Source organism: Gossypium raimondii, chromosome 11 (genome assembly GCF_025698545.1).
Source record: "Gossypium raimondii isolate GPD5lz chromosome 11, ASM2569854v1, whole genome shotgun sequence".
NCBI lineage: Eukaryota > Viridiplantae > Streptophyta > Magnoliopsida > Malvales > Malvaceae > Gossypium > Gossypium raimondii.
The window spans coordinates 18,802,880-18,874,968 of record NC_068575.1 but is presented as its reverse complement, the minus strand read 5'-3'; positions in this window follow the sequence as shown (position 1 = coordinate 18,874,968).

Below are 72,089 nucleotides of genomic sequence, written 5' to 3'. Positions count from 1 at the left end.
ACTCTTTCCCATTTTTCACATTCCACCAGTTTAACCTCTTCCACTATTTTGGTTTTCTCTACTAGGGTCTCAAACAACCGTTCCTGGTGTGGAGCAACTTGGATTTTGAGGTTGAAACGTAACCCATTTTCAAACCTCACGTATTTATCCTACTTCGTAGCGACCATGCCTTGAGCATTTTAGCTGAGCCTTAGGAATTCAAACTCATATTCTACCACAGTTTTATCCCCTTGTTGTAGCTTAATAAACTCAAGCCTGCAGGCCTCCACATACCTAGTGCCCATATACTTCTTCTGGAAGGCCTTTTGAAAGTATTCCCAGATTATGTGGTTAACCTGCGTACCCCTTACAACAAACTGTCAGCAACATAGGCCTCTTCCCTAAGTAAGGACATAGTGCCCTTCAACTTCTGCTCCAAAGTACAGTCTAAATCCTCCAGAATCCTCTCTATCAACTTCATCCAATACTTAGCCATAGTAAGAGTCATTTTAATAATACATTTAAATGTTTCTGCCCCATTCAACTGGAGCCTCTCCACAATAGATCCATGGCTCCCCAATTCAGTTTGGGCTTTAGTAACCCTTTGTAACACTTTTAGCATTGCCTGTGTCACTATGTCATCATTCTCATATCCTCTGCCACCATTGATGGTGGACTACTCAACATAATCCTTCTTAGGTATTGGGTTTTTGCCTTGAACGGTGGGTGGCTCAACAAGTGCAGCCCTACGCGACCTACCCCTACCACGTCTACATTGAGTATTCATAGTAATCTCATGAAAATTTAGAGTCTAAAGTATATCAACATTTTTCATGCAAAATTTCAAGCATTAGTTATCCTCTTAAATGTTCATAATCTAAATTTTACGGTCTATTTAAAGTTTCAAAAGTAACAATAACTAAAGTAGAATAAGTATCAAAGTCTCGGATTCAATTTAGTGTAGAAAATTATTTTTCAAAAACTTGTGGCATGATCTTTCCCAAAATATCCCCTTAATGCATGCATGCAAACTCATTCAAATCATTACGGTCCGAATTTAAAAAACCTAGGCTTTGATACCACCAAATGTAACCTCCTCAACCCGGCCTAAATGCTATACCCAAATTTGTAAGATTACATTAGACACCAAAATAGATCAGTAGGCTATCAGAGTTTTGAAAACAAACACTTTAAAAACATTTGATTATTTTAGAATAGAGCTTAGTTAATTATCGATTTATTTATTACTCTAAAACTTTATTCATACTTTAGTAGTGGAAAAGTGATGATTGTTTGTGTTTTTAATAAAACCAAAGTTCATGAATAAATAATTAATATTCATACCTCAAGATCTTAAAATCAAATTAAATGTATTCCGATGCCAAAATTAAAAATAAAATAATACAATCTTTGAATAATTAAGAGTTCAATTAGTAATAAATCTAAAATATATGATTAACTAAAATCAAGCCGCGAAACCTTCTGGATGTCACATCCGCGCCCTAACCTGGTGGGCTATCTGTAAGGTTAAAAATTTAAGGGGTGTGAGCTATGACGCTTAGTATGAGTTCATTCACAAGAAAACTAGTGCAAAAGATTAAGCATACAAAAATATGTCACATAGAAATAATTCACAACGACACTTTTAGAATATCGATATTTCAGATCACTCACAATATACATATATATAAATATGTCATATCGAAAATCCCAAATTTGTATGCACATGTTTTTATGGATGCCATACAGTTTTGATTTTAATATAACATATCCTACCCCACCAGTACACAACATAATGGGAGTTCCCCTGAACTCCATCCACCAACACACCGGATTGTAGCTAAACCACTACTGGTTCGTAGATAAACTGCCAATGGCTATGGATACACAACAAAATCCCTACAGACAAAATTAACCTTTGGTTGTGGATTACACAACAAGTAACCTACAGATGGAATCTACCTTCGGCTATAGATACACAAAAAATACCCGCAAATGGAATTTGCCTCTGGCTATGGATACACAAGAAATTTTGCAAATAAACTGCCAAACTTCCTCCGTTCACATTGTCCCACCCCATGCAATGCAATGTGACATATTTAATACAGATCAAAATGGTAGTAATTAATATGCATATGACATTGCAATTCAGTAGAAAAATTCATGCTTTTCATCTGCTCGGTTAAATGATAACATAAGGCAGATTGTATGTACGATCGCAATTATAGATACAATAGTCATATGTACTATTAATTCATGTAAATATACACAAATACAATAATAATTTAGTCAATCAGATTGTGGATTCTAACAAGATTCATATTATCAGGGACTTAATTGAACAAAGAAAAAAGCACTAAAATAGCTTGGAAATCATTTAGGGACTAAACTGAATAAAACATTTTAGGTGAAATTATAAAATAAAAAAATAGGGGCACACAGTCATGTAGGATGCTATAAATTGTGTGGAGGGGGCACACGACCGTGTAATAGATTGTGGTCATGTGGTAATTGAAAAATCATGGTACAGGGGAGACACGATCTTGTGGAAGGTTCTAGGCTATGTGACAATCGAAATCCCAGAGTTTTGGGGGAACATGGTCGTGTGAGGGACCATGTGTTCCACACTTATGGCTGGTCGTGTGTGTAACACCTCTAACCCATATCCGTCACCAAAATAGGGTTACGGAGCATTACCGTCAAACCATAACATAAGAAAATACATTTCCAAACATTAATATAATCATAGCATAAATCATTCATTCACATGCTCATCATCCTTTAATCGAGCCCTCGAGGCCCTAAAAACACTTTAGAAATGATTCGAAACTAAATCGAAAATATTTAAAACATTGAGGAAAAAGTTAGAAAATTTTAATTTGTAGGGGTCACATGGCCGTGTGACTCACATGGCTGAGACACACGCCCGTGTCTCAGGTCGTGTAACAATCAAAATAAGGACACATGGCCATGTCCCAGCCCATGTCCGTGCCCATGTAACTCTCTGACTTGGGTCACCTGACCAAGCCACACGCCTGCGTGCCAGGCCATGTAACTCTCAAAATGGCCTCACATTCCCGTGTGCCAGGCCGTGTAACTACCCGACTTGTAACCTTTAAAACCTACAGAGGGCACGTGGTCGTGTGTCACACATAGCTGAGACACACGCTCGTGTTTTAGGCCATGTGGACAAGAAAATGGTTAAAATAAACCATTTCTTTCACCCTTCCCAAGCATAAACCTAAGTACTTTTGCACATATGATCAAGGCTTCTAAACATGCTCAAAACCTGCATAAAAAGGTCGATAGAATAGGCTAATAATCCATACAACCAATATACCATTTAGGCACCTCATGAACATACATCAAGCATACCTAAACATGTGTATATTTAACCATTTATCAACTAAATTGTTTCCATGCCAAAACATATCACAATTGACACATATCAACCATACCATATTAGATTCATGCTATATCAAAATAACCTTACCTTTTGGACCATTTCTCACATGCATCAAAACCATCCGAATGACACAAATCTAGTCATTTGTAAATGGTACCAACAACTAACATATATACATACCATATTTCAATCATGTATATCTATTCAAAACCTTTCCAAGGCATACCATAACTTGACCATGTTGAGGTCAATTCATCACCTACCATTTTAGCCATTCATACATGCATTAATACATTGTCTAAATAACACACATCAACAAGGCATCGAAAGTACCAAGGTTACATCAACCAAAATGACATATACATGTTAAACTCATCAACTAACATAAACCAAAAGTCCACCTATACATGCCATTTTAACCTTGATCAAGATATCAAAATCTACCAATATAATTGTTGGATAGTGAGATAGATCTCCGACGAGCTTTCAAACCGATCGAGCTTCTAAAAATCTGTAAAGTAAGATAAAGATAACCACATAAGCAATGAATGCTAGTAAGCTCGTATAAACTTTAAACATAACATTTCATTTTAATAATGAACTTTATAGGGTAATTATATACCAATTTCACCAAGTTTATCAAACTTATAACCATCAACTCATAAATGAGTAAGTTCATCAATATCACATATACTTTTCATTCCTAACATAATAGGATTTATAAAACATACTACTCAATCATTAACCTTTTCATAACACTATGAACCACTCCATTCACTTTCTTACCATTCCATTTACTTACTTTCCATCTCATTTACTTAGCATAAACTTAAATAACAACATCAATTCACTAATTAGTATATTTGTTCCTGAACTAGGTAAATTCATCCATAGCATATGTAAGTTTCTCGTATATAAGTACATCATTCAACTCATCAGTTCCTTTTTCATCATATTACATTTCAATTCAGAACTTTTCGTTTGATTACCTTTTCTTACCTGTTTCATTTGCATAATACAAGACGTAAGCATAACATCAACCACATGATAAACCATTTCATTAGAAATGCATACCTTGATTCTTACCACCCTTTAATGAACATAAGCATATTTCCATTTGGACACTTATCATTTCAATGCATAAATTTTAAAATCAAACATAATACAATCCAATCAATAGCTTGACACAAGCCTAAGCGTCATCAACAACACATGTTAGCATATTCAAACACAATCCACATGAATTTAACATAGATAAGTCATTTCGCATGAATATAATTCATCTGAACTCATCATTTTCCTTTAACATATCATACTTTAAATGAAACTTCCTTTTCAAACTTTTCATAAATACGTGACATAGTTTCTTTTGATCACTTGCCATTCCTTTCCTTTACATACCCATTGAACCGTTTAGAATATCATTGGATACACGGAATAGTTCACATTAAATGTGCTAACATATAACTGTAACATTTCGTTTCCTTTATATCATTGCGCACATGAGCTATGAAATGGACCTGCTCACACAAGTTGTAGGTCGAAATGTAAGCTACATGATGCTGCTCACACGAGCTGTGGAGTATCTCCAACAAATGCAAGACCTCAGCCACCGGTAGGATATTCAAGACCAGCACTTGAAATACGAAAACTCTAATGACATTTCATTTGTATCCTATGAATTCCTAAGGTTCAAACAGGGCTCGATAGTCATCGAAACATCATAGGATTTCCATCGTTTCATTACATAATTAATTGCATAATAACTTACATATATTGATTCATTTATAATAGAACCATGCGTTAAACATTCAATTTAATCAACATTTAAGTGGTTATAGTTCATACGAACTTACTTGGCTAAATTGCAAAAATGTCAAAGTACAAGGGCTACTTGGTAATTTTCTCATCTCCTTGATTTTCTACTCAATCTTGATCTAATTTAATAATTTCATTCAATTCATTAATTTAGATAGTAAAAATAATTCATTTTTATACAATTTAGTTTTTTATATTTTTACAGAATTGCCCTCAACTTTTCATTTTTATTCAATTTAGTCCCTAAACCTAAAACATGAAAATTTACCATTTTTATTAAAAATCATATCAGCCAAATATTCACAGCTTCCATTTCAGCCCATTTTTGCAACAATTTCACGTCAAGTCCTTGAACTATTACTATTTCAACAATTTAGTCTCTAATCGTTAAATTCATCAAAAATCATTTAACAAAATACTTATAAATAAAAACTAATATTTCAAATTCATCATTTAAGATCAAAAATCACAAATTTTCATCAATAGAATCATTCAAAATCTTTAACAGTTTCAAAAACGAAGGTGTGGGCTAGCTGGACCTAATTGCAACGATATCAAAAATATAAAAATTATTAGAAACAGGTGAGAAATAGCTTACCATGCTAAGGTTTCACCATGGCTGAACCTTAAGCATGCTTTCATGGAGCATTTGGTGATGAACAAACAAATGGGGGAAGAAATCATTGTTTTCTTTATTTTATTAACCTTTTTTCTGTATTTTAAGAATATAATAACATATAAAACATTAAAATTAAAACATCAAACCGTCCCACTATTTTAAGGATGGTTTATATATATCCATTAAGGACATCCAATTATAATTCTTTAATCAATTAACAACTTTAATCTAATAGGGATTGACTTTTTCCACTTTTACGATTTGGTCCTTTTTGCTTAATTAACTATCGAAACATTAAATTTTTTAACGAAAATTTAATACAACCTTAATAACACTCCGTATATATTTATAAAAATATTTATGGCTCGGTTTATAGAAACGAGGTCCCAATACCTCATTTTCTAAAATCACTTGACTTTAGGGTCTTACCAATTGAACCTAATTAATCATTCATATAACATAAATTACCATATCAAAACCTTTTAAAACCATATCTGACTCATAAATATTAAATAATAATATTTACGAACTTACTCGTCGATTTGTGGCCCAAATATATATTAAAATATTAAACACATTATATATCAATAATTATAAAAATATTAAAATATTAAACACATTATATATTATTTATAAAAATTATAAAATATTATTATAATAAATATAATATTTTATTTTTATAGTTTCAATATTTACCCATTATAATATTTTAAAATAATAATTGGTACAAATTATAAAAGGTTTTAATTGTATTATTAAATATAATATAACACATTAAATATTAATAATGCTAATATATTAAGTATAACAATAAAATAATATATTATACACATTAAATAACTATTATTAAATATTTTAATAAATTAAATTTTATTGTGCCGCATAATTTTAGTTTAGTAAACATGATAGTATATTTATTAAAATATATTAAATCAAGATTTTTTAATTAAAAATATAATATTAGTTTTGTAAAATTATTCATTTTAACAATATTTTAATATATTAGAAAAATAAAAAATAAATGTAAAAATTGAAAGAGCTCCACTTAATTAAAATATGATTTATGAAACTCATAGTTGATTTAAAAACAAATGCTTAAAATATGAGAAACTGTGAATCATATATATATGATTTTTAAATTTATGTTTTATCTTATTTTATATTAAAATAGGAAAATAATTTAATTAAAATTAAAGAGAATATCATGTGTCATTAAAGAGAAGTGTCACGTGTTATTAAAATAAATCGTCTATATTAATAGGGGACTTAAAGACCTTATAATATAATATATATGATATGAAAAATAATTTAAAATTTTTAAAAGTAACTAAATGAAAAATAAAATTAAAATAATCAAAAGCAAGTAAGGGGATAAAGAAAAACAATTGACAAAAGGGTTAGAAAAATAATTTCAACCTTTATTGGAGGGTCTAGGTAGTACTGAAACTAACATCCAGGCTAACATGAAGCTAAAGATTGGACATAATAGGAGAAGAAGAAAAATGAAAGAGAATCCCTAAAACATTATAGGAAAAGTTTAAAACCGTACATCCTACATGGGTGAAGTATCCAAAAATGCTGATTTTTAATGATAATTATCGAATTAGGTTGATTTTTGTAAAATTTATTAGATTAGGTCGATTTTGGAAAAATGCATCCAGCTAGACGTGTTTTCAGTGAATATAACAGGAAAACACTTCTAACTATATGTGCTTTTAGCTTTGGCTAGATGGTTAAATATTAGTGCTTTTATTATTTGAGTCTCGGGTTTGATTCCTCTCCTACTCACATTTGTATTTTTTATTTCATGTTGCTTCAAGTTTTTTATATATTTAATTATTTCTTTTCCACTTAAGTTTGTTGGTTTGATGGTTAGATAGTTGTATTTACATTTTGGAGTCTCGAGTTATATCATTGAGTCTCGAGTTTGATTCCTCTACTACTCACATTTTTTTTATTTCATGTTGCTTCAAGTGTCTTTTCTAATTAATATTTTTAATATATTAGCTCATTTCGTTAGATGGTTAGATAATTGTGAATACATTCTTGAGTCCAAGGTTTCATTATTTTTATAAGCGTATTAATGTATTTTTATTTCATATTGTTTCAAACTTTTTATTTTTAAATTAATGTTTTGATGATATTTTTAATTATTTTTATTTTTAATTAATGTATTTTTATTTTTAAATATTTTATTTATAAAATCAAATAATTATTGCAAATATCATTAATTGAAATAAAAATAATATGCTTGTAAAAATAATTAAAAAAAACTTGAAGCAACATGAAATAAAAAATACAAATGTAAGTAGTAGATGAACCAAACTGGAGACTCAAGGATATAATTACAACTATCTAACCATCTAATGGAAAAACTAGTATGTTAAAAATATTAATTAAAATTTAAAAAATTGAAACAACATGAAATAAAAAACACATAAATATGAGGAGTAGAGGTATCAAACTCGAGACTTAAGGATGTAATTGCAACTATCTAACAATCTAACTAAATAACTAATATGTTAAAAATTAAAAAACTTGAAGTAACATGAAATAAAAAATACAAATGTGACTAGGAGAGAAATCGAACCAAAGACTCAAGGATAAAAGCACCAACATTTAACCATCTGACCGAAGCTGAAAACATGTTTAGCTAAATTCGTTTTCCCAAAATCAACCTAATCGAATAAGTCTCATAAAAACTGACCTATTCCAATAATTATTATTAAAAACCAACATTTTTGAATAATTCACCCATCCTAGTTAATTACCAAAAAGAGAAACTGTTGAAGCACTATTTTCCTTTCTTTGGCCTTGCTGAGCGAAGCCAATTGGTTACCATTAAAATGTAATTTAAATCATATATAAATGCTTTTCTTCTACTGGCAAGCAAATAATGGAAAGGAGTTGGTCATGTGTATGCTATTGAATGGTAGCAAAATATGTTTGAAATGACAAATATCGATTAAGTTCTATTATTACTATTATGATGATGATGACTAAAGAGGCAATAAATATATACAAAGAAATCTGGTAAAAACTCAAATGCCCACGACTTTGCTTCTATAAACCAATTAATAATTTAATGGGTTTGGGTCACTAAATTTGAACCTAAAAGTAGTAATCTCCAACAAATTACACTGTCAGAAGGATGAGTACAAAAGGCCGCAGAAGTTGTTGGGTTGTTGCCTCAAAATTAACTCTCCTCACCTTCTAAGTTTTACTATGTTATCAATGCATATCACCCCATGCATACTAATTTTCAATTATGTCAAAATTAGGTATCAAACAGTCTCCATAACAAAGCAATTTTTTTTATTCAGGTGGTTTTAAAATAGAAAATTATTTAAGAAATTTTATTTTTCAAGTTTTAATTATCTTTAAATTAAGGATCTTAACAATATGGTACTATTTAAATGCAAATTCTTTACTTGTTTAAGAAAATAATAATAAAAGAAATTATAAAGGATAATAATTTATTTTTATTTTTATTTAAACTCTGGTTGGGTTGGTGTTACGAGTCAAGTGAGCATCAACTTAGTTATAGAATTTATTTTGGTGTCCTTCTTATTTAAAGTAAGTTATATTATTTGAGAGTATTTTAGTTTTCTATTTAAAATAATATATTTATGGTTGGATTTAAATCCATGCCAATTGCATTAGTAAAACTTTAAATTTACCACTCAATCTAATTTTTATTTTAATAATTTTTATACATTTCATTAATTAGTTGCAAATTATAGGTTCATGATTTATTGTATTTTACTTTCAAACACATCTCTATGTGTTTTTTTCCTTTTTGGTAGAATAAAACATACAAAATAAACTAACTACACATTAATTCTCTAGGCAATACTAACGCTTGCTTGAGACATAGGAGAAAGTGCTAGCACCTCCCTTGAAATCTCCTAAAAAGTCTTTAAACCTTGGCTTATGTCAAAAGCCATCTTGGCCAAGCAATCAACAATTTTATTGTAGACTCTAGGGCAATGTTGTATTATCCAAGGTCCTGCGTTTAGCAACAGGTGATGAATGCGTCTAATGAGGACAGAGTTCGAACTTGAAAAAGAGGAATCTTGAATGACCTGGATGACTTCCAAGCTATCTGTTTGCATCAAGACACCCTCACGTCTCATGTTATGGATAAAAGCTAATCCATCAAGAATACCCCACAATTCAGCATCAAAGATTGAGCATTTGCCCAAGTATCTGTTGTATCCCATAATCTACTCCCCGTTAACGTTTTTATGACCGCTGCAGCATTTCTAGTAGCAATTTGAACCACCCCATCAGTGCAAAGATTGGTCCATCTTTCTGGTACCTTGGTTGATAAAATTTGTTCCTTTCGTCTAGAAATGTCCCTCTTGTGGAAAGAAAAAAATTATTTTTCCCATATATGTGAAATCTTAAGAATCTCACATGTATTCTAGGAGACGCCTTGAAAAAGAAAAAGATTTCGATTTTTCCAAATTCGCCAGGTTAGTAAACCAAATAAACATGACCAATTTACCTCACTGACGACTAAATTCGCAAAACTTTGCAAATTAGACTTAAATCACTGAAGAAGATCCCTTGCAAAAAAAATCTCATTGGTTTCAGCTGAGATAACTTGCTTCCAAATCTCTTTAGCTGTCGAACAATCTCTATATTTTAAATACGTAATTTTCACTCGCATACAAGTATGATAAAATTTTCTATATTTATAAAAATTTCTGCACACCTAATATATATACATTTTTTAAAACAATTAATGATTTTATTTTATGAAAGAAGTTATTTAATGAGTAAATAATTTTAGAAAAATAACTATTTAAAAGAGACAAAAGGAAGTTATAATAGTAAAAATGTGATAATATTTCTTTAGGACTTTTATAATTTCTTAAACATTGGTTATGCAATAACTTAAGTTATAAATATCCTTCAAATTATGTTTTTATTTCATTTCTTTTTATATAAATATAAAATTGATGTTATATAATTTGCGATACTAATTTAATTAGAAATTATATAGTTATTAAAATTTGTCACTTATAATTTGGATGAAGAGATAATATATTATATATTTTACCTTTAAAATATATTTTTTCAATTTGATCTAGACGTTAAACTTGAATTCGGGAGATTATATCAGCCACCCAAATGACCTAGTACGATCGGAGTTCATAAAACAATCAATTTAAAACATTTATTTATTTTAAAAGAAAACTTAGTCTATTTTCGAAAATCAAAGAGTTAACAAAATCAATTAATTATAATTTTTTCTTGTAACGGTGACTAATTTTGAAAAATTAGTTAATTTATTTATTCTTCCAAAACTTATTTATAAATTAGTAGGGAAAGTTATTTTTAACTTAGTTTTATTAGAACTATATTTCATGCTTAATTAGTTAACAACCATATATTAAATGAAGCTAAATATCATGCATGCTAAATAAAACCAAAACCTAAGTCTCATGCTACAGTTCAAAAATAAATCCATACAATCTTTGAATAATAAATTATCAATTAATAATTCTAAAATATTTATATAGAAAAAACATATCCGAGCCGAACCCCTTCGGATGCCAATTTCACTTCCTAACCTGGTGGGTTATCTGTAAAGATGTAAATTAAAGGGGAGTAAGCTATGAAGCTCAGTGTGAGTTCAATCACAAGAAAATCGAAACAAAACAACAAACAAGCAAAGCATATGAACTAGCAATTTTGAGATTAAACACAATCATAAAGCACTTCAGATTAACGGTTTTTCACATAAAACACTTCACTTCACTATCTCGGTATTCACAGTTTTGTATGCACATGCTTATGAATGCAATGAAGTTTCAAATTAATAGAAACGTCCTACCCACCTTCACTACACACCTCACTAATGAGTTCCCTATAACTCATCTTCCATATCACTCTAGATTGTGGATGAGCCACCATTGATTTGCAGATAAACTGCCACTTTGTAAAGAAAAGTGTAGGTAAATTGTCACACCTTAAGTTTGGCAGATCCGAGTTTAAGGCGTAGAGTTGTGAAGTTATCTATTTGGCGTAATGAAATCAGCCACGTTATAGTCTTTTGGAGAATTGGAATGTGGCGTATAGTAACTGTCGTAGAGGTGAATAAAGGTTTTGGTTTATTCTTATTCTGTTATCTAAGAGAAGGGTATATCAAGTGAAGTATAAGTCGGGTGAGTTACCATTATATTCATAGTACATCCAATTTCCTAAGTACTGTGTTAGTTGGGTTTTGTAATAAGATTTTGTTAGGAGTCAACTAGATTGATTTTTCAAATATCAATTATACAGTATGCTCATTTATGTTTCTCTCAGAACTTGTAGGCCATTATGTCAGCTAAGGTTCTTGATTTAATCAGTGGTTGTTCTACCTCTTGGTAAGTATTGTATAGCTCTGCGTGTTAAGTTTTTGAAAAAGTAAAGATGTTATTGTAGGAACAGTAAGTTATGAATGCAAGGTCTTGCATGTAGGTTTTTTATGATCAAGATGTTAGCAAATTGCATGAAAATGAGTTTTAATGGTGAACTTTAAGAAGTTGTTGTTTTTAGGTCGAAATGGATATCCGAGTCTGGAGCTTCGAGCTACAGTTTAGGAGTCTCTGTTTTGACTCTTGCATGTTATTTGTTCAAGTAAATACATATATATAATGATAAAAACCTCAGATAATGGGTAAGTTTGTGAAGTATATAGTAAAGGTGTTATATGTGTATAATAAAGTTATGTATGAAGTATTGTATGAATAAAAAAATGATTGGTAAGTATGCAGTTAAGGTCTGATATAAGGAATGTACGAATTGATCAGCTATGCATGAACAAATTTTGGGTAAGTAAATTCTGGATAAAACATTCCTTGTGATGCCTCTGGTAGGGCATGCATAATGCTAATCAAACTAGCATATCACGATATGAAAATAAGTGTAAAACCATGTGGTTGAGACCCATGGCAATGTATGATATGAAAACACTCATGGTGTAGCCTCTAATAAGACGAATACTGGACTGACAGATCACAACACGAAAGTGTGTAAGTCCATGTGGCTGAAACCCATGGCATAATATGATATGATGATATGAATATTCATGGTGAAGCCTTTGATAATATATAATCGAACTGACAGATCACGACATGAATTTATGTATAAGTTCATGAGGGAGAAACCCATGACACCTTCTATGAAAGTTCGTCGGGATAGTAAACACGTGATTTTATATGTTTTCTAGATCGATCTGCTAAGCCTTTGTAGTGTGTTTTTGTATGGCCATTGTGGCAAGTTTTGTATAATTTTATTGGCGTATTTGATGATCTGTGTGGTAAAATGTGGTTATCCACCTTTGTGGTAAGTTCTAGATAAGTTCTGAGAATTCTTTGATAGATAAGTATATGGTAAGGACATGATACGTTTGAAGTTAATTTGGTTGAATTAGTTTCGGGATGTAATCAAATAAGTCTTAAGGGAAGTCTTTTAAAAAAAAGCATGTATCTTCAAAGAGAGTATCCGCTAATGTAATCTGTTAGTCTAGAATATAGGCATATTTGTAGTCATGAAAGATATGAGTATTTGTCAATCTGAGTTCGTTCGTGTTACATAGTGCTGAAACTTGAGTCTCTAGTATCCGTCATATCTGAATGGTATCATGTCTCTTTCTAAAATCTTATGGAATCTGAGTTGTTTGTCATCTTGGTTTATTCTGGTATTCGTCAAATGAAAAATCTATAAGTAGTATTCGCTAAGAGAATAGTACCAGTGAAGGTTGTTTGATGATAATAGAAGAAATTGTACCATTTAGTAAGATCTGGAGATAGCCAAAAGTTAAGTGAAAGATAATAAGTAAAGAACGGTAAGTGGTGTGTAAGTATGTATAAAGAAAAAAATGGTAATCCAAATAGTCAGAATGTAGAATTCAACAAGGAAAGTTTAAAAGTATTTTGTACTTAAACTCACTAGGTTTGTATAACTTACAAATGCTATGTTTATGTTTCAGGTATTATTGTGAATGATTATGCCAAGAGGGACAACACTAGAAATACGCCATGGAAGTGGCGAGTTAGGATATTATGCATACAGGGGACGTCTTAGGATTTGGTGTACTGTAGGATTACCCTTATTTGTGTATGTTTTCAGTAAACTTTTGTGTTGTAATTAAATTATGATAAGTCGGATGCATTATATCATTTTTAAATTTTTTTCTTCATTTATTTGAAATTGAGTCTTTAAATAAAATAATAAGAAATATGTATTAAGTAAGGAGTATCTGTCAACTATTTTGAAAATTTGCTAAGTTATGTGTAGTAAAACTTAAGATCTAGACTTGGTGAAACGGGTCGAATTGAGGACATTACATAAACCAGTAGTATTTTAAATAAAAACATTTGCAATTACTGCCACTTGTTGTGAGTGCACAACATGGTTGCATATTAAACAAAATACCATTGGGTTTGTGAATGAGCCACATATTTGTAGTTACTATCACTTGTTGTGAGTGCACAACATATTTGCAGATTAAATAAACTGCCACTTTTCCTCCATACAATGTCTCACCCTATGCAATGCATTCTGTCATGCTTTGTATTATAACAAATCAACACTAGTAGTAGACATGTAAAATTTACTCAATTCATCGCTAACACTTAACATGTTTATCATGTACTTCTCAGGGCGGTAACAATATTATCACTTTCAATTTAAGAGTTTCACTTTATCAAAGAACACATAACGTTTACATATCATGCGATGTAATAAGAGCACTTAAGGCATTAAACACAAATTTCAAGATTCACACAATATCCGTGACCTAATTAAGCACGAAAAAACTCCAAAAACAAGTTAAGGATTATATAGGGATTAAATTGAACATATCATACTTTTACATAATATTAATAATTTAAATCAATCAATCATGGATTCTAGCCTAAATCATTCTATTAGGGACTTAATTAAACAAAATTAAACATTAAAAAAAGTTTGGGAATTGATTAGGGACTAATTTGAATAAGATATAAAATTTTGGGTCAAAACATGATTTTTGCAAAATAGGGGAAAAATTATAAAATTTAAAAAAAATGGGCAAAACTATAAAATAAAAAATAGGGGTAAAACTATAAAATTAAAAAATAAAGGCAAAACTGTAAAATCTAAAAAATAGTGGCAAAATTGTAAAATCTGAAAAACAGAGGACACATGGCCATGAGGCCCTATCCTAGGCACGATTTTGCCGCAACTCGCTGGTAAAAGAACACACATCTTTCATCGAGATTCCGAATGATGTCCCTTTCGTTCAAATTTGGTCTGATACACACTACACCAAAACAGGTTTTTAGCGGCATTTTTTTAGGCCTTTAGCGGCGCTTTTTAGCGCCATTAAAAGTATTTGCGGCGCTTCCACAAGCATCGCAAAAAATGCCACTATTGACAATGCCACTAACATTTGCGGCGTTTATAGAAATAAACGCCTCTAAAGGTCATGTTCTTTAGCGGCGCTTTTCCTACAAACGCAGTTAAAGGTCATGTTCTTTGGAAGCGCCGCTAAAGGTCATGTTCTTTAGCGACGCTTTTCTTACAAACGTCGCTAAAGGTCATGTTCTTTAGCGGTGCTTTTCCCACAAATGCCGCTAAAGGTCGTGTTTTTTAGCGTCGCTTTCCTTCAAACGCCGCTAAAGGTCATGTTCTTTAGCGACACTTTTCTCACAAACGCCGCTAAAGGTCATGTTCTTTAGCTGCGCTTTTTCCACAAACGCCGCTATTATTTGGCTACTTTTAGCGGCGCTTTTTCTAAAAACGCCACTAATTTTGGGATTTTTGTAAAATTAAAATTTTTATTTTTTCAGCCCTCCTGTAACAACAAATCAAAAGCAACCAAATCTAAACCAGCCACAAGCAATAAATTTATATAATATTTCAAATTAAACGAATAAAATAATATTAATATCAATAAATAAAATATAATTCATATTATTTTCACAAAAATGATTAAAGTTAAAATGATAAAAATATTTATACAATACACTATGACGGCAGAAGTTGGGACTGCTGAAACATCTTCATCATATTTCAAACTGCTTTGGAGTTCGTCAGACTTTCTTGCCGCTCTGCTTCCCTTCTTGCAGCCTCCGCTTCTCGCCATGACCTCTACTTCCTCACCGCCGCCTCTGCTTTAAGTTGTAGCTGGAGTTCTTCATATTTCCATTGAACCTCAACTGTGGTCGCTTGCATCTGAGCCATCTGGTCTTTTAACCTCTGAACTTCAGCTTGAGCCTGACTCCCCGAAGTCATGTATTGGTGCTAGCTGGATCCAAAATATTGGGTTGGGTTAACAAAAGATCCTTGAAATTGAACCCGACCATACCTTTCAGGATCCAAAACTTCAGTAATAATCCGGTTATCAATGTCTTCAAGATGAACAGAACTATCACTGGAAGCAATCGCTTCGTACTCCACCTTTTTATCTTTTAGTTTTTCCTAATAAATAAATTACACAGTTAGGAACGCAATATATATTAAAAAAACAAATGCAACATAAGTTAACAATATTTGCATTACAAGCAATGAATTAAACCATTAGAAAATAAACACTATAAATAGCTAAAACAAGTCAAATCGTATTAACTAAACGTACCATAATTTTTTCAGCTTCAGGAGTCATAGGAGATTCATCTTTCTTCCTATGTTTAATCTCAAAAAGTTGAAGGAGTCAAAATTTTTGACCGGACGACGGTTCCTACAATATAGTAGTAAAAATATTTTTTAATGGAAAGTAATACATATTTGACAGTATTAAAAAATTAAAAATGCCTCGGCCTCAGCTACACAAGTAAAACCTTTTGACCTGGCTGTGTGAGTGAATTTCTGTTTCTCCCTGCTGCTTTTTCCAACTCGTTCACAATCCTACGTTATGAAATTATTAGTACGTAAATAGTAAATACTATAAACCAAAATAATTACAAGAGTTTGGAAGTACATCATACCTCACCTTTCTTCGAATGCCAAAATCTAACCGCATCTTCCCATTGGTACCTCAAAGATACCCAATGGACATTTTGCAATTTCTCATCGAGGGTTGTTTTTGTCTTATAATAATCTTTCTTTAAAGTACTTTTATGGTCTCTCCATCTTTTTCCCAATGCCTTCTTTACATAATTATCCGAGACCTCTAAAGCAAACCTCGCCTACAAAAAACACAAGTTAAGAAAGTAAATATAAATGAAACTAATTCCCAAGTATTACAGATGACATTAACGTTTTGTTACCTTAATATTATCGAGGGCTTGGTTTTTGTTACTATTGGGCATTTGATGCCATGACTCGTAGTTGATAGGCAACATATTCGCATTTCATGCTAAAATGCCCAAGTATCCTGCTAAAAGTCGAGCTTCTGTTCCAACAGGCTAACCAAAACTGTTTCTGCATACTTTTACATGATCGATTGGATCTAACTCGTATAAATCTCTAAGTAGCGTACGTCCTCGACCTCTGCGCGTCCCACCATTTTCAACTGAAAAATGGTATATTATAATATAAGAATTTGAAAAATAAATCAATTAGAAGTCAACACGCATGTAAATTAAATATAAAAATACGTTGAACTTCTGTAGGATCCTCAGGTGCAATCGAAACATTCGAAGATCCAATAGCTGTCTATTGTTCACTATTTGTTTCTGTCAAGTTTAGAGCATTTTGAACAATACTTAGATCTCGCATTTTTCTTCTAGGCATTTTATTTGCAATACACATAAAATAGTTGAAAACTTAGTAACTAATTACAACAATAACAACACATATAAAATAGTTGAAATATATAATAAGACCAATATTTAAATTATGATATTACATAATTCGTAAAATCTTCATCCGTATCATGGCGAACCCATTGAAATTGTGTACTAGTACTAGGGATATTTTCATTTAAGTTTTGTTCTGGAAAGGGAAAAATTTCTGATCTGTCGTCGATATTATCTCTACTTCTACTGCCCATGTCAAACAAGTCTCTAGGGATGTTACGGAGTACAACGTACCAACCCTCATCAGTTGGATCTTTTGAGTCAAATTCATATTTGAAAAAAACAAACAAAAATCATTTATTAAATCCCTAAACTAATATGTAAGTCGATCAAATTAAATATGAAATTGATACATTTTTCCTTTCTCTAACGGGCAAATTACCCGTCCCTCCGAAATTGGCCTCAGGTGTCAAGACTGTCATAAATGAAACCCCATCTGAAAATGACTAATTTCATCTTCTTCCTAGTCCTGGAAGAGCTCAGCTTCTGTATTTTAAATTAAAGTTTACTAGAAGTCCATCTATCTTCTATAAATTTAAAATTTACTCCTATAATTTTATTTATAGGAATTTAGCCCTTCACTTTTAAGGTCGATATTTGGAAAAAAAATCAAAACATCACACCAATAAATTTGACAGAACGTATTATTATTGTTTTTTCAAAAGCTCAATTTCATGTTCAAATAGCCTTCACCTCAACTTGAATAATATGCGTCTTAATCTTTTACTTCTATAACGAACTCGGAAAGAAACAGAGAAGAGTTAGGGACATCACCATGAACAGAAGGCTTAATCCACGATTACATTCCTTCCCCTTCATTAACTACGTAAAAAACTAGATATTATACCTAAATCCCTTATACACTGTAACCAAAATTAAGGGCAACTGCTAAATAAACAAATTATACCTAAATCCCTCACACACTGTAACCAAAATTGTTTTCTAAACCCTAAATTCGCAAAACACAATGCAGCCAAAACCCTAAATCAAGACGATGCGCTTCGAAAGGATTAAACACTTACCTTTTAACCACAGATTCCGCAGCTACTCAAAATCCCGTCAAGATTGAAGCAATCGTTGCTTCCTCTTTGATGATTTCTGAGTTCTCCTCCCCCTTCTTGCTTAGATTTTTTTCTTAGGTTTTTTCCCTTCCAATTCGGCCTCTGCGCAATTGCTTATGTTTCTGTTTTTGTCGAGTGAGTAAATGATAAGTTAAAAAACTTCTGGAGAAACGGCGTCATTCAGCAAAAAATCTAATACACTTTTGCGGTGATTCTTGAAAAAACGCCACTACTTGTTCCACATTTCCGGCGTTTTCAAACCAAACGCCACAAAAAATTAAACTTGTAAACTGAAACGACGCTGTTTTGTTAGTCTGAAATTGCATTTTTTGTGGCGTTTAATGTAAAAACACCACTAACACTTAATTCACTTTAAGCCAAACAGTGACGTTTTAAATAAATAATTCTAAAATTTTTCTAAGTTAAAAATTGTTTACGGAAACAGCGTCATTTAGCCATTACTTTAATACCCTTTTGCGGCATTTTCGGTACAAACGCCGTTATTGCTTCCACAGTTCCGGCATTTTCCTAAAAACGCCATTAAATATTAAAGTTGTAAAGGGAAACAGCGCCGTTTTTTTTGGTCTCAAATTGCATTGTTTCTGTCATTTTATGTAAAAACGCCACTAATACTTAATTTCTAAAATTTTTCTAAGTTAAAAATCGTATACAGAAACGACACCGTTTACACATTATTTTAATACCTTTTGCGGCATTTTCTGTAAAAACGCCGCTATTGCTTCCACATCTTCGGCGTTTTCCTAAAAACGCCACTAAAAGTTCAAGTTTTAAATAGAAACAATGCCGTTTTGTTAGTCTCAAATTGCATTATTTCTTGCGTTTTATGTAAAAACGCCACTAATACCTAATTTACTTTAACCCAAACGGTGATGTTTTAAATAAATAAATCTCAAATTTTTCTAAGTTAAAAATCGTGTACAGAAATGGCACCGTTTAGACACTATTTTAATACCCTTTTGTGGTGTTTACTGTACAAACGCCACTATTGCTTCCAAAGTTCCGGCATTTTTCCAAAAACGCCACAAAAATTTAAAGTTGTAAATAGAAACGACGTCATTTTGCTAGTCTCAAATTGCATTGTTTCTAGCGTTTTATGTAAAAACGCCACTAATACTTAACGTACTTTAAGCCAAACTGTGACGTTTTAAGTAAATAATTCTAAACTTTTTATAAGTTAAAAATCGTGGAGAGAAACGGGGTCGTTTACTCAAAATTTTAAGACACTTTTGCGGCGTTTCTTGTAAAAACACCACTAATGCATCCCACATTTGTGGCGTTTTAATAAAAACGCCACTAAAATTTTAACTATTCATTCAAAAACGACGCCATTTTCTTAAGCTATAATGCATAGTTCTGGCGTTTTCTTTGAAAACACCACTAAAATTTAATTCAAGAATATTTATAACAATTATATTCATTTTGTAAATTTTAGGTTTTTTGTCTTTTTGTTTGTTTTTTATTTCATTTCTTATGTATTTGGTCCTATATATAATATATATTTCCAAAATAAATAATTATACCTAAATATATATCCATCCATATAATATATATCAATAATTTTTTTAACTTATTTATTAATTCTATTTAAACTAATATTTGAATATATCAATTGGTACTTTAGATTATATTTTTAAAATATTATTTAAACAAATTAATCTAAATTAATCCAAAACCCTGATTTGACCCCTAAATTCCTAAACCCTAAATTATTAACCCATTAACCCCTAAACCCTTAACCCGTAACCCTTAAATCCTAAACCCCTAACCCCTAACCCTTATATCCCAAACCTTAAATCCATACCCCCTAATCCTTAAAATAGCACGGCCATCCAAAAAATCTCTAAATCTTTAATAATCATAAAATAGTTAAAATTGATTAAACAATAATTAATAGTAAAAAAAATTGTATTAAAGTAGCAATAAACAATATTATCTTTATAATATTTATTTTTTTTGTATAAAGTTTAAAATTTATAATATTTTATTTTATTGATAAATGAATAAATTTATCTAATTAACTAATTTATTATATTCTTTCTCAAATAGATAAATTAATGAAAACAAACAAGGAGTAACAAGTATATGGGATTTTTTATTGAAGTGATCAAAATAGGAATGATCTTGACTAGGTATATGCATATTTTGAATGATTTCAATTCAAATTCACAAATTTATATAAGTATTTAAGTGTTATTCATGAATTATTTGAGCATTACTATTCAAATTAGAATTTAAATTAATAATATACCGAAACCAAATCATATACCGAAACCAAAAAACCTTAAACAAATTTATTATTACCTCTTTTACAATTATATAAGAACATATTTAAAATATAAATTGAAAAAACTAACTAATCTAAACCCAATACCCTAACCCGACCCCTAAATCCCTAGCTAAACCTTAAATCCTTAACTCCTAACCCCTAACGTCTAACCCCAGCCTTAACCCCTGAACATTAAATCTCAGCCCTTAAACCATAATTCCTAAATCCATATATATACTCCTGATCAATTATAATAACAACCTTAAAATAGTAACCCCTAAACCGACCTAAAATCTTAAATTAATAATATCATATACATACCCCTAAACCTAAAACCCTAAATTAAATTTATACGCTTAATTCAATATTTTAAATTTAAATTAATATTATCTCTTTTAATTACGATAATAATTTCAAAATTTTAATATATAAATTAAAAAACAATCAAGAATCATTTACCCAACAAACTTTAAGATTATTTTAAATAATAGTATTTTAATTTTTCCATGTGTTTTATTTCAAATTATTTATACGTGTTATTTTTTTCTTAAGATTTTAAATATTCAATTAGAAATAAGTTTAATTTCATTTAATTAATATAAATAATAGTTCAATTAAGATAAATTTTTTTTGCGGCACTTCATCAAAAACACTGCTAAAAACCCTATTATTAGCGGCGCACTTTAACAAAACGCCACTAAAACCCTTAGAATTAGCGGCAGTTACTAAAAAACGCCGCTAAAAGTCTAAGCATTAGTGGTGCTTAATAAAAAACGCCGCTAAAAACCCCGAGCATTAGCGGCGCTTACCTAAAACCGCAGCTAATAGCTAGAGCATTAGCAGCGCTACGATAAAAACGCCACTAATTCCCACGAAAGGCCACCAAACGACACCGTTGGCTTTTATTATTTGCGGCGTTTTCCCGAAAAACGCCACTAATGATTATTTTTTGTGGCAATTTTAGGGTAACGCCGCTAATGCTCCACTAAATCCCCCGAAAGGCCACCAAACGACGTCGTTGGGTTTTATTATTTTGCAGCATTTTTGCTAAAAACGCCACTAATCCTTTTTCTTTCTGGCGTTTTTAAAGAAACGTCACTAATGATCAATTTTTAGTGGCGTTTTTTGTCCAAACGCCACTAAAAGTGCCGCTAAAAACCTATTTTGGTGTAGTGACACCCGTAACAGATCCGAACTTGGTGGAATTATGGAGGCTACTAAAGATAAGTTCAACAATTGGTAGAGAATTGATTTATTCGAGATTGATTTGATATCGAGAGAAAAAATAGAAAATGAATCAAAATCCTAGGGTAATTAGGGGAGGATTAAATACTCAAGTTTTTCAAATTTTAAGGGGCTACATGATAAATTATCTAATTTTGGCCGAAATGGGGAGGTTTGACGTGACTTGAACTAGGTTTGCAAGAAAGAAAGTGTAAAGCCTTAACCACTTAGGCTATTGCCCATTCTTATTATATTTTTACTCTAAATATTATTTATGCTAATGTGACTTTCATCCTAGGCAGGGGCAAAGTTAGAAAATTATTTTAGGGGCCAAAATTAAATTGTAATTTTTAATAGCCTAAATCTTTATAATTTTTAAAGGATTAAATCAAAATTTTATTATTTTTAAGGGACCAAAGTATAATTTTACCTTTATTAATTTGAAGGACTATATAAACAATTTTTTTATTTTGGGGGGCTGGGACCTCTACTAGCCCCTAGATATGTTAATGATCCTAGGTTGCTAGAAATAAAAAGCAAAAAAATGGAAGAAGTGTGATTTAAACCTAAGACTTTTAGAAGATATACAAACTACTTAACCATCAAATCAAAGACTTATTTCTTATTTATTCATTACAACTAATTCTCTATATTTTGTGACATTACATAAAAATATTATTTTATATGTAAATTCTACATAATAGAAATAATACTATTTTTAAAAATAGATACAACTTTTTCTAATGATAAGAACTTACATAAATAATAATCGGTAGTTTAATTGTTTTTATTGATGTAAATGTGGATGTTTTAGAATGTGATTTACTAAGTTTGTGTGCATTTGTTATTTTCTAATTAGTATATATAAAATATATATTTGCTACACTACAATTTGGGGAAAGAGGATGCCATTAATAGGGCTTAAATCTTAGATCTTATGGTTACAATATAAAATTTTAACCACTAGCTTTTTAGGTGGTTGGCAATCAGAAATTTTACAAGATTATTATTTTGGTTTAATACATTAGTTGATATTTGAGTTTGACACTTTTTAAATATAGTATTTATGTTTTTGATATTTATATTTGACAAAATTATACAGTTTGGTACTCAAAGATAGTGATGGCAACTTAATATTTAAATCGAGTTTTGGTTAATTTAATAGAAATTAATTACTAATATTATTAAGTTTGAATTTTCATAATTTTATTCATAGAATAAATTTGGTGTTAATTATGAATTTAATTAATTTGTTAATTACATTTTATTATTATTTTTCTGATGTTTAACATTGATTTAATAAAATTTAATTGTCAATAATATTAAGTAATTATAAAATTACATTAAATTAATCTTAAAACTTGAATCAAACACTAAAAATTAACAATGTTATCTTCAAGTATTAAAATATTTAACTTTTAACAGATATAGATACTACATTTAAAAAAATACAAATACCAGTTGAACTCAAAAACTAAAGGATGTATTAAACTATTTTTTTATTTTAAATTATGATAATAAGAAGTGAAAAATACTTTCATTGTGGGGGGGGGGGGGGGATAATAAATAAATGAAACTGATCATGTATCCTGCAGCTTTCAAGCAAGAAGAAGGAACAAAAGAGTACTTGTCGTCCTAATTGGAAAAAAAAATATAAATGCCACCCTTTTGGATTTTAGGTTTTTCATTTTTATTTTTACCATGGATATATGGTTAAGTTCACGTTTTTCACATGATACAATAACCTTCAAAAAGATCTTTTGTTCTCAATTACACTTTTAAAGAATTGTACCTAAAAGCAGCTTAATTATTACGTCAGGTAAGGTGTTAACTTCACTCAATTTATTTATATAATTTAACAATAAAATACTATTTTAAAAATTAGATTTTAATAATAATTCGAGCCATCACATAAATCTAAGCGGAGTTAAATGAGTACAATAAATTATGTAACAAATTTTAAAAAATTGGTGTTGTTTATTAGTAAAATTAACAAAGGAAAAAGGTGGTTTACACGATGGGCTGCTTAGGTGAAGTGAAGATAAGGAAATGAGTTTTCCTGGGAGTTTGTGGGTTTTGGAAGAAAGAATAATTACGTGTAAGCGTATGAGTTGTTTTGCATGATATTTTTATAGTATGAGATAAGTTTAGATAAGTTCTTTGAAGTGATTGACATGAAAGTCTAATTTGATATTCATGATAATGACATTGATATTACGTCTTAAGATAAGATATTTTAAGACGATTGCCAATCAATGACCCCGGATTCTTACATAGTCCTCATATAGTCTTAGTGGAGATGTCTAGTTCTAAGGTTTGTTAGACTGAGGTTCATAAGTTAACTCAAGATTCGCTGGTTGGTAGGTCAACTATGCATAGTTCTTGTGATATTGACTTCATTAGAAGACATATGTCAAATTCTCTTTAGGTTTGTCATGAGATCTATGAGGTCTGCTATATACATTGGCGAATACAACAGAAGGCAGGTGGGGGCCATTGCCCCACCTAGCTTTTTAGAAATTTACATAGCACCCTCTTTAAAATGAATTTTATTATATTAAACTCCCTAAAAATTTAAATTCTGACCCCAAAAAACACTAACCCCTTTTAAAGTTTAAAAAATATACATAAATATATATTTATCTCTTATAAAATAAGATATTTTAGAAGTTTCAAATTTTAAAGGTTTCAAGAGAAGCTACAATAAAAAATCATCAATTTTTTTAAAAAGATAACAATTAAAGAAAAAACCTTTTACCCATAAAACTGGAATAAAAACAACCTCGAACAAACTGAAAGAAAAAAGGAAGAGTAGTGGAAGAAAGTAATTAACAAATTAGAAGAGAAAGAAGAAGATATTATCACTAAAGAAGAGGAACAAAAAAATAATAATAAAATTAAGGTTTTCTTTAAATATTTTGACTTGCTTTCTTTATATTTTTATAGTTCTATATTAACTATAAGTACCCAAAAGAAAAAAAATCTCAAATTTTAAGGTTTAGGACTTATAAATTATACATGAAAATTAATAGTAAAAATATGTAGTCGACAATGCGTTATAAGTTTATCCCTTAAGTCATATTTGTTAATATGCCACTAGTTATATAAGATATAAGAGATATAATAATTAAATATAGCTTTAGTTTAAATGATTTATCTTCTAAATATACAAAAATAAAATATTTTGATATATTAAATCCATTAAGTTGGAATCCTATTAAAGCAAAATCTTAAATATTAGGATAAATAATATATGTGAATTTATTTAATTCTTTTTTGTACTAACAAAAATAAAAGTAGGTAGGTGGGGTGCTTTGCTAATTGGCGCAGGGTTCTTATATGATGCCACGGTGTTTTAGTGACGTTGCAATATTTCGTCACACTAAAGCTGCATTTTAGAAAAAAAAATTTACTGCAGCTGTAAACTTGGGATTTATATTATTTATTAAAGTTACTACTATAATATTTTTTTTAATCTGTATTAAATTTTGAGAGTTTATAATCTATATACACTATATATAAAAATAGTTTATCAACCATTTCTCCTTTTGACAGCTATCCAAATAATTTTTCCTTTTGACACCTATCCAAAAACAAAGCTATCTTTTTATTTTTCTTTTTCTTTTTCTTTTTTTTTTTGAGATTTTAAAACATTTTAATCCTTAGAATATATTCAGAATTTAAATCTATATTTATAAACTAAATATGAAAGGAAGGCGTTAGGGCATTCCAATCTTGCTTTTCATTATAACATCATGGTTTAATTGCGATTACATCTCTTTACTTTTTTTTAATTTATATAATAATGATCAAATTTCCTTTTCGATTTTTATAGTACAGTTGAGATTTGATTTTAATAAAATTTGTTACCTAGAGGGACACATGTTCTATTGGTCTCTCTCTATTTCTCTCCATTATAAAATGATGGTCTAATTTTAATTTTGATCTCTTTGAAGTTTTTATTATAAAACAATAGTTAAATTTTAGTTTTTTTTCTTATATTACTCTCAAATTTGAGATTTTATTTTATATATAATTTGATGCTTTTCAAGAATGATGTATATAATTTACATAGTAATTGCATATAGATAAATATATTTTATTTCTTCCTTTATTATTTTATTTTTAAATTATATTATGAAGTGATTGATTTATATATTGAACCGTAGGTCATGTTTTAATTCTATCATATTAGAGTTCTATCTAAAATTATCTCATATTTTGTTAATTTATTTTAATTTAATTCCAAATTTATTTTTATAAAATATAAATATATAAAATAATATTTAAATTTATAATTTTTTGAAAACTATTCTATTTGACAATTATTCAGTATAATTAAAATTTATTTTCAATTAATCATTTAAATCCCCAGGGCATACAATCTTGTTTTTTATTTATTTATGAATTAGTCTATTCGTATTAATTCAGATTAAATAACTCATCATGCAATTCATTGATATATATTAGAAATCTCTAATATATTTATATCTCTATTATTTCGATTGATTATGTTAAATTTTAATATAATTAACCGTTAAATTTTTTATATTAATAATTAAATATTTTAAATTAGTAAAAAGTCCATGTGAATGATATATGCTAAGAGTATATATATGATGCTCGCATTAAATTAATACAAATCGTTGATTGAAATATTTAAAACAAGGTAATTTTACAATACTTATAAGTAAATCTTTCTATCTATCTATATATACATATGAAGAGAAATAGAAAACAATATAGTAGCAATATAATAGTAAAATGGTCGTAAAATAGGGACAAAACAACAAGAAAATAATATTAAAAACAAAAAAAAAACATATTTTTTTGTCTTTTAGTGAATTCGGAAAAAAAATATTTTTTTGTCTTTTAGTGAATTCGGGCCACGCCCGGGCTAAAAATGCCTTACCCGAGGCCCGACCCGTTTTTTAAACAGGCCTTATTTTTTGTCCAAGTCCATTTTTTGGGCCTATATTTTTGCCCAAACCCTCCCACATTTTGGGTGGGCCTTCAGGCCGGGCTGGGTGGCCCAACCCATGAGCAGGTCTACTTTTATGTGTTAATTTTCAAATCAAACTAATATTTTTATTATATCAATCTTGAATACTATTGTTATTATATATGTAATGGTTGAAAGTTTTATTTTTTTTACATAAAATAAAGAGATAAAGTAACATTTAGTCCATGAACTTGACAACTTTTCCCAACTTGGTTATTCGACATTTTTTTGTCCACATTAGTTCCTAAATTTGTATTCTTAAGACAATTTAGTCCTTTTTTTAACAATGTTAAGAGGTGATGATGTGGTACTTTTAGAGAAGAATTCACCTAGAGGTTCCCAGTAAGCTTGAGTAGTTTGACCCTCAACTGTGGTTGTTTGATAATCGAATGAAGCTCTGAGTGGTAGTTATAAATATGTAAGCCTCATTCGTAATAATTTTAATACCCTCATTTACTTCTTTATTTATATTTCCCCAAATCACCTAAAAGGTAATAGCAACTAGACAACATTGGTGAAATGTAATTAGGAAAATAAGAAGTTTAACCAATCCTTGATTCTATATAGTAAGATGGTATCTTTCCAAGTAACCATTAATCGATCCTAGATCACAATAACCATATTATAATCCCTACAAGCATGTAATGTAATCTTAGAATCCTAGTGACATCGAGGGCGAGTGATGGTAGCAGATTTATGTCGCTAGTAAAAATTAGACATAGTAGGAACATAGTTGTTATAAAGGCTCCACACTAAACTTTTGATTTCTCTAGCAATTCTAGCGACGATAGGATTTTATAGAAATTAACATTTAAAGTGGATGGACTATTTGTTAATGGTTGTTGACTAATAGATAGTAAGGTGGTGAGAGCTTTATATCATCCTTTAACAATGTAAATCTCAATCACATCATATTGCCAAACTAGCATGTCTATCACACTAGATTTTCATGAAGGTCCGAAGATTAAGAAAGATTTGGGAATTAATTGAAAGAAATAGTAGGTTCGGTGGACTCTATTGGAAAATCTAAAAATTTAGTGGTTGAATGGAAAATAGTTGGGTCTCAATTCTGGTCTAGTTAAGTTGGAACCCGTTGGTTCTTTAGTTGGAAACAAAATGATTACTGATGGATGATTTATTTGGGACTTTAGCGACTGCGCGTGAAAGGTTATATATATGTGTGAGAAGGATTATTCTGAAGGCAAAAATTCTTCTCATTTATGTTTCATTTTCTTTTCTTCTGCATCATTTTCTTTAGTTGCTCCGAAGAAGAGAAAGTTGAGGAAAGCTCTTACACTCTTTGTATTTGTGAATTTGAGAAAAAAAGAAGAGAAGTTAAGGATTTCTAAAATATTTGAAAAGCTTCTGAATGTTACTGGATTCTGGGTTTTAAAGCTTGAATATATTTGATTTAATTGGTATATTGGTGGATGTGTGTAGCTGGAAGGATGAAGGGGTTGGAAAAGCTAAGTTGGTGAGGATGAAGGATAGCAGATGAGTTTTCGTACTCCACCGTTTGAGGTGTTACCGTTTGAAGTGTTATTCTGGTTGTTGTGTTGCTTTTATGTTCTACTCTAAGTTCAATTTCAGTTATATGATTGTATATGATTGTAGTGAATGAAAAAGTTGTGCATGCATAAAGTTGTGCAATTACATGAATGTTTTCTAGTATGTCCTTGAATTGTATGATAGAATTGGTACATGGCATGCTCCATGATATAGTATGAATAAGTAGCATTGGTTGTAAAGACGTGCATGTAATTTATGTTTTTAAAATGTGAAGTGTGGAGGGAATTATTTGGCGGGTTAGTTGAAGATAGGAAAATTGGCGTAATGGATGAATGGACGAATTGAACGAGGAATGGAGTTACCAAATATGAAAATGGCCCAGCCTTGTGGGTGAATACTTAGGTGTTTGAATTAACAAGAGGAGTTGAGGAGGTTTGGTTAAAAATGGTCTACTGGCTATACAGAACGGCATAATGGATAAATGATCGACTGGCTCTACGGAGCAACACCATGAAAATGGTTTTTTGACTCCTCAGAGTCAAAATTCCGTGGCTAGTCATGGCATAATCCACTGGAGGAAAAATTCACCTTATAGAAAAAATGAAGTCCACCAGGGCAGTAAATAGGGAAGCCTGTCAGGGCATATAAGTGGAAATCACTATTTGACTCGCGTGCCAAAAAGTCTTATATAATGGTTATGGCATGTATAGGAATGTTGGCAAGAATGCTGATAAGAGGTCTAGCCAAGACGTAATGACAATAGGAAAATCTGAGAGTGTGTTGTACATGGATATACGTGGAAAAGAGGGTTATCCTTCAGAATATTTTCAAATATGTACCACTATTAAGAGTCCTCTAGAGTTAACGGATAAGCCAACATAGGTTTTGAGAAAGCGAGACGATTCTCTAGACTCTACTTTTAAGTTTTCTTGGCAAAAAGGTTGTTAGAAAAGGGAAAATCTGCTTATGACTATCTTATGTGGGAAGTCCACCAAGGGCCATCTGTTTTGTATACCCCCGAGAGGCTATCGAATGAGAGGGACGTTCGTAAGGGCTATTCACTCTAGGAAAGTCCGCCAAGGGTTATTCATTTTGGTGATATCCTTAAGGACTACCTTGTTGAAGGAAAAGTCCATTGGGATTATCTTATACGAATATGCAAAAAAAGGGTTTATTCGTATGATAGTCTGCCAAACAATTGATTTAGAAGCTTCCTATTGAGGTTATGTACATGAGGGTTTCCCTTTTGGATAGGTATCTGAGTTAGCTAGAGTATATACACGAAGTAGCCCGAATGATGTCGTACATTTAGCATAAATTTTCAGGGAATGAATTTTAATGGGTAAGAATTCGCCGCTACAACAAAGTGTGTACTAGTCCGCCAGAGTTAACGAATGATGTGCATGTTAGATCAAGAGAAAAGTTATCCAATAAATTTATCAAATGATAAAGAATTTGAATCTAAGATGATGTTTAGGTCTCTTTTAAGAGTTGAAAAGATGCCTACATCTTAGAGAAATCCTGCCACAAATATATTCACCAATAGCTTGTTCATGAATAGCATATAGGTGTTGACTATGCCAGCCAAATTGCGAGAGCTTATATGAATTTCAGGGAGTTCTTATTTAATAATTTATGTATGAAATCTCACTAAATTCATTCAAACTTATGAGTGGTTTGCCTTGGTTATAGATGTAAAGGCTATTATGGAAACTGTGGGAAGGGACCAAGCCAAACCTCACAGAACCTATGTGGGTTTCTTTGAGGTGGTATCATGCATATAGAAGGGCGCCCTTAGAGGCTACACCTCAGGTAGTGAATATGTAATTAAGAAAAATTCAACTTGTTAAAATTATGTATATAGGCATATTCAGTAGATGGGTATGTTGTAAAGAAATTTTTTTTCTACATAGTTAGTTAATCGTATAATAAGAGATTTCATACAATGTTCTTTATGAAAATGCTTTGGTTAGTTAATTTATTAGCTTAAATTTTTATTTGAATGTAGCATTGATTCTAGAAGAAAATTAATTAAATTGGAAATATTTTGTTATGTAACAATTTAATTGTGACATTTGGTACCCGGACCAGACGATCGGGTTGGGTATAGGGTGTTACAATATCAACATCAGTACTTCATGGCAATTGAATCAATAGAATACAACAGGTTCTGTAATAACTGAAAAGTTAGTGGTGTCAAAAATTGTGGTTTCAAAACCTCGATTCTGTAAATCGAGTCATATTTACGGAGTTATATTAGAAGCAAACTGAACTTCAGTTTAGAAATTTTGTCAAAATAGTGTTTAATTTGAGTACACGGACTAAATCGTGTAAATGATAAAAGTAAGAATTATTAAGAAATTACAATTAGAATTGAATCTATAGGACTTATTAAGTAAATAAACCATTATATATTATTATAATGGTGGTCGGTTATGACTTATATTATATGTTAAATATATTATAAAAATTTAGTTAAAATTTATTTTTAAAAAAACAAAATGAAAGTAAATAGCAAAGTGGGGAGAAAGAGAAACAAACCTTTCATCTTTATTTTGCATGCTAAAAATTGGGATGGAAGAAGAGGGAGCATTTGGCCTTTGCGCTTTAAGCTTTGAAGCTCAATTTGGTTAGTGTAATTTTACCCATTTCCTGTCATTTTTATGTTTTTGGAATCCCCGTAGTTCAATTTAGCTGACCCATGTTACATTTTTGGTACTAGTAAAGATTTAGGATGTTACCATTGTAAAATATATAGAGTTTGAGGTGTTATTTTGATAGATTTTAAGTTTAGCATTGATAAAGGACTAAATTGTAAAGTCAATTGATGATTTTGTGCAATAAGGACTAAAATGCACAAATTTCAAATTTGGTGGTAAAAATGTGAAATAGAGAGTTAAATTAGGCTTAGAGTGAAAATGGTATAAAAATTAGGGGTTAGTTTGAAAGTATGTTAGTCCCGATTTTAGGGGATAAATTGAATAAAATGAAAAAGTTGCATAAATTAGAAATTGAATGTGAAATTGGCTTTGTATTGATAATTTATTATGTTTGTTTTAATCTATAGCTAACATTGACTCAGATTCCTCAAAAAAGAAAGGAAAAGACAAAGTCGTCGACGAATAGCTCAGAGTTCACGATTTGTGTTTCTATAATCAGAATTACTCATAAATTTGCTGCATTTGAATTGTATTTGTAGGGTAAGAATATAAGGTGAGTCTATTTGTGAAATTGAGATGTATTTGAATTAGTAAAAATGATTGATGTTTTTTAGGATTATTTTGAGCATACGTGAAAGTTATGAGTATTTATGTAAATATGGAATTGAATGTATAATGAAATGTTTTATGTTATTATATGATTGCATAAATGAGTTAATGATGTAATTGATGTGAATTGGTATATGGATTGAGAATGAAATAAGTAATGGAAACCTTATTAACTGTTCAGGCAGAGTCGGATATAGTTGGAATGCCATAGGATAGGAAGAGTTCAGGGATTTCTTCCACTACAAGTTGATGAGGCACTGTGTGCCAATTTGCTTCGTTTTAACTAATGAGACATTGGGTGTCAATCTATTTGATAGTGCTGGGCGCAACTATTTGTTTTGGTTTTATCCAATAAGGAACTGGGTGCCAAATTGGTGTGTTGTTTAGATCCGTGTATCTGTTTGAGTCTGAGTCTGAGTCGTGTTAATAGGGAATTAAATGATAAAATAAGTTATTTGATTTTCGATATGGAAAATGGTGAGAAATGAAATTGAAATGTGGAAAAGAATATTAGATAATGAATAGAATTATGAAAATTGGATGGTGATGTTCAGTGAATGTCTATGAAATGAAAGGCTAGATGGAATATGTTTATACATGAATTGAGCTAATATATGCACTATGAGATATAATTACCATGTATTGAAGTTAGATTAATGATTTAATTGTGAATAAAGAATTTGTAATTTAGCCTTTGTAATTGATCTTATTGCATGTCATTAATGGAATTAAAATGTTCATTTTAATAGTCTCTATTTTGTTTAAATATATGGATTATAAAAATACCACTGAGCTATACTCAGCATACGGTTTTGTTTTTCCACGCTTAAGTTAGATACTATTCGGTTCGTATGTCTATTCAGCATCCGAACTCAAGTGTTGGTGATGCTCTTATTTTGGTTTTGGCATGTACCTAGAAAGTCTTGTGTTTGGAATGTTGATTTTGTAGTTTGATGACATTTTTAATCTTGTTGGCTTTATTAGTTATGTAAATATGTATTGCATAGTGACAATGGTCATTTTGTTGATAGTTTGATGGTTGTTTTGGTTATTTACTAAATTCATGGATGAAATGGTTATATGTTAGGCATTATGTTTGATGGATGATTGGATCTTTTTTCATGCATAATATGCCTAGATTATGTCTTAGTATGGAATTGGTAAAAGTCATGCCTACACCTATGCTTTATTTGGATGTGTCGGTTGTTTTTATACATGTTTGGTTTGGTTTATTTGGGGTGCCATTGAAGGCATAAAGGTATGATTGAGTAGGATAATTTAATTGGGTTAGCATTGTTGATTGAGGTGCCAATTGTGGCATATTGGTTAGACACCTAGGATGGTTGTTGTAAATGATTTTTTGCCTTGTTTTGAATACCTTTGAATAGGTTGAAATGTAGTCTAAATGAAAGCTTGGGGATTAAACATTTCATGGTTGTATAGCTTGGTTTAAAAGGCACTTTTCAAGTATACACTGGCTAGCACATAGTCTACCACACGGCCATGTGTCCTACAGGGTTACCCCACACGGCCATGTGGCATATTAAATTTTGGTGTAGGTTTGTCTACACAGCCTCAAGGAGTTACAAGGTCATGTGACCCTATATTCGAATTATAAATGGTTTTACCGCACAACCATGTTCTTGAGCCACACGAGCTGAGCTTTGTCATACAGCCTGGCGACACAACCGTGTGACCCCAATTTCACACGACATCTGGTTGTTACACAGTTTACTCACTTGGCCATGTAACCCTTCCACACAGCCTCAACCTTTTCACACAGCCTCGAGTCACGACCAAGTGTCCCCTATTTTCATATATTCTAATCTTTTTAAATTTGTTTCAAATTGATCCAAATTGATTGCCTGCTTAGTTTTAATCTCCGTAAGCTCGATATTAACCCGTAATTTATTGAAACACGTGTTAATTTTTTTAATTATGATTTGTTTGATATTTAATTTAGATTTTAAAGTTATAATTTGCTTGTAATTGTTTGATATTTAGTTGTAACATCCTATTGTCCAAGTCTGGCGACTGGACCGGGTGAGGGGTGTTACAAGTTTCATTTGGGTGAAACAAGGTTCGTATTAACTGAATATTCCAACCTCATGTGCTTGAGTCAATTAAATCACAAGCATTATTAACTTCAATTAACTGAATTTTATTGGTGTTTGTATATTAGGCAATTATCAATCCTCTCAAATGTACATGGATTGGCCATTACAGATTCTTCATTGTAGCCTTGCCTCGAGCACACTATAACACCCCAAAATATAGGGGGTTAATTATAAAGAATGACTAAGTGAATGATTAAGCTTGATGGTTAAGTGTTTACTGTAATCCTTAGAGGTCCTATGTTTAAGCCACACTTCTCCCAATTTTTTTCTTTATTTTTTAGCAACCTATGATCAAAACCATACTTGAATATATATTAAATGGAGTAGAAAATAACTAAGAGTGGATAATAGCCCAAATGGTTAATCCTTTACACTTCCCCATTGCTTTCCCAAGTTCAAGTCATGCCACCTTTCCCTTTTTTTCCTTTTAATTTTGGTAATATGAGTAATTTACCATGCAACCCCTCCAAAATTTGTTAAACCTAGCTACTTAATCCCTTTTCCTAGTCATAATAGAATTTTGTTTCCCTTTTCGACCTAAAGAGAATTGTATTCCCCTAATCTTTATATTTCCTCCTATTTTATTTTCTTCTCTTTACTTTCCATAATAATTTTCTGTATTTTTGATAATTATTCCGTTTCCCAAATCAAATCATCCCCTATTCCATTGTGTTTTTATCGATTTAGTGAATCGCCATAAATTTCATCCCTAATTTTCCAAAAGTCGGTAAGTTCAAATAAAATCTCAGTAATCAATTTGAAATTATCAGAGAATTTACATATGGTGTTAATCTTTCATTTGAATGAATGGATCTTTTACGAGTCTTGTCAAAATTCCTGGTACTCTTGATAAATCTTGAAGACTGTGGTGTTATTAATTCTTGCAAAAATATCATTTAAAGGACTCAATTTAGGTAACCTGGACCAGATCTAAATGAGAGGGACATCACTCGAGATCTCAGAGACAGGTATGTGTTGTTTTACAAGTAAATCGGGGCAAAATTGTGCCTAGGATATGGCCACAAGGGCATGTGGACCACATGACCATGTCCCCCTTAAACCCTAGGATAGTTTGTTTTTCAAACGGCCAAAACCTTTCCACACGGTCTGCCACACTGGTGTGTGGACCACATGACCCACTGGACGACCATGTGCCCCTATTTTTCAGATTTTACAATTTTACCTATTATTTTTAGATTTTATACTTTTGCCCCTATTTTTAGATTTTACAATTTTTCCCCTATTTTTTAGTTTTTTACAATTTGGACCTTATTTTTCAAATTTTATAGCTTTACCTAAAATTTTATGATTTGTTTAGTTTAGTCCCTAAACGGTTTTTAAACTGTTTTTAATGTTTTATTTTATTCAATTAAACCCCTGACAATATGAATAATACTAGAATCCATGATCTAATTGACTGAACTAATGTTATGTGAATATTTGCATGAAATACACATGTCTATTGTATCTATATTTGTGATTTTCCGTACAACATGTCTTATGTTACTGATAAACCGAACATTTACTAACCTTGACTTTTGGTTATTAAGTTGATCTGTTATAAGCATATTATTTGCTACTGTATTGAACTATTATAAGAATATTTATTGCTATCATTTTTTTTGTTAAAAACATAATTAAATGCTACCGTATTGATCTGTTTAAGCTTGCCATATTGCATTGCATGGGGGTGGGACGATGTGAACAGAGAAAGTTAAGCAGTGCATCATTCAATGGTTTATCCACACTGTTTGAACAAATTTTATCTGCACCGTTTGAGTGGTTTAACCATACCTTATTAGCAGCTTCAATCTACAAATATGTTGTGCATCCATAACCTTCTAGCAGCTTGTTTGCAAAAACTTTTTAACAATAAAAACTCGGTGGTTCATCCAGCCTTTTATTACTAGTGGTTTATCCACAATGAGTGGTTTGTCCACAACGATAAGTGGTTTTATTCACAGCATGGTGTAAAGGTAGAAGAGTTCTAAGGAACTCCTACTATGGTGTGTAGTGGTGGGGTAGGAACCTTTTCTGATAAATTGAAATTGCATTGCATCTATAAGCATTTGCATTGCTGTAAATACCAAAATTTCGAGTTGCCATTCAAATTGTGTTTATCCTTTAAAGTTGATATTATGTATGTTGTGTCTACTGTTTGCATCAATTTTCTTGTGATGGAACTCACACTAAGCTTCATAGCTCACTTCCCTTTTTATTTTTATCTTTACAGATAACCCACCAGGTTAGGATGTGGACTCGACATACGAAGGGCTCGGCTCGGATTGACGGTTCTACCATAAGAATATTTTGAAATTATTATTTGATAATTTTTATTATTTAGAGACTATATCATTTTATTTTGAACAGTGGCATGAGACTTAGGTTGGTTTTAATTAGCATACATGTCTTTTAAATTGGGTTTTTTTTAAAAATGTTGAATTATGGATTATAATCAAGTATGCATGAAATATAGATTTTATTAAAACTAAGTTAAAAATCACTTTCCCATTGCAAGATTATAAATAATTTTTTTCTAATAAATAAACCAAAAATTAACTAAGTTTTTCAATGATAATCATCCTTTACAAGAAAGATGTTAAACTAATTGTTTTTTTACTCATGGAATTTTCTAAAATTAGACTAATTTTTCTTCTAAAATAAACAAATGTTTTAAATCGACTATTTTATAAACCCATATCGCTACTAGGCCATCTTGGTGGACGATGTAATCTCCCGAATTCAGGTCTAAAGTTTAGGCTGGGTTGGAGAGGTTACACATACCCTGTGCACTCCAAATGCTTTTCCATGTAAATGATGGGTTCCTTCCTAAGTATGTTTAAACTCTGTGAATGGATAATATTTTTGCCTTGAAAACTCTTGCTACCAAGGATGTGGGGTTGGTCACCAATCGCCAACCTACTTGCGCAACATGAAATCAAATAATAAGAATTAAAACTTAGACACAGATAAAACATACTAGTTCACACAATTCATGTCTCTAGAGTTATCATTTTTTTGACACCAAAATCAAATAATAAGAATTAAAACTCGTTACAAAATGATATTGGTAATAAGAAACAACTCATGGTATAAGTCTAAAGTGATTGCAAAATGGATTTAATATAAACATCCTTACCTATTTTAGAAAGCATTCAATTGCTCCAACTTCATATACTGTAACACCCCAAATCCAGCCTGGATGTTCTGGTCGAATCTGGCGATGTCACATGGAAGTGCGTTTGAAAACCGTATCATTGCTAAAACTGTTTTCCATTTAGAACTTATCATTACCTTTCATTAATTCTCAAATCGTGATTCATTTCCAAAACGCTATACTTTGCGGAAGCTTTTAAAATAGTTTGCATATTTAAGCGTATTTTGTTAAAACGTTTGTTTCGTTTTGAAAACTCAATTATCCCTACTACTAGTAGTTGCAAATAAAATAATAGAAACCCCAAATTAAAAGTAAAAATCCAAAGAGGCCATAATTACAATAAACACCCCCAAAATAGAATCGAAATTTTAATTAAGTACTAAGTCAAATTAAATAGGTCGTGTGGCCACCGCTGAGTCCTCCGTCGCATCGATCTGCCTATGTCTAGGGATTACCTGTACAGTCAAATGAGAAGGGTGAGTTTATGAAAACTTAATGTGTAATCCCATATAAAACAAACAAACATAAAACAATCACATTCTGGGCCTAAGCCCTTTTCAGTATCAGTGACAATATCAGTTTGGGCTTTAGCCCATCTCAGCATAGAAGCAATCATGTGTTTGGACCTTGGCCCATTACAGTAAGAATAATCAGTACAGTAACAGATTATACAGTATACAGGTCCTACCCAGCCAGCCTCTACTCTCCATCTCCGTCCAACCCTACACTCTATGTGGGGGTATAATCAACCCACCCATCCCTACACTCCAAATAGTACCGAATGCGGCACTAGACAGTAGTTGCAGCTGTGCTGCCAGTAAGTTAGGCTTGAAGCCTTTTAGTACACTTCCTCCAACCAATATCATTCCCTAACCCAATGCAATGCATCATACAGACATGTCATGGTATCATGTATAAATAGTATAGTGTATATAGCATGCTCAACATACAGACATACATATCCATCTCATATAGGCATATAACAGTCTTTCAATCATTTCAGTCAATTAGGGGTCTAGGTAAACTTACCGACCCTTCAGTAGGTTCACAGTCGACTTGGGCGACCCGTGCAACCTTAACAGCCCAACAGTGAAAATAGGCCCACAGGCCCATGTTGTATGCCCATGTAGGCCCACACGCTCGTGTGGCCCACACAGCCCAAAATGGTCTTGGCCCAATAAATTCCAAAAGCATGTGTGGTTCACCCGTGTGGGTCTACGCGCCCATGAGGCCCACACTGCCCAACTCAGCCTGGCCCATGAATCACACATGGCCAGCCTTATCGATCATACGCTCGTGTTTGGTTACATGGCCTACCACATAAGCGATCCCACGCTCGTGTGGCGTAGATAGTCCAATTATTCGGCGTTTTACCGACTAGCGTTTTTAGTGATGTGATTACACACCTGAAACGTTTTTGATGCTAACGCCACCACGATCACTCCAGCACCCTAAAACGTCAACTAGAGTTTAGAAAGGATTTAATCACAATTGAAAAGCGGTAGTCAAATAGACAACATCAACGATCATACAAAAACTCACTTACCCTCAACACTTCAACAATCCAACTGCAAATCAATGCTATAACAGCCCCAGTCCACCCAATTCCTTGCTGTCAAAATAGAAAGTAACCCTCCAATCAGTTACTTTTAATCGATAATTAATCAAAATTCAGTGAGGTATACCAAACTATAATCATAAAAAAACCTTACCTTCGGTTAATCGACAGAGATCCTAACACATAAATCGTTGAAGACCACTGTTCAGCCTCTTGATTAACACCTAAAACCAATTGAAACCCCTTTTAATCAATTAATAAGCAAAAGAATCGATAGTATAACCACGCTTACCAACCACGCACAACACAACCATATGCAATCCCGAACAATAAAATAGAAAAACGCTAGTGAAAGAGGAAGAAAGAATACCAATTGAAATTTTGGCAGTAACAATAGGGAGTTGAGGGAGGAAAACGATAGAAAATTGAGAAGAAAAGCAAAAGAAAAGGGTGGAGCAAAAAGAAAAAAGGAAAAAAACCTATTCCAAATGACCGAAATTGGGAGAAAGAGAAGTGAGAGTCAAAATTATCAGTCCACCAAATTGAGATAACTCTACAATCCCATATTTTCCTCCTAAAATCACTCCATCACTCCCCGACCACGCCACTACTACTCAGAAACCCATTCAAAACAACCTCTTTTCGAAACAAAGAGCAAAAATTATCCCCTTTGCCCATGTAGGGACTTGAACTCTAGACCTCTTGCAACATTAGCACTCCACTTAACCACTAGACCAGCAGGCCAATTCTGACATATTTCAGTAATATTTATTTATAAGCCTACTGGTTAGTCATAGAGGTTTATTCAATTAAAACAAAATTTTTTGCCCAAATCAAGGCTTGAACCCAAGACTTCTTAGACACTCCCAGAACATATAAGCACTGAAGCAGGCATATGTTTGTGTCACAAACATACAAAAATAAATATATAAGGGATTTTTGTGGCGTTACATATACGTTCTCAAAGATGATCCTTTATACCTTGAAAAGAGCGTTTTTTGTTATTGATAACCATAATTGGTAAACCTAAATATTTATTAGGGTCTCGAGTGATACGAACACTCATTACATTCTACACCCACCACATGTTTACCCTCCAAGGTAGTACTAAAATTAAACAAAATCATCGACTTGTCAAATCCACCTTTTGGCCTAAACATGATTCATATTAATCAATAATTCCCTTAATTTCCCACACTCCACTAAGAGTAGTTGCGCCAAAGATAAATTTTATCATTAGCAAATTTCATTTCTACTCCTTTCCATCCTCATAATAATCCTAACTCATTCAGTATTGTTTATTAAAGATGAAAACATTTCTGCTATTGATTATGAGCAACTACAATGACGTAGGGTCCTTTTGTTTGAGATCCCTAGTTGTAAAGGTATGAGTGACAAGCCCCATTATTCAACAAACTCACTAAAATGCATATCCAAATCCACCAATCTTTGATCAAAGCCTAACTAAAGCATCATCTCCTTGACAAAGTGCCACTCCACCTAATTTATATCCTTACTCCTATCAAATTTCAAGGTAAAACTCCCCCCAACCCTTTATTTTATGTTACAACATGTGTAGGGCTTTGTAGGCAACAAACACAATATTTGTTATAAGTAAACCTAGGAAAAAACACTTTGTGCCTCATTGATACAGTACTCAAGGATTGGCTTAAACATGTTAACCAATTTCTTAGTAATCTTATACAAAACATCAGACAAACTATGTGGCATCCCAAACCCGGGCAAGACGGTCCGACCCAAATTTCAAATGTCACATTAACCACTGAAATGACTCTCCGTTTAAACCATCACAAACACACCAACCAACCAAACACACCTCACAAATATTCAGAGAATATTTAAAATCCTAAAATCATACTTCTATTGCGCTACTCTGATCATCCAATCAACAACAAAACTAAATCTATAATTTAATATTTAATAGGCAATTACTTCAAAACTTCAGTTAAACATACATGCTTGCCATAAGATATTTTTAATTGACTATATTTGAAAGGACTTTGGAAACTGTTTTATTTAAAAACATACGATTATATTTAAATTGTAATTTAGTAAAATGTTGGAAAACTCCACTTCACAAGGTTTGAAATTAGTGTTGTAAAATTATATGTATAAGTCTTATTTTGGAAGATTTATCTAAACATTACACACAACTTCATAAAATCATCATCTAATTAGTTCACAGGCAACTAACAAATTTTTTAATTTGTCTAATTTTACATTTCATGCAAACTAAACACATGATTATTTTTCCAAATCATACATAAAACATATAAGACTTACCTTGTTCACTAGCGACTCTTCAACCTGCACTTACAAGTTAGCCAAAAAATTATCCATATGATTCACCAAGCATTCACAATCCACCATTTAATCAACTATCTAAAACGATAATAAAGTTCCAAATTAACAATTAAAGAGTCCATAATTTCCAATTACAACCCAAAAATTGTAACTAAGTCTAATACTAAATCCCATAAATTAGTCCCACATTGCCTTCCTCATTTGGATTGGGAACAAATCAACATACCTAGGTGTAACCTTGTTATGGATCACTTGGATGGCTCACTTCCACACCTATTCACAAGTTATAACACTACAATGATTTAAAAGAGAGTGTGAGTCTATTGAAGCTCTTTGAGTGCTCAAACATACAACAAATAAACACATCATTTAGGCTAAAAGTAGGCATACTATGACAGTTCACATATTATTACAGCTCGCATGGAATAGTGGCTCGTACGAAATAATAGTTTACATGAAATAAATAGTTCACATAAAATAGGCAATTCACGAAGAATATAAGTTCGTGTAAAACAATAGATCATATGAAGTAATAGTTCATACCATATCATAACTCATATATTGCAAGTGATGATAAATTGGCATATTGTGATTTTGAAACATATATGTGACTCTATCACCACACATTGGATAAATGGTTCTCCATATAACGTCTCACTATTGACTCAAAGAGCACTATGCTGTCTCCGATATATGTGTAGCATGAATGCTCACACTCTCCAACACTGTCGACTCATAAAACCCTACTTTATCTTCGGTGAATGAAGCTATGCTCTCTACATTCCCTTATCTCTCCAATGATCTCTTCAAGCTACAATGCCCTATCCAACTAATAAGGGTGACTACTCATAATCCTATAACATGCCAACTATATCCAATGGTTCCAAGAGACCAAAATGCCCACATGTCATTTTTAACACATTCACAATACTCAGTATAATATGGCTCACCATTTAGTAGAGCTCACACAATAGCACAATTCGTAGTGTACATCAGTCAGATATCATATGGTTCGTAGTAAAGAATGGTTCGCAAGTAATATAGCTCTGATGTAACATATCTTGCACACATAATCACTGGTCACATAATATTCTTGTCATAACTCACATAAATCATAATTCGCAGAACTCTTTTTCCTTATTACATAGCTCACATATTTTATAACATAGGTCACGTGATAGCATGCCTCACATGCCATATAGCATAAAGTATCACAATACACAATTCACAATATAACACCGTATAGTTCACAATTTACTTAGCTCATATATAGCACATAGATGACATAATAACAGGTTTCATATAAAGAGTAGGATTCACAGATGATATGAGTTCGCACATGCAGTATGGGTTCACATATGGTATGGGTTCGCACATGGGTAGGGGTTCTTACATGTGGTAGGCTCGCATACATATAGATTCGCACACACATATAGACTTGCATATTAACATACTGGGTTCACATAATTCATAATAGGTTCACATATCGCTCAACATAGGTTCGCATGTCATATAATAGGTTCGCATATCATTCAATCATAGATTCATATGTCACATACAATCACACAACAAGGGTTCGTACTTTAGATACAGTCACACAACATAGGTTTGCACTTCTCATACATGAGGGCTCACATACCTTAAGGTAATAGGGTTCACATAACTTCAGGTGATAGGGTTCGAATATGTTTGGTGATAGGGTTCGCACAACCTATGGCTCGCACAACAAACTATAGGGTACACTTATGGCATGGCAGAGTTCTCATATTTCACGTAGCATGCTCACACATATTAACAAGGGAGCGGTTGTAATTCCAGCTTAGTAGGGTTCGTGTATTAATAAAGCAGTGTTCACACTTTATGCATAGCAGTGTTAACATAGCATGCAGAGTTTGCAAGCCATACATAGCAGGTCCGCACATCTTACCTAGGCTTCTCGTAGCATGTGTACTAGAGTTTAAATGTAGTATGCTTATTACTCACCTTAGCATTTGCTTCAACTACAATGCTCAAATAAGCTTTTCTTGGCCTTTGACCTTGCTGGTAAAGGCTCCCAAATAAATTGTAACAGCCTACTTTTCAATGGTATCAGAAATAGTGGTTTCGAGACCATAAATCCGATGAGTAATCTTGTATAATTAATATTTAAATTATACAAGTCAATAGTAATTTTACAATGAATTTTGATTTGAGGAATTTTAACCAATTGAATTAAAAGTTAGTATAAGTGGTTGGTCAAAAGTCAAGTGGTTATTGAAAATGAGGTATTAGGACCTTGTTTCCATAATTTAAAGCCATAAATATTTTTATTAAATATTTACAGAGTCGTATTAAATGTGAAATGAAGTTTGGTCCGGTAATTTTGATGATTTATTGCTTAATTACTGAAAAGGATTAAATTGTAAAAGATGTAATAGTTAATTGCTTTTGATTCAAAATAGTAAAGGGACCAAAATGGTAATTAAACCATGGGCTATTTGCTCATTGAGTCCTAATTAGTTTAGGGTTAAATTGAAAATAAGCTTGTTTAGTTAAAATTAAAATAATTGAAGGACCAATTTTGAATTAAACCTTCCTTGGTTGGTAATTGTACAATATATTTGAATTATGGACATTTTTAGGCATGTTTTAATGATTTTATATGTTAAAATAAAGGTTAATTTGGTAAATAAGTAAATGGTAAATTAAATTAATAAGTTAAAGTTAATATTATTACATTTTCTTTTCTTCTTCTTCTTAAGCAAGCCAAAAATCCATAGCTAAGGTATTGAAAGCTTCGGCCAAGATTGAACTCTTCAATTGGGTGAGTAAACCTTGCCCATTTTTAGTAATTTTTATGTTTTCGAGCTCATAATAGCTTAATCTAGCTAACCCGAGGACTAATTTATAGTACTGTTAAATATTTTGGATTTTTCCGTTGATTATTTTAGTATATTCTTGAAGTTTTATGATAGAATATTAAGCTTGGTTGCTAAGTAGGACTATTTTGTAAAGTAGTTATTATTGATTTTAATGTTCAACGACAAAAATGTGAAAATAGTAAAAGTACAAGGACTTGATGAAAAATAACAAAAAGTATGGGCTTTAATGAAGGGGTAAATAGACTGGCTAAACTTGGATTTAATAGAAAATGGTTAAATTGCATGATTTTGACCTAAGGACTAAATTGCATAAAAGTGAAATGTTGGGGTAATTTCATAAAAATGTCAAAAATGATTTAATTGCATAAAATGAGTTAATTTTTCTGTTGGAATTATTGAATTGAATAAAATTATTATTTTAGATCAAGAACGATGGAAAACCGAGGAAAAGAGAAAATCACTGAATAATCTCTGTACCTTTGTCACTGCTGCAATTTAGTCGGGTAAGTTTATTCGGTTTAATTTTAGTACATTTATAAATGTATTATATGAATCTAATTACTTAATGTTGGATTATATTGATGTGTGTAAATGAAAATGGAAATAGTGAATTGATACAAAGTTGATCACTGATTGACATACTCTGAACCGTTACTGCAAATCAGTCATATAAGTTCACACTATAATTTTATGTTTGAGGATTCTTGTGTATTACATGTTTATTATAATTAGATCCAATGTTGCACTTAACTAATGAATAATTTGAAAATAATAATAAATGAATATTGTGAGTATGTGATGTACCTAAATATCAGGCTTTGTGTCGGTGTATTTATCGGGATTTGTGCCAACCAAGCTTTGTGCCGGTGTATTTATCAGGCTTTGTGCCTAGCAGGGTTTGTGCCCATGTTGTCTATCCAGCCTTGAGCTAGTGATCATTTAGTAGGTAGTATGTACCGGTGATATAGATTGTAGCGATGGCTGAGATATTGCATCCGTTGCCGAATCTCTACAACTTGTATGAGCAGTAGCGTGAGCCAGTGATTATTTAGTAGGTACTATGTACTGGAGATACAAACCGTAACAATGGCTTGAGATCTTGCATCTGTTGCGGATTCTTTGTAGCTTGTGTGAACATTATCGTGAGTCAGTGTAACACCCCAAACCTGGCTTAGACGTTATGGGCGAATCTGGCGATGTCACATGGAAAGGGATTTGAAGACAAGATTGTCGAGTTTAAAAACTATTATAGTAAGTTAGCTTTTATTTAATTAAAAAAACAGTTGATTTGCTTTAAAACTTGTCTCTTAGCGGAAGCTTTTGTAACCAACTAATTTAGGCAAAATCGTTTCTATTTACAAAAAACCTTAGTTTTTAGAAAAAAATCGTGTTTTGTGGAGTTACAGTTTTAAAAAAAATCCATAAAAAATAGTATAAAGTCCCAAATTTAAAGCCAACCAGTCCATAATCCAGAAGAGACATCAAAAACCCCAAATAAGTAATAAATTCTAGGCATTAGCGAAAAACAATCTAAAATTTACGTGTGGCCATCGTCGAGTCCTCCGCTGCCCCGACCCGTCAAGTCCGAGGATTACCTGTATAGATTAAACAGAGAAAGGATACATTTTAGCAAACTCAGTGTGTAATCCCCATAGCAAACATGTATACAGATAATCAAAAGAATTCAATTAGATATAGTCTAGGCCCCGTGCCTATCACAGAATTAGTTTGGGCCTTCGCCCATTTAGATACAGTCTTAGAAATACATTAGGGCCTTGGCCCATATCAGATATAGAATGCAGATACAGTAAATCAGAATCCTACCCACCAGATTCTACCCACCATCTCCGTCCAACCCTACACACCATGTGGGGATTAAATCAACCCACCCATCCCTACACACCATGCTGTACCGAAATGCGGCACATAATCAGAAGGTTGCAGCTTAGCTACCAGATAGCAAGCTTAATAGCCTTTCAGACACTTCTTCCAAATATCATCAACCCACCTCGATGCAATGTAACATACAAAATATGTCATGCCATTATGCAATTAATAGTACATACATTCAGATATCATAAGTCATGCTCGGTATAGAAATCAGACAAACATATCACACATATAGGGGTCTAAGTAAAGCTTAGTGACCATACAGTAGGTCCACAGTTGACTCAAGTGACCCGTGCAACCTTATAAAACTTTTCAGAAAAATGGGCTCACACGCCCATGTGGCCAACTCGGCCCAAATTGGCCTTGGCCACGTGATCCCTTTTTAATGTAACCCGTGCTAGTTAATTATTCGTATATATTTTCATTATTTACTTATATTTAAACATGTATATTTTAACCCCTATTTACGTGATCCATTTGTTTCTGTTGAAAATAGACTCATTAATAATTTAAACATGTATATTTGAACCCCTAATTATTTTTCTCCAATTTTTATTGATTTTCTAAAGACAGAACAAGGGAACCCGAATTCATTCTGACCTTGTCTCACAAAGTTTCTTATACCTCATGGTTTACAATTCCATTACTTACAACATTTCTTCTATGAGAAACTAGACTCAATAAGCTTTAATTCCATATTCTATTCATCCTCTAATTCGATGTCCAAAATTTATGGCAATTTTTCAAAGTTAGCCTACTTCTGCTGTCTAAACAGCATGCAATTTTGGCTTTTCGCTGATTACTTTTTTTTTTGCGTTTCGGATACACACCTGGTTTTGTTTGCTGCTAAAACAGTCCTCGAGCACTCCAAAGCCTATAATCAAGATACTCAACATCAATTTAATGGATTTACAAGTGAATTGACAACCAAGAACGAATAGAAACTCACCCTACCACTAATGATTACACTCCGTTTAACTATTGTTAAGACGAGAACACCGAATTCACAAATCCGAGCCTCCCCCTACGTATAAATCGTAGAGAAAAAACATTACCACTTTAGTCGTTAAGAGATTCATGATAGAAACGAGGAGAAACATTTAACGAAACTAAGCAAGTAATAACCGCCTGCGAAAACGATGGAAAATAAATGGATTAGGGAAAAATCAAGAAGAAGAAAAAGAAGAGAAAGATGGAAAAACTTAGAATTTTTTTGTAAAAGAGAGTCAAAATTCAGTTCTGGGAAAAAATTAAAATAAAATTCCGATAACCCCCAAAATCCCTTAATCTTCTCCCTTAATTCCCACTACACATCCACTACTTAGAATCCCCCTATTACACAACTCTATCCTAAAATTGGGACCTCCCAAACACTACCAAAACACATAACCACTAAAGCTGATAGATATTTGTGTCATATTTTCACAATAATGAAATTAAAAAATTTGGGGCGTTACAACTCTACCGCCCTAAAAGAAAATTTCGTCCTCGAAATTTTATCTGATCAGAACAGATAAGGATATTGCTGACGCATCACATCCACAGGCTCTCATGTGGCCTCCTCAGTGCTATGATTACGCCACAGAACCTTCACTAAGGGAATAGAATTTTTACGAAGGACCTTTACATCACACTCTAGAATCTGAACCGGCTCCTACTCGAATGTCAAGTCTGACCTAATCTCAATCTCCTCAACAGAAAAACATGCGTGGGATCAAAGCGGTAGCGCCTCAACATCGAGACGTGAAAAACATCATGAATGCGGTCCAACTCTGGAGGTAACTCCAACTGATAAGCGACAGGTCCCACACATTTAAGAATGCGAGAAGATCCAATACACCGAGGGCTCAGCTTGCCCTTGCGATCGAACCTCAAAACCTTTTTCCATGGCAAGACCCTGAGAAAAACTAAGTCCTCCATAGAATACTCGATCTCATGCCTCTTCAAATTTACATATGATTTTTGCCTATCAGAAGCCGCTTTCAAACGATCCTGAATCAATCTAATCTTATCCTTTGTCTCAAAGACCAACTCAGGACCCAAAAGACGTCGCTCGCCCAACTCAATCCAACATAAAGGAGTGCGACACTTACAATTGTACAGTGCCTCATAAGGTGCCATCTAGATGCTAGACTGGAACCTATTATTGTAGGCAAACTCTACTAACGGCAAGTACTCCCCCCAACTACCTAAGAAATCAATAACATAGCTCCTCAACATGTCCTCCAGTATCTAAATCACCCTCTTCGACTGACCATCAGTCTGAGGATGGAAAGCAGTACTGAAGTCTAATCTTGAACCCAAAGCCTCATGAAGCTTCTTCCAGAATCGAGATGTGAAACAAGGATCTTGGTCAAAAATGATCGAGATAGGCACCCCATGCGATCTTTCTATTTCTGATATGTAGAGCTTAGCTAATTTATAAAGAGAAAAGTCTGTCCTTACCGAGATGAAGTGAGCAAACTTGGTCAATCGATCCACGATGACCCAGACAGAATTCTTCTTAGTGGGTGTTAGAGGCAACCCACTAACGAAGTTCATTGTTACTTGCTCCCACTTTCATAACGGTATCTTTACCGGCTGCAGCAAACCCGAAGGTAACAGATACTCAGCCTTAACCTGCTGGCAACTCAAACAACGAGCAACGAAGTCGGTAACCTCAAGCTTCAACCCTGGCCACTAGTATAATTCCCGAAGATCTAGGTACATCTTGTTCCTGTCGAGATACATAGTATAAGGACTACCATGCGCCTCTCTCAGAATCGATTGCCTTAAATCCTCATCATTCAGTACACAAATTCAACCGCGGAAACAAAGTACCCCATCACCGTTTATCCCAAAATCAGTAGTGCAACTATTCTCAACTTGACAAAAACGCAACCTAAGAGACTTATCCCCTAACTGTTTATCTCGAATTTGTTAAATCCATGACGGTTTGACCTAAAGTTCTGCCAACAAACTTCCATCGTTGAATAGGCTAAGTCGAGCGAACATCGCTTTCAGATCGATTATAGCCCTACGACTCAAGGCATCGGCTACCACATTGGCCTTGCTGGGATGGTACTTAATGGTAGAATCATAATCCTTAAGTAGCTCAACCCATCTACGCTGCCTAAGATTCAACTCCTACTGAGTGAGGAGATACTTGAGGCTTTTATGATCAGTGTAGATAATACAGTTCTCACCGTACAGATAATGGCTCCAAATTTTCAAAGCAAAGACTACGGTGACCAACTCTAAATCGTGCGTCAGATAGTTTGCCTCGTGTGTCTTAAGCTGACGAGACGCATATGTAACCACCTTACTATCCTACATCAACACACATCCCAACTAGACATGTGATGCATGACTATAACCATGAACTCCTTTCCAGGTTTAGGCTCTACCAAAATAAGAGCCTCAGTCATTACAGTCTTAAGCTTCTGAAAGCTCTCTTGCTGCGCATTAGTCCAGTCAAATAGTACACCTTTACGTAACAACTTAGTCAAGGGTGCTGGTGAAAATCCTTCCACAAAACATCAGTAATAACTTGCCAGCCCCAAAAAGCTACGGATCTTAGACACATTCTTAGGCTGCTTCCAGTCTAATATAGCCTCAATTTTTTGAGGATCGACTCGAATCTCCTCAGCAGACACCACATGACCCAGAAATGTTACTTCACGTAACCAGAACTCGCACTTGCACCTGATCGACCCTCAGCGCACACTCTCAAACACGATGCTCAGTAGACCCACATCTTAAACAAGCCCAATTAGTCATCTACCATTCGCCCAGATGGCGTCTTGCACAATGCCCACAAAGCGTGATCCCAATAGGTGCAACAGGGACCTCAAATCTAATTGGCCCACTAGATCTAACCTTTTTCTTAGGCCTCATCACTGAACTTGAGGGCTCTGAATCCCTCTTATTCTTGCCTCTCTCTTTATCCTAGTTTTGGCACTTAGCGCGCTTCACCTCCTCGGCGATCTTCGCTTTCTCTACCAGTGCTAAAAAGTCACGCTCCTTTTGCGGAGCTATCAAAACTCTCAAACTGTCCCTGGTTCGATTCTTAAAGCGGGCACAATGCTCATATTCAGTTGCCACCATGCCTCGCGCATACCGGCTCAATCTCAGAAACTAGGCCTCAAACTCAGCCACTAAACGATCCCCTTGCGTGAGATTCAGAAACTCACATCTTCCAGCATCAATGTAGCTTGTCCCCATATATTTACCTTGAAAATCAGACTTATAGAAATCCCAAGTCAGTCGTTCGGGCTGAGTACCCTCCTTAACGATCAACCACCATTGGTATGCTTCATCGCGAAGTAAGGAAACAACCCCTTTCAATTTCTGTTCAGAGGTAAAGTCTATATCATCCATGATTCTTTCTGTGGCCTCCATTCAATACTCGGCCACGCTAGGGCAGACTCCAGTGACACCCCTAAATAGCTTAGCTCCATTGGACCGGAATCGTTCTGTCACTGACCCTCATCCTCTAGATTCAGTGTTGGGCCCAGTGACCCTCTGTAATATCATCAACATAGCCTGGGACAAGGCATCGTCCCCAGCCATGCGATCATGAGACCTAGTCTCTGTAGTAGGTGAAACTGACATCTCGCTCGTATCCAGATTCGGCATGCTGCCTAACGACGAGGATTCATCTTGAGCCCCTTTACGGCCTCTAGTACCCCGTTTGCGGATACCTCATGCACTTATCGTAGAATTCGTAGCTTATCTGTGTTAATAGTTTTATGAATCAGTTACAGTTTCGATACCTATTAGTAGATATTTTATTCAAAACAATATTAGAAGTTTAGAGTTTGTTATCACGAATCACAGTCTTAATACAATTTTCAGTTTCGCTATTATTTTCAGTATACACTATCTACAGTGTTCTCAGTACAGTGTACTACCTATAGTAGTTTCAGAATATGCTACTCATATTTTCAAAAACTTATCAGAGTTTTTAGAACACTTACAGAATCGGCGCCAGAGACTTGGTGTACCACATACTCAGTCAAAAATATTTCAAACCATTTAAAAATCATCTCTTTAAAACCAAGTTTTAAAATCCAAATCCACAGCCGAGTTTTGCAACCTGGATCTGATACCACTAAATGTAACACCTCAAACCCGGCCTAGACGTTATGGGCGAATCTGGTGATGTCACATGGAAAGGGATTTGAAGACAAGATTGTCGAGTTTAAAAACTGTTACAGTAAGTTAGCTTTTATTTAATTTGAAAAAAAACCAGTTGATTTGCTTTAAAACTTTTCTCTTAGCGGAAGCTTTTGTAACCAATTAATGTAGGTAAAATCGTTCCTATTTACGAAAAACCTTAGTTTTTAGAAAAAAACTGTGTTTTATAGAGTTGCAATTTAAAAAAAAAGCCATAAAAAATAGTATAAAGTCCCAAATTTAAAGCCAACCACTCCATAGTCCAGAAGATACATCAAAAACCCCCAAATAAGTAATAAATTCTAAGAATTAATGGAAAACAGTCTAAAATTTACGTGTGGCCACCGCCGAGTCCTCCGCTGCACTGACCCGTCAAGTCTGGGGATTACCTGTACAGATTAAACATAGAAAGGGTGAGTTTTCACAAACTCGATGTGTAATCCCCACAGAAAACATGCATACAGATCATCAACAGAATTCAGTTAGATATAGTTTGGCGCCCGTGCCCATCACAGTATTAGTTTGGGCCTTAGCCCATTCAGATATAGTCTCAGAAATGCATTAGGGCCATAGCCCACATCAGATACAGAATGCAGATACGTAAATCATAATCCTATCCACCAGCCTTTACACACCATCTCCGTCCAACCCTACACACCATGTGGGGATTAAATCAACCCACCCCTCCCTACACACCATGTTGTACCAAAATGCGGCACATAATAAGAAGGTTGTAGTTGAGCTGCCAGATAAATGACTTAGTAGCCTTTCAGATACTTCCTCCAAATATCATCAACCCACCCCGATGCAATGCAACAGAAAAAAATATGTCATGCCATTATTCAATTAATAATACATACATTCAGATATCATAAGTTATGCTCGGTATAGAAATCAGATAGACAGATCACACTTATAGGGGTCTAAGCAAAGCCTGGTGACCTTACAGTAGGTCCACAGTCGACTTGGGCAACCCGTGCAACCTTACATAACTTTTCAGAAAAATGGGCTCACACGTCCATGTGGCCCATTTGGCCCAAATTGGCCTTGGCCACGTGATCCATTTTTAGTGTAGCCCGTACTAGTTAATTATTCATATATATTTTCATTATTTACTTATATGTTCCTTCAAAGCTATCTACTTGAGTCACCGTTACTAAATTATTTATATCTTGAGCTACAGAATTTTGAATTAAGATCCGCTTGATGTCTTTGAAACTAGACTCAAATACCTTTCTACCATAAAAAGTTTAGAATTTTTGGTTTAGCCAATAAGAACAGTAAAATCTTCAAACTTACCCCTGTTCTGCTGTTTTACAGCTTCGTCCCTTCTTTGCTAAAAATTAATTATCTCTTAGTACAAAATTTGAATAATGTTTCCATTTGTTTCTATTGAAAATAGACTCATTAATAATTTAAACATGTAAATTTTAACCCCTAATTATTTTTATCCAATTTTTGATGACTTTCCAAATACAGAACAAGGGAACCTAAATTCATTCTAACCTTGTCTCACAAAGTTTATTATACCTCACAATTTAAAATTCCATTACTTACACCGTTTCTTCTATGAGAAACTAGACTCAATAATATTTAATTTTATATTTTAATAATCCTCTAATTCGATTTTCACCATTTATGGTGATTTTTCAAATTTAGCCTACTGTTGTTGTCCAAACAGCAAGCAATTTCGGCTTTTTGTCGAATCCCTTTTTTTTGTGGTTCAGGTACACACTTGGTTTTGTTTGATGCTTAAACAGTCTCTGAGCACTCGAAAGCCTATAATCAAGATGCTCAACATCAATTTAACGGAATTACAGGCGAATTGACAACTAAGAATGAACAGAAACGCAACTTACCACCAATGATAACCCTTCGTTTAACTATTGTTAAGACGAGAACACCAAATTCACCAGTCCAAGCCTCCCCCTATGCCCAAATCGCAGACAAAAAACATTACAACTTTAGTCGTTAAGTGATTCATGATAGAAACGAGCAGAAACACATACTAAAACTAAGCGAGCAATAACCGCGTGTGAAAACGAAGGAAAATAATGGATTAGGGAAAAATCAAGAAAAAGAAAAAGAAGAGAAGGATGAAAAACCTTAGAGAATTTCAGCAAGAGGAGAGGGAGAAGAATAGACGGCAGAATTTTTTTTGGAAAAGAGAGTCAAAATTCAGTTATGGGAAAAAATTAAAATAAAATCCCGATAACCCCCAAAATCCCTTAATCTTCTCCCCTAATTCCCACTACACATCCACTACTCAGAATCTCCCTATTACACAACTCTATCCTAAAATCTAAGCAAACAAAATAACACCCTTTCCTGCATAGGGATCCGAACACAACACCTCCACCACCATAATAACATACCATTTAACCACCAGACTAGCAAGCCCATTCTGATGTAATTTACCCAACAATCAAATAAAAGCCTACTGAACAAGAGTAAGGCCTAATTCATTCAAAATACCAAAATTTTCCCAAGCGAAGGCTTGAACTTGGGACCTCCCAAACACTCCCGAACACATAACCACTAAAGCTGATAGATATTTGTGTCATATTTTCACAATAACGAAATTAGAAATTTTGGGGTATTAAATTCAGTCAAAGTTTTGAAGTTAACTGGAATGAGTGATATCCTGAAATTACATGAAATGAGATCTTACTAAATGACGACTTTGAATTTGATGTGAATAAATGTACTGTGTAATACTCACTTGCTGTGAGCTGTGATTGACAGAAACTTTGTTATTTAATTTTATAATTTGATTTGTTATGTTAAATTTGGTAAGATTTATCGTTTGATTTAACGAACTTACTAAGCTTCAAGTAAGCCTACTCATGTCTTGTCCTTTGTTTTGTAGATTATATTTTTGTGATCAGGAGATCAAATCGACTTGCAGAATCACACTATCCCGAGGACTCTTTGGTAGTTTTTGTAAACATCTTAGTTATATGGCATGTAATAGGACAAATGTTTATGTTTGTAAAGTTTCTTAGCTACGTGTGATGTTTTGGCATGTTAGATGTTTTGGAATGGTAACCTTATATGGTATGCTAGTTAAACTCAAAGTTGAGCTAAGATGTTTGTTCAAGGAATGGTAAGTATCATGTTTAAATATGGTATGATGAGATTTGAGATAGATTAGGTTATATGGCCTACGACATGATCGTTTGACCCAAGTCAGAGAGTTACACGACCCATGCACACGGGCATGTGGGATAACCACACCACCATGTCTAGAGCCACATAATTTGGGCTCTGTCACACGGTCTAGTCACACGGCCGTGTGACCCCTGTTTTGGAAAATTTTCAATTTTGTCCCAAATTTCTTGTTTTATTCTGAGTTGGTCCTTAATTGTTCCTAAATCATTTTATTACCTCGTAAGGTCGACTTAAGACCCGTGAATGTATGTATTTTGCTACATTCTGAATTATTTATGAATATTGTTAATTAATTAGATGAATTGGATGCTATTATTATGGAATGTTCTGAATCATACAGTAATACCCCATAACCCTTTTTCGGCGATGGAAACGAGTTAGGGGTGTTACATAAATTTTCACTTTACAAACACATCAAACACATTACAAAGGAATTACAAATAGCAACTAACAAGATTAACTCATGCTAAAATCACAAATCACAAATCACAACCTCTATATCTCTACATCAAGAACTTAACTAGTTTTGCCGAAATAGGTGTTTCAACCACTTAAATCTTGTTTCTAAGCTTAGATTTCAACTTCATGCCTCCTAAATATCATCTAATTACAGATCTAAACCATCAATTTTATCCAATTACACTGGTCTAATTTCTTCGAAAGAATCAAGCTTATGTGATGATTCAAAAAGGAAAATGTTTGATTTGTTAAAATCACTTAAGGATTTGTTAAATCAAGATAGAAAACCTTTTAATTAAATCAAAATGAGTTAGAAATCACTTTAAAATAGAAGTTTAATTAAGTGATATGAGATCTACCATTTTCAAACCAAAATTTAACATAAAATCAAGTGATCTATTAATATCTTGATTAAATCATTTAAATCTTTAATTGAAATAATAAATCACTTAGTTTAATCATAAAAAGTCATAATCTCACCTCAATTTTGCAAAATCGATGAGCTACGAAGCTAATTCGAGCTAAAAACGTGTGAAATCTTTTGAGGATTTGAGGATGAAAATGTGATTAATCTTCAAAATTAAAAAGAAATTTTGTGTTTGGAGAGCTTCAACTAAAAAGGATGAGCAAATTTCAACAAAAAAAGCTTTAATTTGGTGTTTGACAAATTTTTGAAAAAGATGTAGAATGGGAGGGAAGGAGACGATGAGTGGTTTAAATAACTTACCAAATTTTAAAAATTGGGCATTTTCCCCTTTAACCACCTACAGTTTTCTCCCTTTTCTAAATAGGTTACTTTTCAATTAAAATCAATTTCAAATTTATTTTTTAATCAATCCTCGTTTTTAAAATCCATTTTAACCAAATTAATTCCCAGACACCTAATTTTAATTTCTTAATCTAAAATTTTTAATTTTAATTTATTAACCAAATTTTAATTGATAAGGTGCTTACTCTGTATTGCTTCCAAAATCTCCTCCCATCGAAGATGCACATGAAGAAACTAATTCTATCACACCTCAATTTTTTTTCATCTGCGTTTTGGATGGTTGACCATGTGAGATTGGTGATGACTCGCGTGTGAGCTAGTCAGATTCGTAAGAATTGACTTGTTTCTTTTTTGTATTTTTCCATTCCGAATTGTTCCGCTAGGTTTTGCCATCTTGCAGATTCCTATTCCGCATTTGGTGAGCTCTTCCATTGAGAACCTGCCAATAGCGAGTTCAATTGTGGCTAACATATTCGTTCATTCATCTTTATTTTTTCATAAGAAACCTACAGTGTTCTTCGTTACTTGAAGAAAGAACCAATTTTCCAGCTTGATTAGTAACTAACCTTTTCAAGTTAATTGTTGGTAAATTCTTGAGTCCTTATTTAGTTTATTATCAGGGAATGAAAGGGTAACCATAACCGTTTATATAGGTTTCAACTAGAAGTCAGGGAAGGAAGCAAAATTTCTTTTGGTTATTGATTGCATACTACCGATTCTTATTTTTACATTAAAATTTTAGTTGTTTTTGTATTTAATATAGTGTTTGATTTTTTTTTTTGCTAAAGATACAGGAGAAGGTCGTAATGCAAAAGGGAAAGAACCCGTAGAGTAGAAAATATTTTCTCGATAATCTCTGGTAAGTTCCTTTCACTTGGGCTCTAGATAAATTCCAACTAAATCAATAATAATGTAGTCTTTCAACTAAGTTAGTTTATTATAACTTAGTTGTGCATGAATGTACTAAAAAACTGGAAACATAATAATTGTATGTGCATGAATGATTTAAAATGAATATTCTTTCTTGGCACACAAGCTCCGTATCTAGAAAGGTTGAAGAGGGGAAATGGAGGAAACTATTGAGATGTGATTGTGATGGGAGAAATGTATGGAGAACATGAAATGATATGTGATTTGCCTCAAGTAGGGCATGTATATGTAAACCGTGATTGGTGAATGCCTCGGCCTTGTGGGGGAACACGTAAGTATTCGAATTAACAATGAGGATTTACAAAGGTTCGATTGGATAAATGAATATTGGCTCTACGAAGCAATACCGTGAATTTGAAACTGTAGCTCTTTGGAGCATTGAATGGATCAGAAGCTAACGCAATGAAAAGGTCCACGAACTATTCCATGCAAAGTATGCATGTATAACGTAAAGTTTCTACACATGAACAATGCTTAACTAGAATGGATATTTGTGTGATATGTATTTAAATGTGATAAGTATACGCATATGAACTAATTTTGATTATGCTTTGAAATTTACCTAAGTTGTATAGTTAGATAACTAATATTCGCATGTAAACTAAAGTTATTGGTGACTTATATATATATAAAAGTGGATAGTGTCCGCCAATGAACAATGATCTACTTGTGATATGTATTCGCCAACGGTTTGTATGAATTTATAATGTTGCATCAGTGTGTAAGCTGATTAGTGGTATCAAATGTTTTATTATTTATCTTGATTTCATTTCCTTGAGACCTTGTTTAAAAGGTTATCGAATATCCTTGGAACTCACTAAGTTCATTTTTTACTTACCTAGTTTCCTTTTCCATTTCAAGTTTTGTAGTGCATTACGAATTCTTGTAAGGGACTGAATTAGACTGTAGACTTGATTGTGAGTCATTTATTGTTTTGTTGTAACATGTATATCAATCGAGGTGGTATGTAGTGTTTGTCTCTTTTTTTGTACGTTGTATAAAATAAATTTGGGATTTCCTTCTTATAACAGTTTGTATATAATGAATGATGGCACTTCGCCAAATTATTGAGTTTTATGTTTTGTGTGTGGTGGCATACTTTTTATTTACCTTTGTTTCTTTCTTAGAAATTATAATCTGACAAGCGACTTTTAAAGACTATTTTTTCTAAATAGTGTTGAATGGCTTAACTATTGAAACCTATGTTATTAAAATAACACAATGGTTTTGTTTTTTAATAACATCACTATTCGATGGTTGAACGAATGAGTCAGGGTTTTACTGTTTTATTGGTATCAAAGCTTCGATTTAGTCGATCCTCGAAAGACCGAGTTTTGTAGTAGGCTCTGATATGCATATTACAATTTTTTGGCTAGTCCCTTATTGTAATACTAAATTGAGTTGTGTTGTGTAACTAATCCTAATGTCGACAAATTCCTGAGCTACTATGGTGAGGAGATAGAGAGTAATGCTCATCCACAATTTGGAGGCCCTGGCCCCTCGGCAATTAGGGCAGTTGTAAGAGGCAAAGCCCATGAAGCTCTGTTGGAAAGGATGGGGGCAGTGGTTTGATTGATTTTTGAATGCTGCTCTATCCTCCAATCCTCAATGCCCGAATGAAATGACACAACAAGTGACTTTCATACCTCCTGCTCTATTTATAAACTTGTTTTGAGAAGACCATGCGAAAGAGATTCTTAAAAGAGAAGCCAAGAAATTTAAAGAACGAAAGGATGATGACGCTGTTGTGGCTAAAAATTAGCTTTCACGAGTCTGCTGAGTGATAGAAGAGTTGCAATGTACCCCACCAGACATTCTTCGTTGTGCAGTCTCCTTACTCGAGGACGGGGCTTACCAGTGGTGGCATATGGTGATGAGCATCACCCTAGAGAACAAGTGAATTGGGAATTATTTATCAAGAAAATGAAGAGGGTGTTTTTAGATCTCAAATAGGGGAGGGTGATAGTCTCTGAGTATGAACGTGAATTTATTACGTTGAGTAAGTATGCTTGAGAATTGGTATCAAAAAATAAAGACATTTGTGTTGGATTTTAATGGGAATTAACTGAGGAACTCCGAGTATTGACATTCGCACTTGAAATTAGGGACTTTTCTAATTTTTCGTCTAAGGACTAGAGAATGGAATTGATGACCCATGAGGAGAATAAGGTCATGTATCATGAGATGAATAAATGTGGGGCTACTGGCTCATTTTTAGTTGTTGGGTTTAAGAGGCCTAAGGATACAAAAGGTTTTTCTTCTGCACCCTGGTTTCCACTGAGATCATAGTGTTTGTCAAGCCACTTCCATGGCGAGCACTGGTGGTTCCAAGACGGAAAAGGCTCCTACTTGCAACAACTGTAGAAGAAATAATATGGAGACTTGCTGGAAAACTAGTAAAACATGCTATGGATACGGATCACCTAACCATTTTGTGAGGGATTGTCTAAAAAAGGCAGAGAAAATACTAAGAAGTTAGTACAAATAGTTTGTGAAACTCAGACTGAAATGAGATCGAGAATAGCTACAAAATCGGGTACTACTCAGGGAGTTTAAAGAAGGACTACTGTGAGATCGAAGAGATTAGCTAGAGCCTATGTGATGCGAGCCAAAGAAAATGCAGAAGCTTCAGATGTTATAATGAGTAATTTTACTTTATTTGGTATTGGCATTCATGCATTAATTGATCCGGGGTCAACCTACTTATATTTACATTAAATTTATAAATGAAAAGAGTCTCAAGTCATTTCTACTGAAATAAATGTGTTAGTCACTAGCTCTCTGGGTTAGATTACAGTTATTAATAAAGTAATTCAGGACTGTCAGTTAGAATTTGGTGGGCATATATTTTTGGTAAATATATTGTTCTTGGGCTTCCATAAGTTTGACGCTATTATGGGCTAGGATTGGTTGACTCGGCATAATGCAGTTTTTGATTTTCGGTCTAGAGGTGTGAGGTTGCTAACTGAAGATGGAAATGAAGTGCTTATTACTGGGATAAAGCACGATATTAGGGGCATTATGATTTTGACAGTCTCGGCTTGAGAATTGATTTTGAGAAGCGAAGAAGCTTACTTAGCCTATATTTTAGATTTAGTGGCAGTGCGTAAGGATCTTGATCAAGTATCGGTTGTGAATGAGTTTCTGGATGTTTTCCCTTAGGAACTTTCGGGCATACCACCTGATAGGGATGTCAAATTTTCTATTAAGATTTCACTTTGTACAACTCCCATTTCATGTGCTCTTTACTGCATGGCACATTTAGATTTGAAATAGTTGAAGGCACAAATGCAAGAATTGCTAATAAGGGATTCATCTGACCCAGTGTCTCTCCTTCGGATGTGCCGATTTTGTTTGTGAAGAAAAAGGATGGAACTCTTTGCTTGTGCATAAACCAGCTACATAAGGTTAAAGTTAAGAACAAGTATCCGCTACAACAAATTGAAGGCTTGTTTGATCAACTAAGTGGAGCTAAGCTATTCTGATAAATTGATCTTTGATATAGGTACTACCAAGTTAAAATAAAAGGTGATGACGTTCCAAAGACAGTTTTTCGCACTCGTTATGGGCACTACAACTTTCTGGTAATGCTCTTAAGTTTGATGAATGTTCCGACTGTATTCATGGATTTAATGAATAGGATGTTTCAACCCTATTTGGATATTTTTGTAGCCATTTTAATTGATGACAATTTATTTTACTAAAAAAATTGAAGCGGAGCACAAGGAACACCTGTGAGTGCTGTATACTCTTCGTGATAATCGATTGTACAAAAAAATTAGTAAGTGTGAGTTTTGGCTAAAGGAAGTCCATTTTCTGGGCCAAGTGATTTCTACGGAAGGTATCAAAGTGGACCTCGAGAAGACCAGAGCTGTTTTAGAATGGAGTCCACCAAAGAACGTTTTTACGTTAAGAAGTTTTCTGGTTTGATGGGTTACTATAGAAGTTTTGTGAAGGCATTCTCCATGTTGGTGACACCTATGACTCGACTATTAAGGAAGAATGAAAATTTTGTGTGGACTGAAGGATGCCAGCTAAGTTTTGATAAGTTGAATTTTAACCGAGTCTCTAGTTTTGTCTCAACCAGAATCCAGGGTGGAAATTGTTGTGTTCACCGATACGTCCTCATGCAATGTGGGAAGGTTATAGTTTATGGATCTCGTCAACTCAAGCCATATGAAAAGAATTATCCAATGCATGGTCTTGAATTGGTTGCAGTCATACTTGCACTAAAGATTTGTAGACACTATCTATACGGAGAGAAGTGTCGCATATTTTCCGACCATAAGAGTTTGAAGTATCCACTTTCTCAAAAAGAATTGAATTTACATTAATGACGTTGGATGGAGTTTTTAAAGGATTATGATCTGACCGTTGAATACCTTCTGAGAAAGGCAAATATGATAGATGATGTGTAGAGTAGAAAGTCCATAGCAACGTGGGCTTTATTGCGAGTTAAAGTCTACCTGGCGGATGGCGGGTCGCTTTTCGTTGAATTTATTGTACGACCTATTTTTCTGCCACAGATCGTGGAGTCTCAGTTGAAAAATGTATTATGCGATGAGTTGAAGCAACGAATAGGGTCTAACGACACAAAAAATTTTATTCTCGGAAAGGATGGTGAATTACGCTTTATGAGAGGCTTATAAGTTCCTAGAGGGAATAATTTAATATAGAAAATTCTGAAGGAATCTCACAAAAGACCTTTCTCACTTTATTCAGGGAGCGTTAGATGTACCATGATTTGAAGAGTTTGTTCTAATGGTATGGGATGAAGAAGGAAATATTTGAGTTTGTAATGAAATGTCTAACTTGCCAAAGAGTCAAGGTTGAGCATTAAGGTCCTTTGGGGACACTTTATCTGCTGGAAATTTCAGAATTGAAGTGGGATAAGATTTCTATGGATTTTTTTTAATCTACCCCTCAAAACTTCGAAGAAGAATTTAGTCTGAGTGATAGTGAATAGGCTAGATGAGTCAACTCACTTTATGGTGACTCATACGACATACTCTTTAGAGAAGCTTGTAGAGATTTACATCTTAAAAATCATCAAACCGCATGGCATTCCTTCGCCCATTTTATCTAATCGAGATCTAAGGTTCACATCTAGGTTATGGAAACAGTTACAAGAATCCTTGGGAACTAAACTATGATTCAACATAACTTTCCATCCGCAAACTAATGGCCAGCTTGAGAGGGTAATACAAGTGTTGGAAGACATGCTCAGGAGTTGCATAATTGATTTTGGATTGAATTAGGGAAGGTATTTGCCTTTAGTAGAGTTTGCCTACACTAATAGTTATCATTCCAGCCTCGACATGTCTCCTTTTGAGGATTTATATGGAAGAATGTGCAAGTTTTAAATCTATTGGATGGAGCTTAGTGAAATAAAGCTTGTTGGCCTTGATTTGGTTCATGACACAGAATAAAAATTTCTAGTTATTCACAATCATTTAAAGATTTCTCAAGATCGCCAAAAGGCTTATGTTGATAAAAAAAGAATGAGGTTTCTTATGTAGTCGGTGGTAAAGTGTTCCTTAAGGTATCGCATTGGAAAAAGATAATTTGTTTTGGTTTGAAGAGCAAGATTAATCTGCGGTTCATCGGACCTTACTAGATCTTAGAGCGTGTGTGTTTGTAGCATATTGTTTAGCACTTTCGCAAGAATTATCTAGGACTCACAACATTATTCATGTCTTGATGTTAAAGAAATATTGTTCAGATCCAGATCATGCGGTGCAATTGGAGACCTTAGAAGTAGAGCGAAACCTATCCTACGAAGAAGAACCAGTTCACATATTGAATGGGAAAGTAAAGTAGCAAATCTTCCCAATCCTCATGCTTTGTTGCCCACAGTATCCAATAATAAAGCTCAATAATTATATCTAGAATTTACTAAGTGTTGTAAGGAATGGTGTAAAAACAATTTCCACTAAGATTAATTAGCCACTTCTCTATCCATTCTCTTCTGTATATTAGTGTCTAGCATCGTTCCTCTCTCTAGTGTAAACTATTGACTCTTAAATCCCAAGTTTATTAGGCCACAAATCTCTCAAGTCAATAAAAATTCTTGCATTTTACCTTCACACACACCCATCCTTATTGTTGCTTAAATGACTACAATATCTCCTTAAAGTCTTCAATAACCAACCACGAAAGTCACAACCTTAGCACAAGTGGCGTAATAAGCTTTAGGACTCACCCTATAGTTCCAGGGGACGAAATTAGTAAATTTAATTTAAGACGTAAAAAAATAAACAATAAAATGAGAGGGAGCAAATTTCAACTTTACGATTATGTTAATTTGTGATTTTATAAAATTTAAAAAGAATATAAAGGCAAGTTATCATTTTTGGGTGCCATTGCTATTACTTGCCCCTTTGTTTCCACCATATATAGACCTAAAAATCATCTTCCTTGAATTCAACATTAATGTGTAACAAGAAATAAGATTGAAGCACAATAATAATCCTAAACTTTCAAAAAGAGGATTTTAAACTTACATGAATCCATTCGAAAATCCACATTGTGGAAGAATAAAAATAACATAAACAATCATGTGAATAAAACATAATATGTGATAGTCAAATAATATATATATAATGTATGAAATATAAAGCAAGCGTGTAAAATTAATTTAATTTTAAAACTAATGTAAATGATCCTCCTAGCAGCTAATGTTTAAACCTAATTTTTTATAAGTCATAATTAAGTTTAAAAAAGTATATTTTATCTTAAAAGGATCCAATTAATTTTAAATATCTATTTCCATTACATATTCATTCTTCCAAGTCATCCTCTTCCCAAATAAAAGAGACCACTGTATATATTGCATTTTTGGTTTTATTCTGACAAATTAGGAAAAATCAAGAGAACTTTTTTTTTTTTGGTTTATGTAAACAAGAAAACTTAAGGGCAAGCCAAGAAAATTAAAGCTTAATAAACTTGTTTAAGAGATATTAGTTACCATATTTAGAACAAATTTAAATTGGTTTAAATTCATGACTTTAGAACTTATAAAGAAATACCAAAATTAAGACTATAAGAGGCTCCAAAGCAACCCCATTTTGCCAAAATGAAATATTAGTTCCTTCCTTCAGAAAAGAAATACTAGTAATTATTCTTCCAATATATATATATATATATATATATATATATATATATATTAGTAATAGTAATTAGTCAAGATTTGTTTGGATTAATTATTATAGCAGTTGTCTTAATGGCATAGGTCCATAAATGGCATAATTCCAAATCTTATTATCCCTTCTCTTAAAGAAAGAAAATGAAAGGGAATGAAAAGAAAATGTATATTTTGATAATTCTTTTTCAAAAGAGAAAAGAAAAATGTTTCACTTTTGTATTTTCTCGTAAAAATATGTCGAAAAATTTTCTTCAAATATAAATACAAAATGTACAGATTAAAATAGTATAAAATGAGATATGTTTAAAGGTTTCGTTCTAATACATTGAAGATTAAATATTTTAATATTACAAATGATATTACAAAATTGTAAATTAAGAAATTATTACGGGTCTATTTAGACAACACAGAGTAATTGAATAAAGGTGTAATTACTAGTAATTGCAAACTCTTGTAATTACAAAAAATTTATAATTTCCTTGACGTGTTTATCTAGTAGAGTAATACATCGTATTTCTTTATATCATATTTGGTAGTACAAATAGTAATTATACAATTATATAATTTATATTTTTAAAAATTGATTATTATAAAATATTAGTATAATAAAATAGTTTTTAAGCAAGTAACAAAATTAAAATAAAATAATTATATGTATTATGTTCAGATAAAAAGTAGTTGATAAACACAATTACTAATAAAAATAGCAAGAAAAATAAACATTATATGAAAATTTATCAAATAATTATATGAAAAAGTAGTTGGCCCTTGATTGAAATTATCATCATCTGAATTTGAATTTACGTCATTAAAATTATCAATATCTCTTTCTTCCATGTACTCTACGAAGTATGGATTATCTCCATTCCACCTATGATTGAAGTTATGAAACATGCAACATGTTAGTACGATTCAACCTTGTTTTTTTATGCTATACTAAGGTAGTGTTATTAATATGAGAAATATTTTTTAGAACAACAAATGTATTTTCAACCACATTTTAAAAAATTAAAGGTTCCAAATTAAAGAGTTTACGAGCTATGTATGGTGCTTGTGCCTGACACTATTCTCTCAAATGGTATCATACCTCACGATATGGTGCAAGAAAATCTTTTATATTTGCATAACTAGCATTGACCTTATAATATTTGGGCTCATAGTCCAAATAGTCTGTAGATTTAATTATAAAACTTATATAAACTTAATTTGAAGAAAGACTTGTACTAAATTATATCCCTTTTATAATATATATATTAAGTAAAAATAATATATAATTTATAATATATAATCTTTATAAAAAATTATAAATTGTTCAAAATATTCATAATATTTCTTATAAATAATATAATTTATTACTATAACTTTAGATTTTTTTATAAATAGGTTACGAAAGGAAAAATTATAATATTTTTTATGAATAAGTATATTATTTTTATAATATATAGTATGTACATATAAATGAGTTATATCCATACTTGGTCATAACCTTTCTAAATAAATATATTATAACACTTTTATAACATGTAAATTATTTTTTATAATAAAATTTTGACCATAAATTTAGAAATTTTTAGGATTTAAATAATACAATTTTTGTTATAACTTTACTGAAATACATAAATTATTTTTATAAATTATTCTTTTAATATTTATAATATAATATTTTTACCATAACTATCCCAAACACTTATACATATTCGTTCTTATAATATTATTTTTATAACTTGTATAAAAATGATTTTTAAAATTAGAATTGAGTGTAATTATATGCCTAATTACTTTAATTCTCACCTCCTCTAAAAATTGAAAAGTGTAATTGAGAGTACTCTAACTGCAACCAATTTGGTGGGACCCGACAATTACAATAATTACCAAAACATATCATCATTGTGTAATTCCAAGTAATTATGTCCAAATCTAATTATTAAATGACTTTCTAAACAGTACCAACATATTTTTCAATTAAAAGAAATTATTACATATTTTTTATTTAAAATTATTTTCTATCGTTTTAAATATGGCCTATGAATTTAATAAAATGTTTAATGATAATATATTTTTATTAGAAGGAAAAGGCACACATTTTAAGAATTTTTTTAATATTTGAAATTATCAGATTAAACCTGAAATTGAAAATTTAAACAACTTATATTAATAAATATATTTTGAAATTTTGATAAAAAATAAATTAAGCTTGAAATTGAGGTATTAAAACTATGTCGACATAGGTCCAAAATCCTATTATATCGGTATCTTTTCAAATTTCTATAAATATATATAAAAAATAAACACCTTCATAGAAATATTTTTACTTTGAAAAAGAAATGAGTTTTTGTTAATTTCATGGAAACATAAGTGAAATCAACTCAATCAAATACTTAAATCATACTAAATTTTACAACAATGTGGATGAATAGAAATATTTTATATTAAAAATATATTTATAAAATGGGGAAGCCATATACATGATTGTGCGGTCAATTGACCATGCAAAGAAAAATATAACAAATTTACTTTTAGTTTTTAATTTTTTATATAATTGATGTATTGACCTCCTAACAAATTAAAATATCCATTAAATTTTTTGAAAAGAATTATTTTATAAAAATATTTTATATGAAAATAAATGAATATTTCTACCCACTAAAATTTAAAAATCCCTAATCCTTTTTATTTTCTTTTAACTCTTGTACTTTTCTCTCAAATTTTTTATTTTCTTACACACACTCTCTAGTATTTTTACAAGAAGTGTGATCAATTTTCAATACTTTCAAGTCGGTCTCCATAATTGGTAACAATTCTTCTTTTCTTTTCAAGCTTTATGGATTAATCTCTAGAACATTAGAATTGTGACTTTTCCTATAATAGATTAAGATTTTTATACAAGATTTAGTTTTTTATCGATTGAATGATTTTGGGATATTGGTTTTGTATGAGGTTCCTAACATTTTGATTGAGTAATAATTTTAGAAGTTAACTAATACATCCGTGAATAAATTAGGGTTGACTATATTTATAATCTTGAACTTTTGAATATTGATTAAAATTTAGTATTTTATTTAGAAATTTTATTGCTAGTGTGGTTATTGTGAATCTTGTGTTGAAAATTGACATATTGCATTCTCATGACATCGAAAAGTACTTAAGTGATTTTTATTTTGTAAAAAAATTACTAGTTGTATATTGGCTTTGTGAAAACTTTTGTGTTTAAGGTTTAAATTTATTTTTCCAATATCTACTAGTGAATTAGAAGAACTACAACAAGAAAAGAGTGAATATACAAAGTGAAATACAAACCAATATGAAAAAAGATGTCAAACAAGTCAAGTTTAGCCTGTAAATCCTTCTAGTCATTCAATAATTTAGAGCTAAGATTACAAATTATCATCCAAATGATAGAGATAATATAAGAAATAAATGTCAAACAAGTCAAGTTTAGCCTTTAAATCCTTCTAGTCATCATCCAAATGATAAAGATAATATAAGAAAAGCATATTTACAAAAAAAAAAGTACTTTATCAACCTCACAGTCACAACTTTCCCAAAAAAATGGTGGATCGAAAATTTTCAACTTATTAGTATAAAGACTATGTAATAGTCTTGCATATAATAATATTATACATTACTTTATCAAGGATTAATATTGTACATTAGTTTATATGATTTTTATAAACGTTTTAAGTTTTCAAAATTTAACCCCACAATTTAAGTTTTCTAGCTCCGCCTTATTTATAAAACATTTTAACAAATGATTATTGATGGGATGGTAAGAGGTTTCTATTTGAATTTGGTCTTATGTTTGATTGCCAAATAATGTTATTTTAGTTGTTTCATTTGAAAAATCATATAAAAGTATTAAAACAAATATACCCTTATAATAATATTAATTGCACTTTAAAGTTAGGGTACTTTAATAATTTTACACCTAAGTTGGTGTCAAGTTGACTTGTGGCACCAGATCAGTTAACAAATTTATATATACTATAGAAACCCTATCACACACATCTGTGTGTGGAAACCACGAATTTAGAACACAGATGCCTATTTATATACAATTGATAGAGGTAATAAAGTCTGTATAATAAAATTAAAATTGCTGAGACTGTGATACAACAAGGAGAGGTAGAGAGGAGAGAGTGGTGGTTGTTGTGGAGGCCGGTTCACCAAGTCAGGGCAGAGAGCTAGAGGTAGGGAAGACTAGTGGTGGCGAGAGTGCTAAGGTTGAGAATTAAAGGTATGTTGATAGAGTACTGGCTTGGTCTCTAAGGGGAGGTTATCCCTTCTTCATCGTTCTTAAGAGTATTTGTAGGTGAGGGTCCCATGTAAGGTGATGTTAACGTGTTGGATTTGCCACCTAGCCATTATTATGTAACGCGTGAGGTGGATGTCTTTGATGGGACAAGGATGTCTGTGATGGGATAGATCTTGTCATTCACTCTGACTTGATAGTTTAAGGCAGTTGAAGTCACATGGTGTTTGGTAACCAACAAATTCACGTTCTCGATGAAAGCTTGGGGACCTGGATGACGAATGACTCACACTTTTTCGAATGGTCTTTCCAGAAGGGAGGCTTGTAATGCCCTCAAATTTTATTAAGTATGGAATGCTAAATTATGTCAAATAATTTAATTTGATTCAGTCGGTAGGTGTTGTGATTATGTGCGTGAGGTTCTGGGCTCGAGTATTTCCTTTGGAATTTTGTTAATTTTTGGTCCTATTCCTATCCCTGGTTATTTGGCTTAAATCTTGTTTCCATGCAAGTTATGGAGAATGAGTTTGTTGGTTCGATGGTAAGGTGGCTGTTAGCTTACCCTTTGGTCATGTGTTTGAATCTCTCTATATGTAAAGTGGGAATTCTTTTAGTTTCTTGGCTATAGGTTAGTAATTGTGTTTAATTGGAACTCTAAATAATCTGGTAGGTTAGGATAATATCAGAATATTACTTTTTGTTGAATTAAATTTCAATTTTTCCTAATTTTCTCCCAACAAACAGTCTAAGCCTCCACTCTCTTCACGTTGGTTTTTCTCTTCTCCCCTTTTATATTTTCTTTTTCTTTTTCATGTTTTCCTCTCTTTTGTTTCCTATTTTCTTTTTACTTTCGTGAGTTTGCTTTTCTTGCTTTTTTTCCCATTAATTTTGTTGTTGTTGTTTCATTCGTCTTCGGTGTATTTGTTGGGAATTTGTCTTTCGATCTTTGGGTAAGGTGTGGTGTAAGTTTTGTCAAGGCATTTTTTTCTATTTTTATAGTCTTATTTTGTTCTTGAATAATGTTAGAGTTCTTGGTGTTAAATTACTTTCCGTGGTTATATTAAGTGTTTCTTATGGTTTGTTTAGGCAAAGGTTGTGAGAATCAATTACCTCCAGTGGAGTAAGTCTCAGTTCAAACGTTGTTCTTTGAGTGGTAAGAGCTCGATTTTGGTTTTAAGATTCGAATTTTGGTAAATATATGCTATTTTTGGTGGATCTTTGATGGTTAATTAGTATGATTTAATGAACGAATATAGGTTTCGTTAGTTACAGACGTGTGGTTTGTCATATTAGTAATCGGGTGTGTGAAATTAACCTGAAAAATCATTCAAAACTCGAAAAAATTACAAAACAAGGGCTATTTTCAAAACTATCCAGCACCACACGATCGTGTGCCAAACTGTGTGTACCACACAGCCGTGTGCTAGGCCGTGTAAAGCACACAGCCGTGTGTGCTTCCACGGCCTAGATTGGTAGACCATATGGACCGTACAGGCTGGCTTGTTGGGTCGTTTGGGCCCTTTTGGCCAATTTTGGGGGTTGATTTAGGGATTAAAATTGGATCTGTGGGCATCTTGGTAAGCCTATAAAAGCAAAAAATTAGGTATGTTATTTAGAAATAAGTTTAGGGAGAATGTTATGTAAGTTCACTTTTGTAACACTCCAAATTCAGCCTAGAAGTTTAGGTCGAATTTGGACGAGTTACACCAAACATATTGAAAATTGATTTCTTTTTAGAGTTTTAACTTTAAAAACCAAAATTTCTTTTTAGTCAATTTAGGTAGTTTTGTAGTTTCGTGTTAGAATTGACAAATACTGACAAGATTATCAAAAGAAAAGCAAGGTAAATCCAAAAAACAATTTGCAAACTCAAAATATAAAATCTTAGCTATACCTGTAACATAATCCGAGCTCTCGTATGCCATCCGATCCTAAGTTAGATGTCCACCTGGATAGACTAAGGTAAGACAAAGGGTGAGCTACTAAGCATCATGTAAAACCAACTCAAATACAAATAAACAGATCCTAACATATATAAATCAAAGTAACACAATAAACTTAATAATAATTTTATAGCCGATACAAAATAAATCTAGAGTATCACAAAAATTTCCACAACGGTAGTATGACAGAACCGAACAAAATAGAATGGAGCAGAACAGAGTAGAACAAATCAAGCAAAGCAGAATAGAACAGAGTAGAGAAGAACAGAACAAAGCAGAGAATGTGTTATGCAGATCTTGTATTTTTCAAACAGATCGGAATACATATTTATCAGAAAATGTCCTACCCAAACTCCGCTACACACCAAAATAGATTCCCCCAGAACTCATCCTACGAAATCACACAAATAGATAATTATGGATGGTGCCACCAGAATTTTGCAGTTAAGATTGCCAGATCAGATAAAAGTGGTCAAACCACTATAGTACAACTAAGTTGCAGGAACAAAATTGTGGATAAACCACCAAATAATGCAAACCATTAACTACCAGAAACATCCTCCTTCCATATCAACCTAAATCCCATGTAATGTGTCATGGCATATATATGCAGAATCAGAGTGATGACTATGTAAGTCATGCTATCTTTCAATAACAGAATCAGGAGGCGCGAGAGTCTATGTCTTGTAAAATAGATTTATCAAACCTCAACAGGCCATATCAGATTTTTCATGAAGTCGGATGCACGGTTATAAATCAGAATCAGTCTAACATGTTCAGATATCGCATATTCCTCATCAACAAAGTAACGTAGAGGGTTATAAATCAGAATTAGTAACAATCAACCTAACATAATCATATATCGCGTATCCTTTATCAATAGAGTAACATAAAGGCATACCAACAAACTTCGCAGAATACCGATCGTACTTGGATAATTCCACACATTAGATAATAGCACATTATGTTCTGAAAGATCCTATTCACTTAGGTTTAAACATAGCAGATATACGTACGGATCATAATTTCTTCATCATCAGATCATCAGATATCAAGTTATATAGCCTAATTTAGATTGTACGAACCTTACAATAGGCCTGCGTTTGTTTTGAATGATGCTTGTGGCCCAAAGGAAAAATTCCAAATATTGCTTCACACGCTTGTATAATTCCACATGGCTTGGAGGACTGTCTTGTATGACTCCACACGGTTTGGCACACGTCTGTGTGCTTGCCCGTGTGTCCCACACGGCCTGACACACGCCCATGTCACTTACCCGTGTGGTCTTAACTCGCAAACAATGGGTTACACAGCCTGGACACACGTTCATATCACTGGCCTGTGTGAACTTTACACAATTCATAACCATACACGGTCTGGGCACACGCTCGTGTGCCTCCCATTTACGTGAACAGTAAGTTACACAACCTATCACACGGTCGTTTCCAGGCCGTGTGTGGCGTCGCCAGTCTCGTTTTCCAACAAATAAAATTTGAAGAAGAAGGGGTTTTTGATACCCACCTGATACGGATTCGATACAGGAGCAACAAGGATGAATTCTCATCCCTAAACGATAAGTAATTACCCAACAAATGTTTAATTCACAGTCAAATCGCTAAAACTAACATTCTAAAACTAAAGTTACATCGAAGAACTTTCGACACCAAACTTTAAATCGAATGAATTAAACTAGAAGGAAAAGTTAGACCTTGTATAGAATCGGTGTAATGTAACATAACAAAAGAAAGGACACTTGGAATTAAGAAACCAAAATGAAGAAACTAAAGAACGGAAAAAGAATGATAGAAAAATGTCGTAGAAAAAGGAAAGAACAAAATGAAAAAAAAGATGAAACCCATCGGAGGTTTCTGGAAGGTTTTAAATAACCAACCGAAACTAACTATCGTACAACAAAATTCAAAAACAAAACATTCCCTATTGCTTTTGCCAAGATTTGAACACAAGACCAAGGATTACATAGAAGCTTAAACCAATAAGCTCATTCTTGACATCCATGAACTGAATTTAACTTATAAATCAAACGTTCAAAGATAAGGGTTTAAGTAAAATAAGAAAATTTCCAGAAACAGGATTCGAGCCCGGAACCTCACACACATACCCAGAACACTTGACCACTGAACCAAACTAATTTACTTGTAAAAAATTTCTATGATTTAAACTCATAATTGAAGGATGACCACTCTTGATTTCAAAATCCAATTTCTTCTAACCCGATTTTTGGGATGTTACAACTTTGTATATGTTAGGTATTATGTTATGTTCTATAAATATATGTTTAGACATGTATGCTACGTAAGCTATATGGTACGTATTTGTATATGTTAGCATGTTCGTACATATGATTTGGGGTGGGTTTGATATGTTAGAGGAAGTGTATAAGGCAG